The sequence below is a fragment of the Thamnophis sirtalis genome, unplaced genomic scaffold (genome assembly GCF_051295495.1).
Source record: "Thamnophis sirtalis isolate CommonGarterSnake01/CBP01778 unplaced genomic scaffold, rThaSir2_p1.2 scaffold_6, whole genome shotgun sequence".
NCBI lineage: Eukaryota > Metazoa > Chordata > Lepidosauria > Squamata > Natricidae > Thamnophis > Thamnophis sirtalis.
Genome location: NW_028261386.1, coordinates 33,102,395 through 33,174,483, shown reverse-complemented (window position 1 = coordinate 33,174,483; position 72,089 = coordinate 33,102,395).

Here is a 72,089-nt window from a genome sequence, read left to right as displayed (position 1 = left end):
ATTCTGCAAAAGTTAATTGGTTCAAAAGACCAAGTGATATTTTCCTTGAGTTCATTTAGCTATGCTTCCTGCTGTCAAAGTCAGAAATTAGTAGCTGTCTACAATAGAAACAGCATTTGGAGTTTGTAAGCTGATGAAATATTTAAGAACAATCTTACATTTTGATCAGTTAACCCTCAAATGGGGATAATCCTATATGTTTTTAGACAGCTCATTTTTAAAAGCATGAATGATATTATTGAGTTACTTAAAATCAACCAAATCTTTTTCCTGTCATTTGTACTGAAAAGCCAGTTAAAATGATGGTTGTACAATAAAATCCAATTTGTTCACAGCAAAACACACACACACACATCCTATGAGAAATGTATGGGGTCCATGATATTATTACAGGGCAAGTGTGAGTGAGAAAAATTGAAAGCCATGAAAAGTGAGAACAAAATAAATGAAGCAAAAGTCATTTTCACAAGGACTTCCAAAAAGAAAATATACTGACAAAAGCTATTATGGAAAACTTTAATATTGGCTTACACACATAAGAACCCATATCAATGGAAAGGATGAAAAAAGCAAGGACAGAAATTATGTGGTGATATAGAGGACTAACTGGAATAATAACATTTTCAAAGCCATGAAAAACTTATTATTGAAAATCCCATATTTTAAATTGCCATAATATTTTCTCCTCTTTAACTGCAGTTTCAAATCAATCTTTTAGAAAATGCACCATATGAAATGCTTTGTACTGTGGTCATAATAATATATATTATGTGTCAAGAGGTTGCCACAATTTTTAAGCAAGTGAAATTAAATGTTAGAATATATTCAGTTTAATTATTGACCTTGCTGAACATGCAAATTAAAAACAGTGATCCCATTAAAGGAGCCAGTAAAATCCAAATTTACTGCATTCCTCCCTGAAGATTTAGGCAAAGACTTGGGGTGGTTTATATATTCTTAATTCAGAAAAGGTTCAAAACCATTCCCTTTCTCTAGGCAAAGGACTGGTAAATGGTTCTAGACATTATCTGCTACTGTCAAACATTATCTGCTAGTCCAGTGTTTCTCAACCTTGCTGGCTTTAAGATATATGAACTTCAACTCCCAGAATCCCCCAGCCAGCTTTGCTTAAAGCAATCAAGGTAGAGAAACACTGTGCTATTCTAACAGATAAACACTCTGACATATACCTAAGTTCAGTGGTGGGGTTCAAAATTTTTTAGAATCTTTTCTGTAGGTATGGCTTGTTTTGTGGCAGTGGCTTGCTGGCCATGTGACCAGATGGGAGTGGCTTGCCAACCATGTGGCTAAGTGGGAGTGGCTTGGCAGTCATGTGACTGGGTGGGCGTGGCCAACTTGTAAAATGTGGTGAAACTCACTTAACAATGCTTTTGCTTAGCAACAAAAATGTTGCCTCAGGAACTCTGGCATTGAAGTGTGCAAGTCTTAAAGCTGCCAAGTTACAAGACCTTTGCACCCCTAACCCTTTAGAAAAACAACCCAGGGATGTTCAAACTTGACAGCTTTTGACAGGTTTAAATAGGACTCTGAGAAGCGGGCGGGGCAATTGGTGAGCCAGCCAATCAGTGAGCAGCGGGCAGGGCAAGCATGGTGCGGATGGGCGGTGGGGGGAGGGAGCTGGAACCAGTTCTAAACAGCATGGTAGATTTGTGGAACCTCTTCTATAGAAGAGGTTAGGACTGGCAGGAACCCACCCTTGCCTAAGTTCTATTTATAGCTGATAAATGTAGTCTGGGAATACTGGGGAGTGAAACAAATAAGGTTTCCACATAGATAAATAATTATTGATGAAAGGGTGGTGAGGAAATTAAAATAGTTAAACATAGAATGAAAGGATGCCAAACTTGATTTGGAGAGTGGATGTAAGGGTCTTTGAGGGTGTCATTTTAAGAACTCTAGCAGTTTATTATCAATTCCCATTGAAAACACCATGGCTGCTTATACTTATCCCCCCCATTACACTGAAGTTTTAGTGTTCTTTTTGGTATCATTATGAAAACTGTAATATCAGATGACACACTGTCTGAGCTAACATAATGCATAGTGCATTAAACCCTTAAAGATGTTTTGTTGACAACAATGGTTGCGATCATGCATCATGCTATGATTTACTATGGTTTAAAAAAAAAAAACCCAGGTGGCACATATATATAATTGAACAAACAGAGAGCATGTCTGATATGATGGTTAGGTGCTGGTCAGTGGTGGGTTTCTACTGGTTCAGACTGATTCATCTGAACCGGTGGTAGTTTGGCAGCCTGTGTCATGGTATCAGCAGCGACCCAGGCCCACCCCCTCCCCCCGAACTGGTTCTCCAGTGCCATCTTGTTTTTTGTTTCTGCGCATGCACAGAACAATTTTTATTACACTGTGCATGTGTGCACCCACAAGCAAACTGGCAGTAGTGCCTGCCAGAACCCACTTCTGGTGCTGGTGTAGAAACCAGAAGATAGTGAATTCTAATCTTGCCTTAGACATGAAAGCCAGCTGGGTAACTCTCTTTCAGCCCAACAGAGTTGCTGTTATGGGGAAAATAAGAGGAGGAAGGAGTATTATACATGTTCACTTCCTTCAGTTGCTTGTAATATATCTGAGTCAACATGACTGCATTGGAAATAATATTAAGAGTATTAGTATAAATCCCATTAATTTTATTTTCTATAATAAAAAAATATCATTTGTATAGTCCCGCTCTGGATATTTTCCAAATTGTCATGACCCTTCTTTTGAAATACAAATATGATAAATCAGTGTTTTTCTTTCAAATATTTTCAAAGTGATGGATAAATCCAATAAATAATAAAAAATACTTCTGGGTTATAATCCCCCTTTTGCTGATAAAGGACTGCAATATCTGTTGGAGTTATACAACAAGGTACTAAGTCAGATGATGATTATTATTCTTTTACAGCTTCTAAAACATATATTAAATTTAAGGGCCAGTGAGAAATACAATGACTTTCAAACATTACTCAGATTTTTTAATAAATCTACAAATTTTCTGGGTTGGCAAGCAAGCTGGTAATTTATGGCTTGATTTTACTAAAATTTGGTAGGTTGGAGATAGAATGCAAGTAATCTCAGTGAACTGAATCCAGAATCAGACAAAATATATGAATTATTTTTTTTAAAAAAAACTTCAATATTAGCTGCTTACAAATAATGACTGGTAGGATAGTCTATATGTTAGACTGATAGTCTAACATAAACATTTTGGGTGGCTATCAACGCTAGTCTATTAATCTCAGAGAGTCTTTTTAAAGATTTAATGCAAGCATTTCCCAATTATCAGCCTGTAACCTCTATTCCAAAATCCTCACTTTCTTTAGTTTGAGGTCAAAATAAGACATTAAACACTATTTGCCTGGACCCAAAAAGTTTAACATTCTTCCCAATGCATTGTCCCTCTAGCTATTAATTTCTTGTCTGAAAGGTTTTTGTTGGGATTGAAAGCTTCTGTCATTAACTGTGAGGCCATTGCTTTGACCTCTATTTTGTCTTGGTTAACCTTATATTCTGCTCAAGGCAACCTCTTATTTTCCAAGCTTCTAAAAGATCAGAATTCTAGAAAGGCTTGGGAAGTGTCAAGGCTATTTTTCAGCATTTAAGGACTCTGTTCCATAAAACATCATCTCTAAGATTTTATTCAGAGTTTAGTTCTCCTTTATTTCTGCATTCAGATGTTTATTTATACCTGGTCAAGTATTCTCTTTGCATGTACAATTTGTGACACAGGAGGAGTATTAAGCAATCCCACATGAGCTAGAACTTACCATATCAAAGCTCCAGTTCATGTAGAATTATCTATACTGGTAGAATTATCTATACCAATGGATCATAGCTTTCTGGAGCTTCCTTTTAATCCTATTTGAACCTGAAATATTTCAGATGCAGCTATATGTTTTCCCACTAAATCTCAAGCTATCAATCTACTGAGAAATGTCCCTCAAATACATTTGTCTTCTTTAGGAATGAATTTCATGGAAAATAGATGGTTTTTTTTAAGATTGTTTCACTTTCTCTCCATTTTTCATAGTTGAAATTATTGTTGTGGTGAGGTTTATCCAAGCTGTTTACACTTAACATATTTACCTACAGGTCCATTTCATTAAGTTCGAAGAGGCTTGCTGCTTAGTAACTGTGACTTGAACTGAAATATTAGTTGACCCTTTGTGTTCCCCTTTATAGCAATAGCAATAGCTATTGTATACTGCTTTACAGTGTTTTACAGCCCTCTCTAAGCAGTTTACAGAGTCAGCATATTGCCCCCAACAATCTGGGTCCTCATTTTACCCACCTCAGAAGGATAGAATCATATCTGCAATGAAATGAAAATTAACCAGAAAGTGCTGGGGAAATATGGAAAATGAAGAAAAAAAACCTATGCTAGTTCAATATGACTTTAATACCAAGATATAGCATATTTTAACAACTTTTCATCAGCTTTCACTGGTTTCTTGCATTGTGACCCTTGGCTATAAAAAGATGGAAAAATAGGATTTTCAGGAGAAAAAATATTTTCCTACTGATGCTAGATCTTTTCAGTTAGGCTCTCATTTTAAGATTTAATATCTGATTGTTAACAGCTCAGCTGCTGAAGACACCCTGCCACAATAATAAGCAAAATTTCTTGAAAATTTTGAAATGAAAAAGGCTGACACTACAACCAAGATCTCTGAAATAATGACACAAAAATCATCAACATCAGAATAAATTAGTGATTTAAAGAGACCATATTGCCTGACCATTTAAAAATGTAATTCTTTTACCTTTGATTTTAGTGGGGCCCTGTAAACAAGAACAAATGCAGGAAGGGTCCTCAGTTAATGTGCAATAGAACAAATGATCAAGATGTTTATATTTGGGAGTAAAACTGCACATTTATCTTTCTGTAATATCTTTATGACCTGATGAAAACCAAATAAAGAATTTTTCACCATTATTTTGGAAATAACCTAATTAACATTTTGAATGGAAACATAATTAACCATTCACAAACTCTTGAACATTTACATGATATGGACAAGGAAAAATCAACTATGATGTATTTTATACTATTAGTTGCCTTGGATTCTCCCTGAATAGAAGTTTGAACTACTTACTGAAATAATTGCAAAAGGCAGCTTTATTTTGAACAGCTTACATCCCGCCATAATATCTTTTACACCAACAGCCACACTTGCCTGTCCCAGGTCCTTGGGAAGGACTTTGTAAGTGGATAAAAATGTCAAATCCATCAAACATTTGCCAAACCATAATGATAATAATACAGCTGGTGTATTGGACAAAACTCAATCAGAACTAAAAGCCCTGAATATGAAGACCATAAAAATAAGGAGTTACGTTGATAGACACTACTTACCAAGAAAAATAGTTGGCTGTTGCAAAGACACCAGACAATCAAAGAAGAAAAAAAGGCATTGAAAGAATATCGGAAGGACAATGAAGATGACCAAAAGCTAATATATCAGGAAGATTTACTGAATACTGGAGAGACAAAACTGTCCTACAGGGAAGACCAAATAGCAATAGCAATAGCAGTAGACTTATATACCGCTTCATAGGGCTTTCAGCCCTCTCTAAGCGGTTTACAGAGAGTCAGCATATTGCCCCCAGCAATCTGGGTCCTCATTTTACCCACCTCGGAAGGATGGAAGGCTGAGTCAACCCTGAGCCGGTGATATTTGAACCGCTGAACTGCTGAACTGCTGATCTAGCAGTAGCCTGCAGTGCTGCATTTAACCACTGCGCCACCTCTTAAATAGAAAAGGGACATGACAAGCCAATTTATTATATGGCCAAAAATAATAGCAGGCAAAGCAAATAATGAGATCTGACAGTGGCTAAGAGCAAGAAAAATTAAGAAAGAGAAAGAAGGGATAATTCTGACTGCACAAGATAAAAACTTAAGAATAAATTCATACAAAGCCACAATTGAGAAGACAACAACAGAGAGCAAATGCCCTCTCTGCAAAGAAACTGAAGAAACAGTGGACCACCTAATTAGCTGCTATAAGTAGATCACACAGATTGGCCACAAACAATATGACAAAGTAGCAATAATGATGCATTCTTTAAAAGAAGACTGAATAGTTTTATTTTAAGATGAATAATCAAAATACAGTCCAGAATTCCAAGATACAGATCAGGCTTATCAGCCAGTGCAAAGGTGAGGATTTCATGAGCAGAATCCAAATGAACATCGGACAACAGCCATGGATTAGATGATTGATTCCAATGGATCATAGATCATGGCTTTCTCTTCAATCAGGCTGAAGCTAGTTGCATTTACTCCCTTATTTGGCAAGAAGCCTGAAAGCATATCTTTCCTCTGGTCTTCACTGTACTCACTGGGTGTGGGATTGTGGAAGATAGACCTCATCATCATTTAACTGTGTCAGCTGTTCAAGTTGTGTCATAGCTTTATCAGCCTCAGGTGATTCTTGGCTTTGTGTATCATGAGGCTGACATTGCACAGCTGGAACATTTTCCTCAATATCTGAGAGATTTGAGTCTTGACCCATGACTAGTTCCTCTATTTTCTACTCCTATAAGGAAAGAAGCTTAAACTTGCAGCAGAATTCTCTCCAAGCAAGAAGGTATGGATTGCACAGACCTTTCAGATTATGTGATGATTCCCTGGGTCTTCCTATCTCCTGTTTATGGAATAGTTTATGACTGGAAGTTTGAAAGAGTGAGCATTTCACAGATGCTATCCTAAAAAGGGCAATTGTGAACACCACTATCCAGCTGATGTGGCAGGTATGACCTGTCAGAAATACTCATTTACAAGAAGAGAGATCTGTGAAGTTGTTCAAAGTCTGTCTGTCCAGCTCCTGACAATGCTCCTATTTACTCCTATTTACCTTTGTCTTTGCCTTTCCTTCTGGCAGGCAAACACATTCCCTAATACAGGCCCAGACTGTAGTCACCTATATTTTTATCTTCTAAGAAAGACAAGAAGGATTCATTGTAAATTTTAAAAATGACTTTACTGTAGAGCGTGTTAGTTTCAGGGAGGTAGGAAAGCATCTTTTTAAAAATTAATTAAAACTTAGAGAAGAGAAGGGACTTGGGAATGCAAAAGAGAAGGCACATTAGTGATCAAGTTGCTTGTCCTTGTCATGGATATAACCACTACCAAATTAGATTCAACTGACATTTCTATAAAGTTCCCATTTCATCTTACATTCCATCATATCAGTAAGCCCTTGCAATACATATCAAATTCAATTTTGGATTATTGCAAAGTACTTTTTCCTTTGAAAACAGTCCAGAAATTTCAATTTAATTCAAATGAGAGAGATTAAATGGAATTTGCTGATACAACCATACTATGCCAGTATTTAGCCATCTGCACGGGATCCCAGTCTGTTTCTGGGCTCAATTCAAAGTTTGTTTTAATTTTTAAACCCTTGAACAGCTTGAATCTATGGATGGGTGACTCTGTTTCACTTTTTAATAGCATTAACATTTTTCTCAAGCTGAATTTCATTTCAAACAATTTCTCTGATTCCTTTATTAAGGCTAAAAATTTACATCCATTTTAATGGCAATATTGTGGTCTTAAAATCTGTGCAAATGTATGCATGTACTATTTCCCATTATACCCTACACATATTTTGCAAACATATTGTTGAAAGTTTTTTTTCTTTTTATGTCTTTATGTTAAAGCCTTTCTTTAATCTATGCAGTTTCAAATATGAATGTTTGTGAGTATTTGTTCGTTCGTTCATTCATTCATTCATTCATTCATTCATTCATTCATTCATTCATTGGAAAACTGCATTAGAAAGGTGCCTGAGCTACACAAAAAAAGTATCAGTGTCAAATTAGTTCAGAAACTAAATCAGAGTAGCCAACAGTAAAATCCCTATCAAATTTATTTCACTAGCTTCCTCTACTTGGGGTCAATCTGTCTGAAAGAGTATCTCCTGCACACAGAATGGGACAACTTGCCCTGGCTGACTTGCCCCAGTTAACTCATCCCAGCTAACTCATTACGGGACAATTCACTGCAAGACAATTCAATGCAGGATAACTCAAGAGAGAGGCAAGTAGAATGTCAGCTTATCCAGCCTTAAGGACTTCTAACTTGAGAAGGTTCAAACCTAAAGCAAGACAAGGCCTGTACAATTCACCTATTCCTCTCTTGAGTTGTCCTGTAGTGAGTTGACCACAAGTTAGCCAGGGAGAGTCAGCTATGATAAGATGGATGTGGCAAGTCAGTCATAGTGAATTGTCCTAGACACCCTGGACACCACTGGAGGCCTTCTCTAGATGCACATATCAATGAAAATGGGTCACAGCTATGGGAGCTATGATTGCCATCGAAGAAATTTCTTCCAAGGAAGACTTTCCCAACACTTATAAAGTTTTTTTTTCAACCTCGGAAAGAAAGTCACCTTGTTTTCTCTGGCATTTAGGTACATTTTTGTGCTTGCTAAGCTATGCTTTATTATACTACTTGTTGGTATAATGTCATTCTTTTTATCTTGCACTATTTTTTTACTTTTATTACTTTAATGATAGCTTTAAAAAAATATTTTGGCACTATAGTCAAATTCTTTAGGAAAAGTTGCTCGAGATCCAATGTTTCTTTTTCCAATGACTTAATAATGGATAAACTACTATTGGGTTATTTTTTGCTTCCTGGTATCTTCTGAAATTCTGCTTCAGATGACTGGAGAACATTCTGGTACAATAGGGTGCTTGCATTGGTGGTTGTGAAGAAAGAGGGAAATCATTAAGGAATGCCTTCTCCTTTCTGCTAGTGTCCTGAGATAAATTAAAAATCTCCCTGTTGTTTACAGTAGCTTCTCTTAATACATAAGAAGGAACAGTAAAAAAAACAAAATGCAAATAAACACATCCCCAACAATAAATCAGCAGCTACCTAATAGAAAAACAATCTAAACAAATCCAGAGTATCATGCTGTAATATAATCAGTATCAATAGTAAACCACTGCAAATAAATTTACCGCATTACCTTTCACCAGACTTTAGCTAACATAAGAATTAATCTATCAAACACAATATTCCCATAAACAAAACTCTGCTGTGATAGAAAAAAAAATACAACCAGGAGACATAAATATTGAATATTGAATGATAACAATTCATTAGAATCATTTCATTAATATACATCTAAAAGAATCAACCATGATGCAACATTGTTTGTACTCTGAGTACCTCTGAGTACATTGGAAAATACACAGTAGCTATAGGCTTTCACCAGATGGAACAAACACTAGATAACCAGTCCCTTCCACTGCCAAACCAAATAGCCTCCCAGGACTCTTTAATCATCCACATTAAACTTCCTGTAACAGTGGACAATTCTTTTGGGTATGGCAGTACACATTAAGAAACCATTAATATTCTTTAAAACCTGCAATAGACCAGCATTTAAATTGTGCCAAAGTCTAAAATCTCTGGTGGATTTTAGGCTTCTTTTTACATATCTTAATAGAGTTGGAGATTTTGTAGAGCAGCTTTCTCCAAACCTGGGCTTCTTCTGTATTTTAGAATTGCATGGCTTATATTTTCAACCAGGTTGATTATAAAACATTGTTTTTGGGAGTTCTGGGAACTGAAGTTCCAATACATCTGGAAGTCAAAAAAAATGGGGAAACTGCTGAAGACATCTAAGCTAACCTGATATAGCAAATCCATATCTAGCATATGGTTTAGATTTAGGTTTATTGGACTTATATGCCACCCTTTTCCCAAAGGAGTCAGGGTACAACATAAAAACACATATTACAAAAGTTAAAAGAAAGATTAAATAGAATATCCAAAAAACCCAATAGACAATCCTCCTTTCAGTTGGTGAAGAATACTAATGCTCTGAGTATGGTTTTTGAACCAATTTTATATTTGACTGTTTAATAACCAAGCAATCCAGCCCACATTTGCTAATCAAATGTCAAATGCTTTGTTGAAACCATAATATATTGCATCTATCAACTTTGGTAAATATTTCCAAATGCTTACAGTTTGACATCTTTGTTTCTGCCTGTTCCAAAGCAACTATTTGTAATTTTGTGGATTCTCCTTTCTGAATATAACTCTCCTCCAATTATCTGGTACTTCCACATTGTTCAGGATTTCTCAGAGTTAATCAGAGGTGGTATTCAGCAGGTTCTGACCAGTTCTGGAGAACCAGTAGTGGAAATTTTGAGTAGTTTGGAAAACTGGTAAATACCACCTCTACCCACCTTCATCTATTCTCTGCCTCCCAAATCCCAGCTGATCAGGAGGGAATGGGGATTTTGCAGTAACCTTCCCCTGGAGTGTGGAGGGAATGGAGATTTTACAGTATCCTTCCCCTGCTATGCCTACCAAGCCACCCCCACCAAGCCATGCCCACAGAACTTGTAGTAAAAAAAATACCACCACTGGAGTTAATACATATATTGCCAACAATTTAGACTGGAATATCTAAATGACCTGATAGTTTGCTTGACTTAGTAGTTCATACTAAACTTGACTGCTAAGAAAGTCAGAATAGATACAAGTAGATTACAAATATATACGAAGTTATTTATGGATCTTATCGTAATTCTGCAACTGTGTATTACCTCCCATATCTGAGGTCAGATGCAGCTAAATTATATTTGCTGAGTTATATGACTGAAAAGACCAATTGCTCTAATGCCCTGCTTTTGGGGTTTGGGGAAACATCTAAGTAGAACTAGTGTTAGGCTAACATGTATTTATATATTGATCCACCTTTGCAGTTCTTATGCAGCGTTCATTTCATCCCTTTTCCTTTTGTCAGTGATGTTTGAAATTCCATTATTTTCCCTTGGGTTTACAAGCTAAATAGTATATCTCTAGTACCATCCTTAGTCCTTAGTTGATCAATCAGAACTCTTCAGATATTTTATTTCCTTCTCTATATTCTTCATCATCATTAGGACGAATTCTCAGGTCAAGAGTTAGGGGAGTGATTAATATACAAACTCTACAGCCTGGTTTAAATATGATAAGACCCATGTATTTATTTCTATATAACTATTAATGTATAAAATCATTTATCATGGATTAGCATTATATGGAATTTAACTAGCAGTGGCTAATGATGCCATCAGAATTAAAATGTGAGGATGCATCAGCCTGTTAAATGCAGAAAAATTGCAGAGATGACTGGATAAGTGGTGGCAACTCTAGATGGTGTGTTGCCTCTGTACATTAGCAAAAGGAGCAGAAGCTGTTTCAAGCAGATTTGACAGTATGTTGTCTTGAGCCCAGCAGTAGCTGAGGTGGGACATATTAGCCATTTTATGGCTGCCACATTCCAGAGGAAGATACATTTGGAAGACTGTTGCACTGTGCCTGTGAGTGTCTCTGCAAAAGGTCAACTAGCAATCAGTTCAGGCCCTGGATAGACTCTGAGGACTGTGACTTTACTTGCTAGCTGTGATTTATGGGGCAGAAGAGATTGGAAAGAGGGAGAAGGAAAAGAAGTGGGGGTAGATGAAATGTGGAACTACATGAGTTTAGAAGTGGTAAGTGGTTGGACTGTGATGTAGAAAGAAGACTGACACTTTTGTCTGAATGGGAACAGACAATAGGATTGCAATAAAAGGCCAGGAGCATGTCCCCATTAGATTTTGATGAAAGCAGAGGAGGACTTTGGGGAGTTTGGGGATCAAGTAATTATGGGGATATCTCGGATCACCCATGTAACAACTTTATTCTGACAGTTACACTGATTACCTGTTGAACTCTGTATGCCATTCAAAGAACTGGTTGTCACATGTAAAGGCCTTCATGGAACAGGATCTAGATATCCACAGGTCAATCTTTTCCCAATAGTTTCTGCCCATCCAATAAATTCAACAAGAACAGATTTCCTCCAGATCACTTTCCCTCAGTATTGTTATCAAAAGGTAACATGGAGGTAAACCTTCTTAATTGCTTTATTCCTTCTTAGAATACCATTTTCCCAAAATTTCAAATTGGCCCAATATTGATAAGACTTAGATAAGCAATTAATTCTTGATTATTTTAACGCCTTTGGGTGAAGATAAATGGAGATTGATTCCTGTGGCTTGTATGGGTGTTTGATGATCTCTTATTGCTATTGATCTTCAGTGTAGGAATGAGTTATTTTTTTGTTAATATTGATGCTTTGTTTTCTTTCCTTGCTGTTTAAATAATATTTACATATATCAAGATTGTACTCAGGGTCAGTAACGATTGGGATGGCATAGAAGTCTAGCAAAATAAGCAAATAAATGATCCAAACTCTTATACATTCTTACTCCAGGAGAAGCAATGCATTATTTTTCTTAACATATCTTGGTCAATCATAAACAAGTTTAGGAATTTTATACATTAAAATGAGCATTTGTGAATACCACCTCATTATCTAACCCCAAATTCTATGAAGGAAATACTTAAATGAAATTCTAGAGAGTGGGATCAAAATGTTATTTCTACTATATTAGCCATGGCTGTATTTACATCATAAAGAGAGAAAATCTTAAGCAAAATATATGATAGGAAAGGCAGCTGGTGCCTATTTTCATGTGCTTTGATAATCAGACCTTTTATTTTTGCAGAAAGATTGAGGATGATGCATGTGCAAGCCACTTATAAGAAACAACCACCTTTTAGTGCTCATGTCAGCACAGTAATTGATAGACCATCTCAAGAGAAATAAATCCATCTATAATACACAAATTAAATGGTTGGACATACCTTTGCTTTTCCTTCTAATTTTGTGTGTGTGTGTGGTGTGTGTGTGCGTGTGAATGACTACCTTAGTTTCTTTCCTTCTTTCATGGTGGCTGAACCTACTGAGATGCTATATAATGATATAAAAAGCATGTTTTACATATAGATGATCACAAGTCCAATCCCTCACATCTCCAGATAAAAATAATTGCCTACAGAAAATAGTGAGCATCCTCATCCTTAAAAATAATTCTTGCCACTCCAGTCAGAAAATACTAACTTAGATAGTCTAGAAGTATTTGATAGTTTATTATTTCCTAAAAATTAGACTGTTGACTTTCCAATAAGAGAAGCTTGCCTGTAGGGAATCCTGGTCAAGAGATCATTTCAAAATCAAGATGTGCATCACAGTCAACAGTTGAGCCAAGGTGGCGCAGTGGTTAAATGCAGCACTGCAGGCTGCTTCAGCTGACTGCAGTTCTGCAGTTCGGCTGTTCAAATCTCACCGGCTCAGGGTTGACTCAGCCTTCCATCCTTCCGAGGTGGGTAAAATGAGGACCCGGATTGTTGTTGGGGGCAATATGCTGACTCTGTAAACCGCTTAGAGAGGGCTGAAAGCCCTATGAAGCGGTATATAAGTCTAACTGCTATTGCTATTGCTATGTTGACATAATCATGGGAACTTATTGGGTGGGATAAATGATGTAGCTGTAGAAACATAAATAAGCTACCCAGATGGACATAATTTCCTAGTGGCACAATGGTAAAAATGCAATATTGCAGGCAAAATCTGGTCCTGACTAGGCTCAAGGTTTGACTTTTATCATTTCATTATTTCACCAAGCCCTATTTTTCATGCATCATATTAGCATAACTCTACCATACACTTTTTTGACACCGTCTGTAATATTTTCCAATCTGTCCTAGCTTCCATATCTTTGTTCCTTATATCCACATTTCATTCATTCCATTGGAAAATTAATAGAATTAAATAGTTTATCTTTTAATACTTTTTCTGTAGGTTTTGTACTTTTTTTTCCCTTTAGTCATTCTATTTCCCCTTTATTTTTTTCATTTCTTTTCTTTCACACATTTTCCCCCCAGGATCTACTTCTAACTCTAATAAATAGTAGTCTGTCATTCATTCAGAATCTCTCAACATTACTGTATTCTTTATTATTTTTAAATCACACATCCAAACATTTGTAACTTTTTATTTGAATGCTGATAAAACAATAAATATTGCCATATTTTTCTTGGATCACTAAAGGACCCAATCACTTTTTCACATCTCTTCCCATCCATCTATTCTACCATAATTGAATAATCTTTGTTCAGGAATCATATCTATTCTGGATCTAGAAAACATCCTTGCTTCTTTCATTAGCATCATTCACTGAAGTATAATGTGTAACTATCACCAACCTATGGAATGCTATTTTACATGCATCAAAACAACTTGGATGATGCCAAGTTGTACAAGTTATTTTGATGCATGTAAAATAGCATTCCATTTCATACTTTCTGAGACATATTTTAGTTTTTTCATTCATAATTAAATCTAATTTTTCATTTCCCTACATATATTCAACTTAACTCCAAAAGATTATTCTGATCTATTAAATCCTTCTGTCTCACATTTTCATGCCCACAGATTGCATTTTAATTTCCTTTATTAATTTTTGCTATGGACCAATTTCTCTATTTACATTCCAAATAGCAATATTCTATATGCCTTAGACATAATCAGATGGACTTGCAGATATTCTATCCATCACCATTGTCAATTGAAGCTTTCATGTAACATTACTAACAAGAGAGAGAAAGTGCAATTTGGGTTACCATTCTAATTTTTTCCTGGCTGCATTTAGCATTTTGTGATAATAGTAACAATGGTATAAGTTGGTTTGGGTGTATTTGGGACAATGTGTTCCAACTGTGCCCAGATCCTGGGTTTGTGTCATACATGGTCACATCTTTAAAGACTGGTTACTTTAGAAATATCCTAGCAAGGTGACATATGGTTGCTCATATCCCACCTACTAGGAAATACATGAAGTGTATCAAAAACTCAGAATATAGGCATAATATCAAGCTTTTATGGTTTGAAATCAATAATCAATATATAAAGCTTAAAGTATATTATATTCAAGGGCTCTAACAGAGCAACTGTGATCATATTAGGGTTTTCTCCATACCACAGATTATATCCTTAATATTACAAAGTTGAAAATTCTTACTTGGTAGCAAGTCAACTAAATTCTATGGAATAATTCAACTGAACTCAGCTGAGTTGACATACATAGTATTTCAATGTAAATCAATATCTGTCCATTGTGTCCTTCCTAGGTTTCTGTATCAGTTCATCAGGAGAAATATCTACGTAGAGCAAATGTTTAATATCTACCTGAAACTATAGTATGAGGTTATGCATCATTTCAGGGCTATATCAATATATTGATAATACTCAAGTTTATATCTCAATACCAACTGCATAAGTACATTTTTATGTACTAAGACAGTATCTGGAAGACTTTCAGGTCAGGTCAGGAAGGAACAGGCCTTAGTTCAATTCTCACAAGCATGTAGTTATATAGCCCTCTAAATCAGAAACTTTTTTTTGTTCATTTTGATTGGGGTGCCACTTCCCCATTCAAGACTGCTTTGCAACTTATGGGTCCTTCTAGACTCACATCTACTGTACTGCTCAAAAAGCAAATGGCAGCTGTGCCAGGAAAGATTTTGCACAGGTTCATCTTATATACCACTTGCACCCTTTCTTCAAGTGGGATGTCTTTCAGAGAGTTACACCCTTGTGACTTGGTGGCTGATAATTGCAATGCAATCTACATAGGGCTGCCCTGAAAAACCATTTAGAACCTATAGCTGGAGCAAAATGCATGGAATTGAGCAGTAACAGGGACTTTATATTATGCCTGTGTGTACTATTACTTGAGCTGCATTAGTTACAAAAGAACTTTTTGGTGCAATTCAGGGTGTTGGTCATCACATTTAAAACTGTTCACTGTATATAGCCTGGTTATCTCAGGGACTGCCTAGCTCTAATTGCTTTTACCTACCTGGTACCTTCTATCTTCTATGTCTCTTCTGATATATGCTGATATCTTTCTGGGCTGGGAAATGTGCCTACTATGTCATGCCCCTTCCTCTATAACAGTTTTTCCCCAGAGATACAAGTGGCATCTTCTGTTCTGGGGTTCTGGAAAGCCCCTATAACCTGGGATTTATGTTTTATTGGATTCCTGTGGCAGTTTCTATTGCTATAATTGTTTTAGTCCAGGCTATCCTTGTTGTTTTGTTTTGAACTGTTTTTACAGTTTTGGGAATTCAGCTCAGAGTCTGCTTGAACGGCCATAACAAATTTAAATAAATAGCAATTATTAATAGTAATAATACGTGAACAGGCTTATATATAATGGAAGTCTGGTTTGGTGACCAGTGGGTCTTTTAAATGTATTGTTTCCTTGTTGTTCCCTCAAATGAACAGGATGTTTCTCCTACAGACATTTTCCTGTTTCTAGAATGTTTATTCTTTCCTTTCTTCCTCATTTATTCTACATGCATTTCCATTGACAGCTGTTATATTGTTACCAACACACGAGTAACTCCAAGTGCCAAAGTTGCTATCAGGCCAGTATTCTTGTTAAAAGGTAAACACGGAGATTCTTCATCCAGAAAACGCCGCAGCTGCTCTCAGTGCTGATATATGATATTGAACTGCCAACCATGAGAATTGTGTATAATGTCTGTTCAAGATGAGAAGCTGCAATATCAGAATAAAATTTATCTGCCCATGTATCCTATTGAAGTCTAGTTGTTGCTGTAGTTTTGCTGAAATTATTGTACTTAAAACAAGAGACCATACTATCAAGTTGAAGAGTTTACTGTACATTAAAAAAAACTGTAAGTATTGGGTAATTCAGAAGCATGCTGTAATTAACTGAGATAAAATAGATAGTGTAAAAAAGTTCCAAGGCAAACATAAATTACTCTGAATCATTTTTTAAAATTATTTTCTGATGTCTCCCCATTCACTATAATGGGAAAATAGCAAATGGCAGTGTTTGGAGGAGGGCCTTTAGAGGTTTCTAACGGGTTTCTTGAGGTATTAAAAGAAGACTACTCTTCTTTTCTGTAAATTTGGGAATGAAGGATAATCATTAAAGAAGTATCCTTAGGTAATTATGCAGATATTGGTGAGTTGTTATTAAAACGCAGAGCGTTACTTTGTTATATTTTGTTTCCTGCTCAAAGCAAGTAATATCCATCAGGTTCATCTGAACTCCAGATCCCAACATGGACTGCAGTACTCTGGAGTATATTTTCATTTATCTTGAGTAAAATGGATAGGCTCGAACCCATTCAGTTCTTATTCTAATTTTCCAGTTTCAATCTAGTTTAGTCTAATTCTACAAACTTCAGTCTAGTTCTGCAAACATTCCTAGCATGTTCTACAAATAGTTGCAGCACTTTAACTGACAAGTTTAGTGTCAGATTATATAAATGCAGCTACTGAGCTTCAAATAATTGAGCACCTCATTACTCAGTATCATGACATTGGATGAAATGAAGAGCTAGTTTTGGGGAAAGAAGACTGAGCTATTTTCCAGTATCATTTTAAAGTATGGGGAAAAAATACTAAAATCTGTATTGAACTTTTTACATTTCCTCCTGTCCAAGAAGTAGGACCATGAATTGTTAACTGTTCAAGTAACTTGAAGGAGTTTTTTTTTTAAGTAATGGTAAAGTAAACCTTTACCAGTTCATGCACAGAATGGTTATGTCTCTGAAGATCACAATAACCATGATGCACTACAGCTGTGAGACAATATGTATAGGATTGGAGTGCAGTAAAGAAACATTGGTAGTATAAACAAAATACGTTCTTTTTCCAGAAATCTATTTCTGATATGAAACTCTACCACAGAACCTATTTTCTGCAAAACTCTGAATTGTTTTTCTTACTTTTCCAATATTTAGCATCATGAAAAGGTGAAGCAGTCTATCTATTTAAAATGCCAAGAAGCAAAACAAACATTTAAAAAAAACCTCCAAAACATATGAGACTGATTTGAATGTCACAGAATAACTTTTCATATTTTTGTGAAGGGATATATATTTTTCATTGGTCATTAGTTCCAAACATGTGGTTTAATTTTCTTGGCACATCCCATCAGAACGTAACTATGCTTAGTCACCAAACTTCATGAACCTCATGCTTGACATTTCATTCATACAGGAAGTCAATAGCATTGTAAGCCAAGTAGCTAAAGGGCAAAGAAATGTTACGTCTCCATAAGAACTGTCTTGAACCTGCGTAATGTATTTGCATACCAAAATGGCTGAATGCAGCAACTCAGTACTATATTTTTCTGAGACTATTATTTATTTATTTATTTATTTATTTATTTAGAATATCTGTACATGGTCATCCAACTCACTCATGCTAACTCCAGAAGACTTACAGAAAGAAAAAATGCTTTGAATTACATTTTCAATTAGAATTACAATGAGAGAAAAAGTTGCAAGTTTGCTGCATTGTAACAATTGTCATGTACCAATAAAATAAATGCATGCTTCTGGTTTTAGGGAGAAACTTTATTTGGGACAAATTTAACAATGCTATACCAAAATCTGTCCTTCACTTTCCTTAAGAGTGTCACACACTAACAAACAAAACAAAAGTGCCTTTCATTCAACATATTTTCCAGATTATTTTGAAGGAGTTTTTGCACTTACTGTTTTGTTTGCAAAAACAGCTTCTAATTGCTGGTTTAAGTTTCTTCCTCACTCTGCCAGGTCCCTAGTTGCTAGGGAAAAAATTATATTATCTCATTACTTTGAGCGTCCCTGGCTTCCCCTCCTTCCAGTTCCAAAATTCTGTGACAGAATTTCACTCACGATACCTGCCCTATGGATGTGAAGTGTAGGAACCCTGGAATGATGCAGATTCAATTGTGCAATGAAAAACATGACCTTCATACAAATCTTCTAGTCATTTCATAATTAAGGCAAGTGAAAGAGCAACATGAGTCTTTAGCTGTATTTTTCTTCTTGAAATATTTTACTGAAAGTAGTTCATTTGATACAGTGATGAGTTCCGGATTCCGTTCCAACTGGTATGGTTTGAACGGCCCCAGTGTTACCCACATACACACATGTGGCGCGTGCATGCATTCTAGCACCAAATGAGGCTTCTGCAAGCCTCCGCAATGCTCCAGCTGTTCTGTGGTGCGTCGCACAGGTGCCATACGTGCCATGCTCTTGCGCAGAAGCACCAAAAGCATAAAGCACCGGTAAGGAGCACGGGCAGGTGGGTGTGTCCTCTGGAGCACCATACCAGAACGGTACCCAGTGCTCCGGCAGGATCTGGTACGCCCATACTGGGGCATACTGCCTGCAACCCACCACTGATTTGGCATTAAATTGAAGGACAATTCTCAATGTTTTTTGCACAACATTCTGTAGGTCTTTTAACCAGCTGCGCCCCATTGTTACCAAGATGAATGAATTTATGATCTAAGCCAGCACAAGAGAAATCTTAAACTTAGGACATTTGTCATGTCTCCTGTACTATAATGAAAGGCTGCACGGAGCAACAGGTTCTGTGAAAACGCTGCCTCTCTAGTTCGTGGTATGAATAGATACAAGTCTATTTCACATCATTTGATTTATGTATTATTTCCATCTCACTTCTCTATTCATTTAGAATTACAAAAAAAGCTAAACACTTTTTTCCTCATAGCAGACACCGCACCTTAAACTAGCCAATTTTAATTTAGTTTTATTTCATAATGCACACTTTAAAAGAATTTATAGTCCAAATTGCAAATAATTATGTGATGCAGCTTTAACTAATAACCCTATTCAAAATGCTTGTAAATCATTTTTGAATACAGTGTTGGAAAAATGCATACAATTGGGCTATTAATCTGAATTAAGTAAGGAATACTAGATCACCAAAAATATTTCTGAAATATAAGAATATAGAACACAGAATCATACAGCTGGAAGGGATCTAAGAGTCCAATTCTCTACTCAAGTCAGGATACTTTATATCATATTGCTCAAATGGTTGTCCAGTGATGGAGCAACCACAATTTAGGAGGCAAGCTATTTCATTGATTAATTATCCTTACTTTCAGAAATTTTCTCATTACCTCTACGTTGAATCTCTCTTTAACAAGCTTCCAATCATTACTTCTTGTCCTGTCCTCTTGTGAAGTATTAATCCCCTCTTCTCTGTGACATCCCCTCAACTAGTGAAAAACAATTGTCATGTCTCTCATAATCTTTCTCTTTGTCTTAGCTATCTCCCTCAACTGTTCATCATATGATTTAACCTCCAGAACCTTTTCCATCTTTGTTGCTCTTCTTGGCACGCATTCTAGGGTCTCACTGTCTTTTTTGTTTTGTGGTGACCAGAACTGTACACAGAATTCCAAGTGTTGCCTCACTAGTGCAGTATAAAGCAGCATTTTAACTTCTCATGAGCTTGATGTCATCTGTCTGTTAATGCAGCCCAGGAATGCATAGGCTTTTTTGGCAGCTGCAGCACGTTGCTGGATCATACTTATATGATAATCCAGTAGGACATCTAGATCTTTTATAATTACTACTATTGAGCCAAGAGCCACCTATTAATTTCTTAATTGAAACTGTATGTGAATGAGAAACAGAGACTGAAATAAATCTATGTAAAGATTATGACTTTGTTCTGATTGACACTTTGTCCAGATAGTAAGAAACCCCAGAAAATGAAGAACTGTATTTAAATGTGGTATATTTGTCCATGTTTTTCTAATATATTCCCAATTGTAAGCCATAATTTCTGATTCTGTAACAATCTGATTTTATGCAGTGATTTACCAATTTAGTTTTGTGATAACCCTAGAAGAAAAAACAGACCCAAGACAACAGCCATTCATGGACTGTTTATCAGCCCATCAAACTATCTTTGTTCAGCTTTCAAAGTAGTCTAGAAATTGACAATATGGTAGTCTTAAATAGCTACTGAGAATGAACTATAACTGAATTGAGGTGCTTGAATGAAAAATATAGCTGGGGACAAGTTTTTAGTAATATATTACTCCTGAGTTATCTCCCAAATATTATAAAATTTGGGTTCAGCTATTTTCAAAAGGTGCTAGATTATTTCATCCTTTGTAAAGGATTTCTCCTTTCTGTATATCACTCTGTTCCCACTCTAAGTATACAAAATAGCATAACTAGCTTTATTAGTCATTGACTTTATAGTTTGGCAGTATTCTATAGTGGTTATGGAAGAGTGACCTTTTCAATTAAAGTTCAATTAAGCAGATTTGCTATTTATAGTTACCGCCTAAGCTTCCCTCTTGTTCAGTTATAATTATCTTATAATAGATAATTTCTAGTTCTGAATTTCAACCTGGGAAATATTTTTGCACATTAAAGCCATAGCAAATTATGGCTTGTCATTCTGGATAACAGTTTGCCAAATGCAAGACCTATGCAAAGGACTGAGGTTTCCCCCTTTATTAAAATCCTTTTGGCTTCAGTTAACAAATAATGAGAAGAGGCTTGTTCTTGGATTTGCAGCAACCTAATATCTCATTTCTTCCCTCTTCATAACTACCACTATACAACTTTATAGATTTGAAATGTATGCTTATTTAATGTTATTTACAGTATAACATCTGCTACCTATTGAACAATCATTAAAATGTTTCCAAATTACAAATAACAACAATGCTATATAATATTCAAAAATAATAATCATAATCATCAGGGGAAAAAGCCATAAGAAGGCATATCATAGATTAAATCAATTGCCAAGGTTAAAAAACATGAATTGGCATTTGATTTAATTGTAGAAGAAGCACTGTGAATAGGGTACCACTACCACAAAACTTTGCCTCTTATCATTGCATTACAAGCCATCCACAAGCTAGATAATGAACAGAACCTCCTCCTAAAAATGAACCAATTAGATAAGTTCTCTTGGATTGGAGCTTATTTTAATTGGTATTTTAACTGGTCAAAAGATTTCCATCCATCTCATGACATGAATGTGGTGGAATGTAGTCTGAATTCTCAGGAGGGAGAGACTGCACTCCGAGGGCAAAAAGCTTAGATAGTTTGGTCAGGAGAAAGAGAAGTAAGCAGACTCCTCCCTATCACAGAACATGTATATTGTAATGCAAATTTTAGTTTTGTAGAATTTCTATCTTTAGGTAAGGAATAAAGGACTACAATAAAGGAAACTGCTCAGAAGTAATTCTATATCTCTTTCTTGTTTCTTGGGGCTGGACAGTGAGCTTGACAAGGGAAGTTGCTTTGCTGAGTCATATACCTGAACTAAGCACTACATTTCAATGACCTTGGACAGATACACTGTTTGTGGTGACTAAGCACAGAAGCTTCCTGGGTGACTTTGAGCAAATCACTCTGTTTCTCCCAGCTTGACCTGCTAGACAGAGTTGTTGTAAGGAAAATTAGGAAGGTGGATCACTATGTGCATTGTCTTAAACTCCTGACAGAGTTGAATATTGGGCGCTATCTAACAAAATGAAATTCAATGGTAAGGTTCTACATTTACTCAAGAAAAACAAAATGCACAGGTACAGTTTTGGGGGTACCTTGCTCAATAGTAATAACTGTGAGAGGGATCTTGAAGTTCCAGTGGACAAAATTTAAATATGAGACAGCAGTGTAAAGCAGCTGCCAAAAAAGCCAATGCAGTTCTAGGCTGAATAAACAGAGGAATAGAATCAAGGGTAGGCTTCAAAAATTTTAGCATTGGATTCTCTGCCTGGTTGCTGGGTGGGCGTGGCCATGGTGGGCATGGCCTAGTCAGCCTCCTGCACCACAGTGAAATAGGGGGATGTTTTTGTCCTCTCTGGGCTCTGGATGCTTTCCTCAAGCCTCCGGGAGGGTGAAAGTGGCCTCCCCAGGCACATGCACACATGCTCCCAGTTCCAAACCAGTAGTGAAGGTAAAAGAAAACCATTACTGGACTGGAAGGTAAAATATATGAAGAATGGTGCTGGAACTGGGTATGTCTAGTTTAATGAAAAGAAGGACTATGGGAGACATGATAGCATTGCTCCAATATCTCAGGGGTTGCCACAAAGAAGAGGGAGTCAAGCTATTCTCCAAAACACCTGAGAGTAGGACAAGAAACAATGGGTGGAAACTAAGAGAGAAGCAACATAGAACTAAGGAGAAATTTCCTGACAGTTACAACAATTAATCAGTGGAACAATTTCCTCCAGAAGTTGTGAATGCTCCAACACTGGAAGTTTTTATGAAGATGTTGGATAACCATTTGTCTGTAGTGGTGTAGGATTTTCTGTTTAGCAGAGGGTTTAAAGACCTCCAATGTCCCTTCCAACTCTGTTATTCTATTCTATTCTATTCTATTCCTTTCCTTTACCAAAAATGAAGAATATAATTGAATACATCTTACATGCAAAACCCCAGTGTCAAAGAATACCAAAATTGTAGAGCAGTCACAAAACTGTTTCTGAAATTTCATTTCAGTTTTATTCTGGACATGGTGATAAGACTCTGTTGGCTGAAATTTAGGAGAATGTGGAACATAGAAAAAAATGGGACATGAATACATTCAATATGTTGAGTTCCTTTAATTACCTAGTATTTTCCAGTACAATTTTAGGCATGTGTACTTGGAAATAAATCCCTCTGAAATAAAAGTCATTAAATTAGCTTTAAATTAGAACATTGCATATAAGATGGAAGGACTTTTATCTTTCCTTAAAGCAAATCCTTTTTTTATTTCCAGCCAAGCTGAAGATAAACATCAGCAGTATAGAACATTAAATTAAAACAAGAACTCCTGCTAGTTTGATCAGAAGCAGACACCCACTAATACAGCCAGATTGGCCATTGATATGCAGGTGAGGTAAAATATCTGAAGGCAAAGATAAAGCTAATCTATCCAGCCTTTTAGAAAACCAAGAATGACTCAAAGACATCAGCATTCTGCTTAGCGCTCTTCCTTAAGAATCGTTTGCATTTATTCTTCCCAAAATAAAAAGGAAGCCTGGAGAGAGAGAAAATCCTTTAAAAAAAAACACCACCACAAAATATATTAAAAGCCACAGCAATATCCAAGAAGTATTTTATTGAACATGGTATTAATTCCATGAAATGACTCAGAATAAATATTATGTCCCTGATTTACTTTCGTGATTTCTTTCTTTCTTTCTTTTTTCTGTTTTATATTGCATTCTATGAATTTCTTCCCCCAGAAAATAACTGGAACTTGACCACAAGCTAGAATTACCATCAAACTCTTACTCAAATGTCTCCTAAGGATGAAAAGGGGAGGGGAATTAAACAGAAGTGAGTGGCTTCATCCAGCACTAAACTAAACTAAATGGTCCTCGGTCGTATTTCTTGCAAGATTTCTTGGGTTGCTTATCTGATAGCATATCTAGCTTCCTTATTTTTGGACTGCATCATTTGAGTAGGATAATGATTAGCAAACAATCCAACTTTCAAAGGATTAATTTATACAATATTGTTGTTCTTGCCCTCATCATTACTATTTAGATTATACATATTGTTACCCGAGAAGAATTTTAGTAGTCCTAAATCCCAGCAGCTGGAATTTTCAAAATGCAAACTAGGTAGTTTGGAAAAAAGTTTAGACAGTGCCACAGATTTATTCCATACTTATTTTAATACACAAATATCAGATACATCATTAGCATACAAAGTCAGTAGGACTGTATCATCTAAGCAGAGGTATATGACTCTTATCAATCCAAATTCCTAGATATTGAAAATGAGACATGGTTTAATTAATATGCTATATCAGTGATGGCGAACCTTTTTCTTACAGTGTGCCAAAATTGTGTGCACACTATCATGTGCATGCCCTGCCCACCTGTGCATGCACACATGACACACACACACCCCATGCATGCATTTGCAATCCCTCCCCTGTCTCCAAAGGCTTTCCTGAAGCCTGGGGAGGGTGATATCGGCTTCCTCTAGCCCTCCAGAAGGGCAAAAAATCTGCTGGCCAGTGCATGCATGTGCGCCAGAGCTTACGACTGGCATGCCACCAAATATGGCATGCCATAAGTTCGCCATCAGGGTGCTATATAATTACTGGGTCTTGTCACTGACTGGTGCCTGAAGACGAATGATGTCAGTGAGTGAAAAATCATGAGCATTGAATCTCTAATCCCTATTGTTCTCCATCTCTCTGTTGTTTTGTCCACATTTCTTCTTCCACATCATCCCTTACCTACTAGGGCAAGGGTTCCAATCCATCTAAAAATATATTATTCCCTGGAATAAAATTCTAATCCCAAATTTATAATATAAAGTGTGTCAATGATAGAAATTGCTAACCTTGGTTACTTCAGAATAATCCCAAAGCAGAACTTCATTTCTAGTTACATGGTATATATAAAATATTTACATCACATTAGTAGGTCTATCTCTAAAATTCTGGGAAAATGTTTATAAATGGGCTTATTTTGATTACAATATTAATTCTAATAAGGATTTTTTTGGAACCATATTATTATTGTTGTTGTTGCTGCTGCCACCCACAGGTGAGTGATTCCAATACCCTGACTTTTTTTATCATTTTGTCATGGACATCAAGCTCTCACCTAGCAGCAATTCTAACCTCCTTCAGGGGTGTCAAACTGGTGGTCCACGGGCCAGATACATCATGTACAGGACACACTCACCCTGACTCAACAAAGGTAACAAAATGTCACACTACATCATGATATGTCACGTTAGATAATTGAGTTTGACACCTGAGTCCTATCACAATGCAAATAATTCATTCTTTACATAGGGCAGGTGTTGGTTGCAAGCCATTCACCTGTTTTCATTTGGGCTATTTGGAAAGTATAACCAGTTCCTTGCATTTCCATTATTTGACCAAATGTCTTGGCTGAAAACAAAGTAAGCTGCTTAATAAAGAATGCTGATGCTAATTTGCTGTCTTCCAAACAATGGCTATTCTACACAACAAATTTGTCTTTTTGGCATCAGCATTCTTTATTAAGCAGAAGTATTGTGGAGCTGTGCAAATTATGTTACCTGTAATAATCAGATTCAGGTTTGTCTGTTAATCTTCCCATAATGAAGTAGTTGGCAATGAATTGTCTTTTTCTTCAAACATTACATTAAAACTATTTTAAGAGTTATACAAAAGTTTGCATGTATTTCTTCCTTTGTCACACCAGTTTGTAATGGAATGTATGGATGACCTTGCAGAATTAGAGGAAAATGTGCTGCCTAGGAAACAATCAGGGAAGAGTGGCAGGAGGGGGGGGCTTAAAGATCAAAGAAAGAAACTTTAGGAAGGACTTGACCTAATTAAGCAGGTGGTTAAGAGTAGCCATGCAATACTGTATTTTTAGACTTGCAAGATTGATGCTAGTCATCCCCAGTAAGCCAGGCAGGATACATGTTTAAATAAACTAATTACTTCATTGTAAGGCTACATTAACAGAATCTTGCAGGTCTGAAGGTGCAAATTTCCCATGCAAATTGCAGCCTTTTCCTCATAATGCCACTCTCCCATTCATTTGGCATTCATATGATCTAGGTATTGGGAATGGGTGTCAAACCTGATCGGGTCACATGATGTACGGGGACATATCAAAACTTTTTTTTGCCTTTGTGGAGCTCGGGTGGGGCCAGATGTGGGTTGCTACTGGTTCGGACCCCTTCGGCTGAGTAGGTAGCAACTCAGCCTGCCATGCCCCAAACTGGTTCTCTCGGGGGCACTGTAGGTGCTGCCATCTTGTCTTTTTTTAGTACTGTGCATGCACACATAGTGTGCATCAAGCGTGCATGCGTAGCATGTCCCTGAGTGAACCGGGAGTAGCAGCAGCCGGAACCCACCCCTGGGTGGGGCATGACCTTCACATGACATATCTTGCCTGCAGGCCACAAGTTTGACAGGCCTGGCCTAGATCCACATCTGAGCTTCTGAAAGGGGCTCACACACTTTTTAAATTGTTACACCAACTTCTATGACAAAGATGTGAAAATTGTGGGTGGGGGTTTCCAGGCATAACTGATTAGTGTGGTGATATATTCTTGTAGCTCATCCCAAGCTCAGGGAAACAGGCCTGCTAATAAAATATGTAAAGCATACACTAGTGTTTTAATAATAGCTTTGAAATGCTTAATGTTAACTGCTGCAAGAAAGAAAGATCTTGTTTTCATACACACAGTTGTCTCTGAGTTGAAATTAATAAAAGTGAATATTTTACATTATTGTTCCTTAGTTATGTCATAATGCACAACTGAAGATAAAAACATCTTAATTGATTCTTTACCCAATTCCAACACTCCCTCTATGAATTCTCCTATCATTCTTTTGAGAGTGATTACAAAATGTGCTTCAAGGTTTATGGATTGTTCAGTGTGCTCTGGAGAAGTGAGTGTTGTCTAGCATATCTTATTTCAGACAGCAAATTGCATTTATAATGTTTAGTAAGGCACAAAGATTAAGCGTATGTTGACACTCCAGTGCTTTCACTGGGAATCCATTTTACAGGAGTCACTTAGGGCACATTTTGCCATAATACAATGCATTAAGAAGATTGTGTCATAATATCATCTGTGGCCAGACCACCAGAAGGCAAAGCTACCTGAATGAAAGGTATATCAGACTATATTAGGGATTTGCCTCTCTCTTTCCAAGCATGAGAAAACCCAATTCTTAGTGATGCTTAAAAGAAATATGAAAAAAACTAAGAAATAGGAGGTGGGTATCGATAGATTAATCCAGTGTTTTTCAGATTTGGCAACTTTAAGGTGTGGGGACTTCACTTTAAATAATTTTAATGTAAATAAGAATTTACATTTCTTAAAGTTGCCAAGTTTGAAAATCACTGGATTAATCTCTGCTTCCCTGAAGGAAATCAACCCTGACTGTTATTTGAAAGGACAGATACTGAAGCGAAGCTCAAATACTTTGGCTACCAAATGAGAAGTGAGAACTCATTTGAAACAACTCTGATGTTAGGAAAGATTGAAGACAAAAAAGAAAAATGAAGCAAATGTCAGAGGAAGAGATGATTAGGAAGTGTCATCAATGCAATGAACGTGTATATGGGCAAACTCTGGGAGATAGTGGAAGACCAGGGGCCTGGCATGCTATAGTCCATGGGGTCATGATGTGTCTGACATGATTTAGCGACTGAACAACAAATCTCTGTTTTGATTTCTTCTACAGTTTTTTTTTAAATCTCAATTTCCAAATTATGAAGAAATTGGAACTGCTTATGAGTTTTGAGAGAGGGGGGGAGGGAGGGAGACAGAGAGAGAGGAGAGGAGAGGAGAGTAATGAAATGGTCAGCTTTCTGTGCAAGGTTCAGCAGGTAATGCCAGGCCAAAGATAAGCATTACAACGGTAATCATATTTCAACATTGTTGAACATTACAGGATAGACAAAATATTGCAAACCTGCATGTTAACTTCATTTAATTTTAGATCTGAAATGAGAGGTGCCAAAGTTGAAGCAAAGGACCAAATACTCTGGAAATTTGTAATGTGCACAGGACAATCTGAATTCCACATAAGGCTTCATAGATACATTTAAAATGCCAGTCCTCTATGAATCAGATTTGATACTTGGTTACTACATGGCAAATCCACTCAGTTTTTCTGGCAACAAAACATGTTTCTAGATTCTATGAGCTTGGAATTTTCTGGTGAACTCCCATTGGCTGCTAAGTCCCATTCATATGTGGGAGATCAGCCAATTGTACTTTTCTTATATTTCTTATATGGAAGATAGTATATGGGTAGGAAATGTAATACTGTTTTAATATTGTACCTGAGATGTGTTATTTTGTTATTTAGGTAATCAAATGAAAAGAGTACATTGTGTGCATTCATTATAAAGATAGTCATTATGCTAGGTTTCAAGTTGTCAGATGTAAAAACCATATTATTTTTCCTACATTGTTTTTTATAGACATGGACAAGGAAAATAAACTTCAAGTCAATAGTCAAATAATGACATTTGTTGTCAATACAACTTTTATAAACCATATTATTAGTGAAACTGTTGCTGTTTTACTGAGCGATTCACCAAAGGTATTTGTTGCAAAAATGTGTTGCTTCCATTGTTTGCTATGGAAATCATTCTGTAAAACAATCAGTTGTAAAAAAGCAATAGAGATAAGAATTATGGACACATTCAACAGACCACCTCTGTGCTGAATTTGAGGTCAGTGGTAGAACCAAGCTAAGAAGTTCTAACAGTGATAATATTTTTTCTGGTCTACATTTTAAAGGAGCTGAAATAATTCATACATTCTAAACTAATAGGCACCGTATATCAGAAGGCAATTATCAATCCATCTTTACACCTTTCAAGATTATTAATACAGAAATTGGATGGGGTTGTACAGAATCAAAGTACATATTGTTGTACCAAGGGCAAATTTAAATCATAAGCATCTATTATAAAGTCCTTTTTCATAAAAATACAGGCCAGCTTTTTACCAGCAATATAGACCAGAGAAAAGAATTTTTGGCTGCTTTTATTGTAAGGTAATAAAGAAGCAAAAATCCTCACAAAGTTAATGCAAATCTATTAATCAATCCAGACCTTCCTACAGTGTATCATTTCAAAAGATGGACCTATATAGATTAGCAATTTGCTAGTGGGGATCTACGAAGCCATGTATTGATTTTTCAGTGTCAAAGAAGTGACTAATTCATGATAAATAATTCCTTGTTAATTAGAAAAAATGTATTGCCTGAAGTCTACTTGTGTCTTATGATTATTTATTTCCCATACAAACCTCCAGTTCAGTCCTGGTGGTCCTGCTCCCAATTTTATTTTGTCTCTTTTTTTTTCCTTAATAACAATCAAACCCTGCCTAAATATCCATGGCAACCTCAATCAAAATGTCAATACTTTGCAACCATTGCACATTCTAAGAAAAGAAAAGTTATGGAAATCAGATTTCACTTGAACAGACAAATAAATATGTAGCAAAGAATTGGATCTTGGAAAATGCAGAACCATCCTAATGGGAATCTCAGAGCCTGGGGAAGCATGAAATTAATGCAAGAGAATGCCTTGCTAACATTCTTCATATTTTCACATTCAGTTGTACTGCTTGGTTCAACATCTTGTCAATATGTTATTCATTTAATCATTTATTAGGCCTCTGCTAAAGCCTGCAATGCATTCCCATATGAGTCATTGTGATGCAGCGGTTAGAGTGCAGTACTGCAGGCTATTTTCTGCTGCCTGCCAGCTGCCTGAAATTTGGCAGTTCAAATCTCACCAGGTTCAAGGTTCACTCAGCTTTCCATTCTTCTGAGGTGGGTAAAATGAGGACCCAAAATTTTGGGGGGCAATATGCTGATTCAAACCAATTAGAGAGAGCTGATAAACACTGTAAAGTGACATATAAACTCTAATTGCTATTCCTCAGAGATGGTCAATTATAGGCCATTCTAATCTGTCATGGTCATGTAAGGTATTGGAAAGACTGACTGTTTCTCAATTTCAGTCAAACTAACATCGAGACAGGATATAGGACTGACATTAGCTTGGTTGACCTTTTGAATAAGGTTTATCTGGGGAGCAATGGTCGGGATGTGACTTTCTTGATTCTTTTTGCTTTCCAGTTGTATTGTTTCTATTTCCAAAGCTTACTTTATTGTGGCTGGTTGACATCTTCATAGTCAATTCTAATGCTAGCTCTTTTACCTGTTGCCATTAGTTTGGCTTTCTTTATATTTATTTTTAGTCAATTCTTTTTCACTAGACTCCTTAACTTTTATTACTACAGCTTTGCATTTTGGGCTGTCAGACAAGTATCAACCTAGTGCAGGTTATTATTGTTTCTGCTTCCAGTTTTAAAACCAGATTTATTTTCTTCTAAATTTCTCTTAATATATATTCAGTATATAAGTTGACTAAATCATGGGAGAGTATACAGCCTTCTTGCATTGCTTTGCCAACCTGAATTTAGTCTGTTTCATCATATTCTGTCCATATTGTGATTTCCTGCTTCTGTACATAACTTTCTCGTGAGAATGATTGATTGATTGAGTGAGTGAGTGAGTGAGTGAGTGAGTGAGTAAGTGAGTGAGTGAATGTATATTTTATTATGACCACTGAGCAGAATTGCAAATAAAACATATTAAAATTCTTTATTTTTTAAAACAAAATAAAATTAGTGGTGGGATTATCAGTGGATAATCAAAGTTTCCCTAATTTTATAGGGAGTGTAACAAAATTTAGCAACATTTAAGGACTCTGAGTTGTATTGATCTGATTACAATGGTGCATTAAAAAGACCAAGGTTTAAGGGGATTGTACAATACCCTTGTATAAAGCTTGATAAATCCTTGAGCCCCCATAGAAGGTACAGTGTAACAAGACATGAGCTGGTCTTTTAACAGCTCCTTTTCCACAGAGGCACAGCCTCAGTTGCTAGGGGACTTTTGTATATTGACTCTCCAAAACTGCTGTCGGGGATGCATTGAAGCATGCTAAAGTTAGTGCTGTTCAGAATCTGGCATCAGTTATGGATTGCAAATGCCTTGATGGTTTGTAAACAGAGACTTAACTGCACAGAAAAACATTCTTAGGTAGAATGGTCCTGTTGGATTTTCAGGTCTTTGATGTTGTTTAAATGTGCTGAGTGCACATTCATAACCTATCATTAGGATGCCTCCCTGGAAAAGCCAAGATGCTAAAATGTTTGTGAGGTTTTTCCTGAAACATATTCATTTGTATCTGCCCTCAATAAGGAAAGAACTCTAACTTGACAATGTATGAATGTCCACCTGGAGGAGGGGAGGGAATCTTGGAAGAAGTATTGCAGTTTCCCAGGAAGGAAGTAGCACATTCCAGAGGTGGGAGGCATTTGTTCAGTCTTGAATTGGATGGGGGAGGAAAGAAAACATTCAGGGTGTATCTATTAGGTTAGACTGTTATAGCTTTAGTCTAGCAAGATTCTGTATATTAGAAATTAAACAAACTATTGGACTTGATAAGAATTCACTGTGTCATCTTTGGGCTTGGGCTTACACAACATTCTGGGATTTCTATCCTTCTGAGTACATTCTGTAACTTGACATGAAACAATGAATCACATAGTGACTTCTGTTGGGTTTTCTTTGACTTTCTCAATTATCCAGTTATGTATCAGCAATATATTATCTCACATTCCTCAGCCTTTTCTAAAGCCAGCTTGAACATCTATCATCTCTTTTCCCATGTAAGTCTTTGAAGTCTATGAAATCAAGGATATTGTGCAATAGCTTGCTCATTCTGTTGAGTCTCCTTTTTATTACTGGAATGTAGAATGACTTTGTTTCATGCATTGGCCAGTAAATCATTCTCCAGATTTGCTAGTATGGCTTGGTTAGAATTTTTACCGATAGTTCCCCTGTTGCTTGCCATATTTCTGTAGCCTTCTGACTACTAATGACTGGAGCATCTTTGTCTTCTAGTACCAGAGATTCTCATAAGAAATATCTTCTGAGGTACATTGAACATTGACATTTGTACTGTATTTTGTATTACCCTTTCATTTTCATTTGAGCTCCTTCGATTCAGTTACTATCTGAATCAGCTGCATTACTATTAGTCTTCTCATCATTCCTATCATCTATCCCCTCCCACTTATGACTGCATGACTGTAACTTTGTTGCTTGTATTCTTACAATTTATATTGTTGTTGATTGTTTATTTGTACCCTATGAGTACAAATGTTGTACCTTATGATTCTTGATGAATATATCTTGTCTTTTTATGTACATTGAGAGCATATACATCAAAGACAAATTCCTTGTGTGTCCAATCACACTTGGCCAATAAAGAATTCTATCTGTCCATCCTTTAGAAGTTGGAACCTCCTTTTCAAAGATTTTTCTTATTTTTCCATATTTCCATGTTCAAAGTCTTTACATATGTTGTTGTAAGGCTGGTTCTGGAAATAGGGGCTGTTAGATAATTACTATCAGGACTTCATATTATCTCTAATGTAACCATAGTTTTCAATATTTATATGAAACTTCTCTTGCTGTTCATCAGGCAATTTTCTATTAATATGTTGATAATACCCAGCTCTGTTACTCTAACATTTTCAGAAAATGATGGATCTCCCCTGAATATAAACATACATTCAATAATAGACTGAATGAGGAGCAATAATCTGAAGCTCATTCTAGATAAGATAGAGGTATTCACTATTAGGACAGGTGGCAGGTTGCCTTTCCTAATTATAATTCCAGTCTTCCAGAAGAATTGAGTATGTACTCTGAGGACCCAATTTTTTTCTGATCTGCCAAATAAAGGAAATGGTGAACAGTGCCTTTTATCAATTTTAGTTGATATATCAACATATTCCTTTTTTGAAAGAGCCTTGAAATTGTGATGCACATGGTGGAAATGTGTCATCATGCTTCTATATACAGTAAAAATATTTCAATTGTATAAAATTTGGCAACAAAGCTATTTCCACAAGGACACAAAGGGTTCGTATTATACCTGTGCCAAAAGTGTTGCACTGGCTGCCAATTCATTTCTGGTCAAAATACAAAAGGCTAGTCATTACTTTTAAATTTCTACCTGGCTTAAGTCCAGACTATTTGAGACAACATCTCCTTTATATAAACTTCCATGCTGACATTACCTATGGAGGTTCACTCACCCTTGTTCTAAACTCATCTGGGAGTGACTTATGATCAAACCTTCTCTGTGGCCAACCCATGCTCACTGAGTGTGTGTGTGGGGGAGGGGGGTTAACACCTTTATTACCTTTTTAAAGTACCTGTATAGACTTCTAAACATCTAGCTTTAGCTGTTATTTTTAACTATTACATTTATTTTACTTATTTAACTGTCATTCTAACTGTGTGTTTTTAAGGTAAATCCCTGATACAAAATTAAAATATCCATTTCCAGTCATTCCAGACTGCAGAGAACAGGTTACCAATCAATCAGTTCGATTTATTGTGATCAAAAGACCAGTACAGATAATAAGCATACAAAATTTGAGACATAATTAAAATACATGTGTAAAATAACAAATGTACCTACCCCATGTGAATTTTGAAGTACTTTTCCATTTAGATAGTGATCATTTTCCACTTTGCTTATATTTGAAGCCTCCCATTTGGCAGATATTTCTGGAGGCTCATTTCATTTCTTCAATTTCTTTGGTAGGTCAAGTAAGATGTCATGCCAAATGGACTCTCAACTTGGCCAAAAAAAGAAAAGGGCATTGACAGAGGACAATCTACAAAAATGCTAATGTCATTCAATCTCACTCGAGATCTCTTAGACATTTACAAACCTCTAGTGCAAAAGCTATGACCCTTATTGGCTTGTGACACAAATTTCTCAATTAGGTGGTGCCCAATTTCATCAAAGCCATGATTTGATAAGGAATGTGGTGAAACTAAGAAAGTCCTTATCTCACCTTATAATCTTTATAAATGAGATATGTGACAATAGGTGACAATAACACAATAACACATCTCCTCTTAAAAACAATATAAACAACTAGGAGCCTTTAAAAGAAGAAAGATAAAGACCAGCTGGGGACAACTTATTGAAGCAACAAAGAAAAAGAACTCTACTCTTTCCTGGCACCTAATATCCTACCAGGTTTTCAGAGCTTCTACCCCATTAAATTCACACATACATCCTGAAACGTGGGAATTACAGTTCCAGAGAATGTACAAAAAGGGAATGGTACAACTCACTGTGGCCAACTCACCATGGCCAACTCACTGCAGGACAATTCAACATGGCTAACTTGCCATGGGACAACTTGATGCAGGACAAGTCAACAATTCTATTGAATTATTTAAAATAATTTTCAAAATATTGTAATTTTTGTCATCCACATTTCATCTTGTTCCTCCTTTGGCCTTCTTTCCTTAATGATTCCATTCCACTATTTCTTTGATATTAGTCAAACACTGTCCTGTAGTGAATTGTCCCGCAGTGAGTTGTCCCATTCAAGTTGGCCACAGTGAGTTGGCCTTGGCAAGTTGTTGTAGATCTGTAAAAGGATTCTTCCAGTGAGACCTCAATGCAAAAGATGGTGGACTTACCTGTGTGGCTCCCAGCATCTGTTTCTGAAATTAAGTCCCTTATCAGCCCACTCAATAGAGGGAAGGTACTTGGGGCTGACTTTATTCCCCCAGAACTATTGAAGAAAAGCATAGAAATTGTCTCTCTCTGTGTGTGTGTGTGTGTGTGTGTGTGTGTGTGTGTGTGTGTGAGAGAGAGAGAGAGAGAGAGAGAGAGAGAGAGAGAGAGAGAGAAAGAAAGAGAGAGAGAAAGAGAGAAAGAAAGAGAGAAAGAGAGAAAGAAAGAAAGAAAGAAAGAAAGAAAGAAAGAAAGAAAGAAAGAGGTACATGATTTCTGAAGGACTGGGATTAACTGGGTCAGCCTTAGTTACTACAAAATAGGTAGACTTCTAATGCCTGCATAAAACCAAACAAAATGTCACCATGGTAATGATAAGGAGATTATTTTTTTTCTTCAAGAACACATGAATTGACAAATGTAATTAATGCTTATCAAGCAGTAGCTTCCAGATCAACAATTTAGTGAGCCTCTTACTTGTTGCCTGTGAAAGTGTGGTGAATTTTTATTTCTATTTGATATTCATTAAAATCTTCTGAGTAATGTCTCAATAAATAGCCAATTTGACCCTAAATTTAAGTGACTCTGCCTGCCTGCCTATTTCTCAATCATCTGCAGCTCTTCCTCTTTCTCCTAATCCCAGGTTTAAAGACCTAATTTAACTAAAGAATGCTTAAATAAATGCTTGTGTGGCTTTTGCCTTGATTACCATTATCTCATAAATTGAATCATTTCCAGTATTTGTTCTGAATATGACTCTGAAATAAAGTTGCTCTAAGCCTTATAATGCTGTAAAATTTCTATAGGCAATAAAAGGCAGCTGCTGACTACCATCCTATGAAGAGAAATACTTTATGGAAAGCAATTTTTGCATTGAAATTTAATGCACACACCATGAACTACATTTTCTTAAACCCATGCTGATCAGCTTAAGATAGTACCTATTTTATTGTTTTCAAGAAGATGATAAAGCTAGTCTAACCATTTAAATGGCATTTGAAGCACCATGAAGGATTTATTGCGATGCTATCCAGAGAAAAACAAAGGAAGTAATTTACTTTAGCTATTTCATATGGTCTTGGACAAAGTTGATATAAGATTTGTATGTGTTGAATATTATAAGATACTTCGTTATCTCTCTGATGCTTATCCTTCAGATGTTTTATACCACAACTGCCTTTATTATAGTATAGCCTTTATTATCATTGTACAAAATAAATACAATGAAATTGGTTATTCCAAATTTGTCCACTACTGCCATCTTGCCAACTACATTATTTAAGAAATCCATAGATTATTTGCATACCAAAACTAAAAAAAAGCACTATAGGAGATTTTAGCAGTTTTGATCCATCTAATCTGTTGACATAAGATCACAGGCATCTTAGCATTTTTCATGCTGCTGCTGCTGCTGCTAATGAAAAATTTATATAAGCCTAACAGGCTGGAAGGGAAGGGAAGCTTTATTTATGTTAACAGATAAAGATTCCATCAAGTCAAGCTTGATTCCTGTTTTGTTGACTACATGGTGACATTTTTGTACTTTAGTTTTCTGGAAATCAGGGTGAAAATGGTTTTGCATTCATTTCTCTTGTGTTTTTCTCCATTTTCCAACTAGTCTAAGGCTGTAGATTTAAAGCAGTTTTCAAGCCTTGAGAAAAATATATCATATTCAGAAGAGACTCTGGTAGATACCTGTCTGATTCATTAGAATATAAGAAACAAGGGGGAAGATATAACATAATCAGATTTGCATGATTCTGTTCTTATAGCCAATCTCAATAAATTGTAGTCTTTCTATGGCTTTGATTTCCTGGTTTGGTCTACTTAGTGGGGCTTCAACTCTGAAAATTATACGAATCTTTGCAGAGTATGAGTATTTTGGGAGGGGAGAGAATTGATTTGGATAAATATATATAGTGCGTTCATAATGTACATTGTCTTTAAGGAGATTAGTAACTGAGCACACCTATTGGGATCCACTGACATTGAGTACAGGAAGTTATTGTTAAAAGCTTTGTTTGTACATATATCCGTAAATCTATGTAACATTGTCTGAATACCTATATAATTGATTCAGACAATAAAGTAAAGCTGCTCCTGTTTGTAACTAGAGTTTTTTATTTTTTAAAAATGTTGGACCTTGGAGGGAGAAGAGGAAAATATTTCTTAGTTCTTCCTACTGGCTGAAAAGTTGCCCTCAGCCTTGTTTATTTATTTATTTATTTATTTATTTATTTATTTTTAAAAAGCCTTCTTTCTTGCGCTGGGGCTAGTCTCCAATAAAAATGGAGAAATGAAAAGAAATGTAAATGTAATTCTAGTAAAGTAATGGACCAATAGAATAAACAATGAAAAAAATGTTATGGTTGAGATTGAAAGGTGAACAGGTGGGGAAGTAGGGAGCAAGGGGGCAGATGGGATTTGCTGTCAATTAGTAACCAACTCCAGAGAGGTACTCTCAAGGCCAATTGGCAGAGCCTGGTCTTCAGGCTCTTACAGAAGTATACGACAGAGGGGTGGGGCTTGATGTCACAATGATATGACATGCAATCTTGGGTCTCCAGGATTGCTGTCAATATTTCTGTTTCTGGATGGTCCTTTTGGACCTAAACTGTTCTGAAGGAACAGTGATAGAGAAGAGCATGTCCTGCTGATCTCAGGGGCATTGCAAAGCCCCTGATTGATCCAGGAGAAAGCTCTTTTTGCCAGCTGCAAGAGTAGCAACCAAAATGGCTGCCAAAGGTTGGGACAAGTCTCTGAAACAGAAGCAGTACAGGAGTATGTCGAATTGATGAGAAATATTTTTAGTATTAGAGAAGGGAAAACCCAAAAGAATTGGAATTTAAAATAAAATTGAAGACAGAAGAAAACAAGCGGCGAATTAACTCTGGTGTAAGACGATCGTGTTATCTTTTCTACCTTAACTTTGTTTGTTTTCTATGGACTCTTTACAAATGCCTCTTACTTTTAAACTGGACTGGTCTCTTTTTTTCCGTTTTCCCCTATACTTTCTCCATTTTTTTATATTATTGGATTAAAAGCTTCTTCTCTCATAAGGCTGGGACGGAGTGTAATTTTTACACTATTTTTTCCTTTCCTTGCTTGGACAGAGAAGCGGAAACAGATGGAAAAGAGGTAACACTGCCATCTAGTGGCTAGAGGCTCGCCAATATCTGATAAAGTTATAAGCTTTGTTTACTGAAAGGTTCAGTGGAAAATGTTTTGTTGATACAGGTGCTCCTTTGAAGGAAACAGAAAGCTTTGATTTGAAAAACTCCACTGAATTTGTCAACCTAAAAAGTCTCGGATGTTTTGGCAGTATTTATAACCTGGAAAATGGCACAATGTGAAGAAGAAAAGGCACTAACTTTGCAAAGAATTTTCTTAGAAATTCAAAAAGTCTTAATAATTACAGAGAGACTTGAAAAGAGACTTGAAATTATAGATCCAAATACAAAAAGTATGGGGACAGCGATGAAATTTGAGGACAGAGCTGAAAAAATAACAGAGACATATGAAAGTGATAAGAAAATTGTTGACATTGACATCAAACTGAGAGTGGAGGGAAATGACAGATGTGAAATACGGAAAGGAGAAATTGATGAACCGGATCTTCATTTCGGATGTAAGAAAATAGATGAAGAAAGAAGAGAAAATTTGGCAGAAATAATGAGAGCAATCTCAGCAAAAGTACTAATGATAACAAAAGTGAAGCTGATAAAAAGAGCAGATAGAGGGTTTCGAATTCTTATAAGACATGCAATGAACAACATGTTCTTAAGAGAAGTCCACATAAAACTTATCAAGAAAACATTTAGAATACAGACTTTACAAATGGCAAGAGATATTATATAATATATAATATATAATGCGACCCTACCGCGATGACATAATCGCGGAGGGCAAATCCGCGCCTTCCGAAGCACTCAGCACCTAAACCTAACCCTAAACCTAACCCTAACCCTAACCCTAACCCTAACCCTAAACCTAAACCTAAACCTAACCCTAAACGTAACCCCTAAACCTAATCCTAACCCTTACCTTAATTTAAATCGGCTTTCTGCCGTCGCGCTGTTTTAAAGCGCCCTTCTGTCGCTGCGCTGTTGTTGCGGCGGTGATGATGCGCGGTGATGGCGTCACGGCTTTAGCAACACGGTTTTATAACCACTATTTTGACGAGCTCGGTTTTGTCGTGCCACGGTTTTGAACGCTCCAAAGGCTTTGGGGACCTTCAGGAGGCTTCTCTGAAGCCTCTGGAGCAGTCAAAATGACCCTCCCAGCAAATCAGAAGTCCATTCCTGAACTTCCGGTTTCCCCGTAGGGCTGGTTTTTTGCACTCCAGAGACTTTAGGGAAGCTCACGAAGCCTCTAGAGGGCCTCTGGGTGGGCGGAGGAGGCTCTTTTCACCCTTTCCAGGCTCCTATAAAGCCGCTGGAGCCTGGGAAGGGCAAAAAAATTGCTTTAAAAAAGGATTTGGAGATTTGAACTCAGCTGGCCAGCGCGCGCATGCGCACTGGCCAGCTAATAGGGCAGTGCCTTGCGGGCCTGACAAATGGCTTTGCGTGCCACCTGTGGCATATGTGCCATAGGTTCGCCATCACTGGAATAGAATATAAAGATGTAATATAATTGGATGATTTCATGATGATGTAATAAAATGTCATAATATAAATTTACTTTAAATTTAATATGCTTTATGTTGAAAGGATGCAATAATAGCTGGGCTTAATGGATGTTTAATAATTATATCAATTTGTATACAAGTATATTAGATTGATGATACTAATAATGGTGGAAAAGCATGGAATTGGAAACTATTAGAGAATGTTTTCAATGCTAAAATGATTGAATGACTTAGAATAGGAGGAAGCATAACAACAATGCATACAAAGATATTTTGATTGTGAATGTGTGAATTTTGATAAAATTCAAGTGAGGACTATGGAAAAGACACAGAAAGACTTTGTAACCAATTGGCTTACAATTACTGTGTGTAATTGAAGAGGCTTTTATGTTATATGTGTTATGTTTGCGTTTGTCTGAAAATAAAAAAATATATAAAAAAAGAAGTATAGGACAGTGGCAGTACATCTCACCTTGCAGAGTAGGATGTTCTAAAGGGCAGGCAAAGAAGGCTCTTCTAGATCCCAATAGTTGGAGTTCTTTGACCAACAGGATTCATAGTAGGCCCTTCTTTGCTGGCATGAGTGGGGTGGGCTTCTCCTAGAAGGAAGAATCACTTCAATAGGTAGCCTAGACCTATGCCATTAAGAGCTTTAAAGGTCATAAGCATAACCAATTTGAACAGCATCTGGAAGCAGACCAATAACCAGTGCAGTTTGTGAAGCAGAGGTATAATATAGATATTTGTTTGTTTGTTTGCTTGTTTTATTTGACACTCATCTCATTACAAAGTGGCTCTGTGGCAGCTTACAGCATTAAAAGAATTAAAATCATAAAAGATAAATATTTCTAAAACAATAAAAATTGATATTAAAATCAGAAATAGAATTATAGTTAAAAGATGAGAGGGAGGGAACAGGATATATGTGGGGGGGGAGGTGGGATTGCCTCTTAATTTATCAACCACATCCAGTATGATGCACTCCTATTGAGCACCAAGCCATTCAGCAGAGCAAGTCTTCAGGTCTTAAGGCCAGAAGTGTGGGAGCCAATCTCACTTCAGGCAATAAGGTGTTCCAAAGGGCATGAACCATGTCAGAGAAGACCCTTGTCTTGGACCTTGCCAGCCAAAATTACTTGACTAACAGGGCCCAAAGCATGCATTGCAGTAGCCCAAATGAGAGATATCCAGGGCTTGAACAACTAAGCACAGGGAGTCAAGATTCAGGAAGGTTCATGGCAGGTGCACAAAGTGAAGCTATATTAAGCTCTTCTAGTCATGAGAAAGGAAAATTGATCTCTGATGAGAGGCCATAGGCCTGGGGGGATGCTCTTTTGTTCAGGGTCTGTAGGATCTTAGATATTCCTATGGACCCTGACTAAGGCATCTCACAGGTTGACAGTTTTGACCAATATGTTAACATGAAAATTCCATTTTCAAGACTGAGTATGGATAGAAAAGATAGAATATTTAGCCTTGAGTACTCACAAGAAAACTAAACTTAAATATTAACGTGCACACTTAGAAATATGTCTTAATGTGTGATTTCCTTTGTCTGTTGGAAAGTATGTCTTAAAGCATGTTTACCTATGCTTCCTGTTCCTTGTTGTACTGAATATGAGGAACTGAGGTTGTGGGGAATAGGGAACTAGGCATTAACAGTAGATAGGAGAAGGACATTGCAAGATTATGGTTGGCAAAAGAACAACAGTTGCCAGCCACTCTTGCAGCAGGAGTCATATATCCAGGAGAATCCCTAAGTTCTGAACTGGATCTGAATGGGGAAGTTCTACCCTATTTAGAATTAAGGATGACAAAAACTTTCCAGGCTCCATTCATCCACTGGGTGACACTCTGCAGAAGCAATAAGAGAGCAGAAATAGTGCTGTTTTGCTGCTTTTATCATCACAAAATAGGCCTCAATAGTAACTCTAAGTTGTGTCCAATTGGAATCATCTTTTGTTTTTTCTCAAGCAGCACTATAGACATCTCTTAATCCATTTCAGAATTTTCAGTTCCTCCTTGAATTGGGGGGGACAGCTTTATAGGGTCAAGAGAGGTCACATAGGCACAGTCCTCAGTGGCTTTGGGTTCCAGGCCATTGCTAAGGTTTTGGCAAGACCATGCAACAAATCCTTTATAATAGCCCTCAGTTCCTTTTCTAATCAAATTGGGTCCATCAGCCTCTGGAGGTAGACCATTCTAGTGGGTCCAATTTCCCTGAGAAGGGGTGGTAGTGTAAGAGAGTCTCAGAGATATCAGGGCATGATCAACCATGACAAGGAGGAGGATGTTAGATTCCCTGTCAGGTCATGTTGACATTTCTCTGATAAGAATATCAGATCTGGCATATGGCTGCTGTTCCAAACTGGACATGTGATGATCTGAGATAGGACCATGACCATCATGGAGATCATGACTCCTGAGCCACTTCTGAGGCCAAATTCAGAGAAGGCAGATTGAAGTCATTCAGAACCATAAATTTGGGGAACTCCAGTGGCATCTCTGAATTGGCCTCCAACAGTTTAGGCAAGGAAGTTGCTATGCAGCAGGAAGGCCAGTAGATTAGCAACAATCCCAGCTGATCCTGTGAGCCCATTTTCAAAAACAGAGTCTCTCTCATACAGTGACTCTCTTATAGTACCACTATTATAAAAGACACGACAGCAATTCCTTCTTGATGTCACCTCTTGGAATTTATTGAGATATAGAAAGTAAGAGAGGCTGCAGAGCAGAGAAGCAGTTACCTGGAGCATCTAGTGAGTCAGTAATTGACATAACTTTCCTTGTAATAATTTCTCCAAATTGTCGTCTTCTTGAAAAATCTCAAAAATGAATTGTCTTGCATCAAATTGCTTTAAAAAATGCTGCAGGATTTTTCTCCCTGATACTAGAAAACAATTCCCAAACTGGCATCCCCCCCAGTAATTTGGAACTAAAATTCCATTACTCACAGGAAGAACATCTATAATAGTAAGAGGTTATAAGACATGAAGTCCATCACAGCTCGAGGGCACCAATTTGAGAAAATAAGCTTGTGATATCTTTAGAGGAGGAAATCAAGTTGTTCAATGCAGTCCCAAACTGATTGTCTTTGGATCCTAAGTTTTTCATTACTATTAAGGCTGTGTTCTTTGGACTATGTTTAAAAACATATTTCTTTCCATTCACATTAGATACTCCTTCCTAGAAGGAAGAATAATGTTTTTTGAAGGGGGTATACCTGTCTATGTATCCCAGTTTCTGGATGCCTCTGGTTAATTGAAGCTTTTTTTAATGTTGACTCTAATGCAGATAAAGACATTCAAAAAAATTGTATTGATACATTCTGCATTAATGTATGATTTGGAACTTAAATTATCTGCCATTTGCTGCACTTCCAATTTGCCCAACCCATTCTTTGCCTCGGAAACATCAAAGAATCAGAAAAGCAGATTTGGGGAAAAAATATACTGTAAAATATTCATGTAGTATTCATTTTAAATGTATTTCCATAATTGCAGATTATTATAGAAACAGGATCAAATGAACGTGGGGGGAAAATCATACAAAAAATGGCTGAGATGGAAAGTAAGGCCAATTTTCCATCTATAGACACAAGACTAAAAAATTTCACCTCAGATGAGAAAAAAAAACCCAAGCTCTTCAGATGACTTTCTATAGCTGCCAATTTTGCTGAACCATTCAGCCCCAGAGTGTTTTCTGTTATAATATCCTTGTATTTAATTAATATAGCAAAACAGTTATTAATTCAAATTCTTATACCAAATGGGCCACCTGTTTGTTTGTTTTTGGTACAGCACCAGCTCAGTGCTCAGTTTCCCCTCACCTTTCCTGGAAAAGTCATTTGGAAGAGGTTTGGCTTCAGCATAATTTCTCAATACATATATTTCATTTATTACTTTACACTAAAAAGTGCACCTGTGCTTATCTTCGTGATGAGTAACCTAAACACTCCCTAGATGCCCCTTTTGAAATCAATCATGTCCTATTGATCTCTACACATTAACATCCCTTAGACTTTCCATCTGCAGTCGCTAAATGTGGTCACCAGCTTCTTGTACATTCATCTAACGCTTGCAAGAGATAACAAGTGAAACGTCACATTTCTTGCCATAGATGAAAAGGCTCCATTGCTCTTGATTGGGTCAGATCCTCACAGATGGAGAGAAGGCCCTGGAGAAAGAACTGGATTTTTTCCAGGCAAGTAGGTCAACTGACAGATTTGCTAAAATACAAGGATGAGTTTACTGCCCAAAGAGGCAGGTGGAGGTTATTTTGAAAAAGGGCAATCCAGACAGAGACAGGTGTAGGGAGAAAAGCTTGTAGCAGGATCAGTGGGGAAAAGATCAAGTGGCAGTTTTAAGGTCAAGCAACAAAGCTGCCACGCACTGCAGTAAAGCAAGGAATGGAGTTTCTGAGCTCAATACCTGCAGCATTCATCTATTAATATCATAAGTGACATTTGGACCTGATTCAACAAAACCTGTGCAGGATGTGTGCGTATGTGCTGTCTTGTTATGAATCCAATGTTTTATACTTTGACCTTTCAGCTATTTTCTATTATGCTTCTTGTAGTTTTCACAAAAAAAAAAAGAGTCGGGGGAGAGAACGAATATTTGGCTTCTAGTTACGGAGCTGTGTGCTCCGAGAGCCTTGGATAAAAAAAAAGTGTGAGCTGCATAACCAAAATCCAGAGGTGCAATATAAGGTTTGCAGAGAGGCAACCTTAACTCTAGTTTCCTGTTGTGATTTCCCCAAGCTAAATTGTTTCATAGAACTATCAAGCAAAATATGTTGTGCTGACCTCAGAGATGAAGGAAGAAACCAGTCAGAAGCAATAGGGCCTGCATGAACAAAGTGTGAATATTATATGCATGAAGAGAGTTGTTCTTTCAGTTAGATTCCAATAGAAAACAAACTGGACCCATGAAATCCCTAGACATATAATGGAATGAGCAGACATGGCTCCATCTGTAATATCCCTCTGAGTAAACTGCCAATCTCCATTTTTCTAGTTCAGATACCAATCTATTCTGTATATTTAACTCAGCTCTAAAATATAGGCTTGCTCCCTGTCCACTGAGTGGTAGGTATATGATATAGGCAATTTCCAGCATACATTATTTTAATATATTTTTTCTTTTTTGTTATTAAATGCAATAGCAACATTGCATAAATAGCGATAGAATTCAAGTTTCCTTTCCAAATATACCACTCACCACAGAACCCACAAGATTAAGGAAATGTATTTTTAATAGACTCCAGAAAGCACATTATGCAAAAAGGATCAGGATAGGGCAGTAAGAGGTCATACCAAGAAACAAGAAAAGCAAGAGAAAAACCCCGAAAAAACTTCTTGCATCTCAGAAAGTTTATTCTTCTATTTAAATAGCTCCAGTCTAACTCTTCAAAGTCAAGCTCACTTATAGTTGATGAGACTGACACCATTACCACCAACACTTCTATGAGGTTAAAGAAAAAATGAGGAGGGTGGAATAAAGGGAAAATAGATAAATTTAGATCTAGCTATGCCATTTTCACTTACTTTCCAAGATTAAGTGTCAGAAATGGATGAGGATGTGACATCATAAACATTTTTTAATTTGAATGTTGAACATCTGCCAAATTGAGCAATATATTATTTGCGTTCCAGTGGCACAAATTTTCTGATCATGGTCTGAAAATGATATGCTACAACTTATTTAGCTGTTACTGCACAATTGTGAAAACTGCTTCTCTCTGGGTTACAGATAATACCAAACAATATGCAGGTTATAATACAGGTTGTCCTCAACATATGACCACAATTGAGCCCCAAATTTATATGCTAAGTGAGAAAATTGTTAAGTGAGTTTTGCCCCATTTTACAACTTTTCTTGCCACATTTGTTAAGTGAATCACTGCCACCATTAAATTAGTAGTTTAGTTTACTTTATTGTTATTGCATCTCGTACAATGAAATTAAATGCCATCCTTAGTGTACATTATACATAAAAATATTTTTTTAAAAAACACACATCCTTCACATTCTATACAATTGAATTGAAAATGCCTGATATTGCATTAATATTGCATTATACAGTAGAAATCAATATAGTTACTGCTCTGGGGTAGAAGCTGTTTTTCAGCCTATTTGTCCTTGTTTTTATTGTGCTATAGCATCTGCCAGATGGTAATAGTTCAAAAAAGGGTTCCCAGGATGAGATGGATCTTTAAGAATGTTTTGAACTTTCTTCAGGCAGCGGGAGCTATAAAGCTCTTCCAAAGAAGGGAGAGGACAACCAATGATCCTCTGGGAAAATATGTTAAGCTTCTGGAGCACTGTCCTATCTGCCACTATGCAACTGGCAAACCATACACAGGTGCAGTAAGTTAAAATACTCTCTGTGATGCAGCAGTAGGAGGTCACAAGCAATTTTCCATTCAGTTGTTGTTTCCTGAATCTCAGGTAGTATAATCTCTGCTGGGCCTTTTTGACCAATGCTGCAGTGTGACCGCCCCAAGTCAGGGGCTCTTTTATGATAACACCCAGAAACCTAAAACTAGCCACTTGCTACACTTGGTCTCCATTGATAATCAAGGGCTAGTTCTCTGATCTATTCCTTTAATAGTCCACTATAAGCTCCTTGATCTTATTGGTCTTATTACCTCATCTCAATAGGCAGACTCACCCCCCCCCAGATGAATCCCACCACTGTTGAATTATCTGCAAATTTAATAATAGTATTTGTCAGCCTCTGCTTTGCTTACTTGCTATCGGCTGCCATAGAAACAGGGAGGGTGGGGGCATGGTATTTGGCATGGGAATAAATGGTACAGAAGGTGATATGGAAAAGGGAGTATTCTTTCTCTGTAAATATGTTTTATTTTCATTTTCATTTCATACAGTCACATATATACTGTGCATAACCGGGGCCATATAACATTGAGCAATAAACACAGCCATCCTTGTCAACAATACTCCCCAAAATACAAACCCGATATACCACTTCAACCCTCCATACATCCTTTCTTTCACCCCCCTCCAACTTTCCTTTCTCCCCTACAACATTCCCCTCTACCCTACTTCCCCTCCCCCTCTATCACTCCTCTCTCTCAATACACTCCCTCCCTTCCATCTCACCCTCCCTCCGATCCTCTCTCCCACTCTCTCTACCCTTCTTTCTTCTTTCCTTCTGCTCCTCCCTTCGGTGTATTTCTACTATCTATCAATATATTCAGCTTCCTATTTTTACACTAGAATTAAAAAAGCAACAGTATACAAGTGCAATCATGTTACTTTAAAATCTAGCACATACTATATTTTTCCCCTCCCCCCTCCCCCCTAGGACCCCACCTCGAAAAGGGAGTATTCTTCTCACCATTTTCGGCGCATGCTGGTGGCCGGTGTTTAGACCTGATCAAGGCCAATCGTCCTGCATACCAACATGATGATGGCTTTTGGAGATGCAATCCACATGACACCTAAGGGAGTTGCAGATTGGACACTGGGATGGAGTTATTGCAGGGAGGGGGCTGTGTTATCATTTGATATGTACTTGTTCATGCCTTTCTGGCTCAGATCTTGCTTTACTTTCATTGCTATCTTTTCATAACCAATAAAAGTATTTTAATTCCATGAACAATGGAGTTGGGAGTTTTCTTTCTTGGTTATTGATGGAGGCACGCCTGACAGTATTACTGGCATGAATGGGAATGCAGTCATCTACATGAAGAGTATAGCATAAGGGACTTTACATGCAACCCTGTGGTATACCAGTGTTAAGAATAAGGCTGAGGAGATATGATTATCTAATCTGACCCTCTGAGAATGGCCAGACAGGAAATTCATAATCCAAAGGCAGATTGAAGAAGAAAGCCCAAGATCCATAAGTTTAGACATTTCAGAGGATTTTAAAGATTAATATACAGTTGACACCTGTGTTTTTCCTTTTAGGATTGATGGACAGTTGGAAAGAAGACATGGAACCTTGTTTTTATATATCATTTTATTTTATTATTTATTTTTATGTATTTAGTTTGTCACTCATGCACAAGACAACAAGAATAAGAATAAAAATGAATAAGAACACAGGAAATGGGTACAAATAAATGGGGACATTAGGATAGGGACGTTACACTGGTGCACTTATGCATGCCCCTAGTGACCTCTTAGGAATGGGTTGAGGTCAACTATAGATAGTTTAAGGTTAAAGGTATGAGGATGTAACAACAGAGTCAGGTAGTGCATTCCAGGCATTGACAACTCTGTTGCTGAAGTTGTATTTTCTGCAATTGAGTTAGGTGCGGTTTACCCTGAGTTTGTATCTATTGTGTGCTCGTGTATTATTGTGGTTGAAGCTGAAGTAGTATCATACTTGCAGTGGGATTATTGTTTGCACAAAAATGGAAAGATACAGCACTATCCACAATGGAGAAGTGGTTTGGTGAAGATGATGAAGCTTACTGAGGTGGCTAAATTGACTTCTTTAATTAGAGAAAAGATTCTGCCTAAGTTTAATGCAGACTGGAAACCCCTTATGAATTTTTGTACAATAGAAAAAATGAACTTATGATTTATGGTTTTGATCATTAGACAAGATACATAATAGAAGCAAGGAAATTATACTATAACCATAGAATAAGAGGTAAAGAAGATGGGAACTTCCTTCTTTATATCTTTTTTTCTATTACTTTCATTTTTTTACCTTTCTCTTTGATTTCTTTCTCTTTCCTTTTCTTACTTATATTATTTGTATTAGTTTTTATCTTCCTTTAAAAAACTTTAATAAAATTATATATAAAATTTGTCATCATTATGTGTAGTATATAATTTTGATTAATACATGAGCTGGAACAGAAAACATGTTCTGATCCAGCTCTGCTTTGCTCTTCCTTCTTTTATGGTTCTTTATATTTAAAATGGATTTGGACAGAAAATCTTTCCAATAAAGGATGCCTTAAAATAGAAGACTGACATATCTGTCCTCTATAAATAGGACACAGAAGAAGCACCTCTAATGAAGAAGTAAGCACTGCTTATTTTAATTGAGATTAATGAGTGTAGGACTATAGACTTAATGATCATACTTGACCATTACTTTGTTCATTAAGAAATGTTCATTTTTAAAAGAGTTGTATGCTGGATTGCTACCTAACTATATAGCCCATTTTACTAACAATATCTAAACAGCACAGCCAGCAGCTGTTTTTTTTAAAAAAAAAATTGGGATTTTTTGAAGCTGTCTTATAAATATATAAAAATGATTAGAAAAAGACACAACTGTCATTTAAGATAGCTTAAATGCTAAAGGGTAGCACTCAAACACAAATGCTTCGTCTCTACCCAAGCTCTTAAAACCTGAATACAAAACTTGCATCAAAAAATATGTTTTTTAAAGAAAATAATTATTTCTATGGTATTAATCTGTGGTCCTCAACCTCCGTGGACCAGTAGTGGTAGTGGTGATAGCAGATAGCTTCGCATGGAGCTTTACATGTTCACCTGCTGCTTGCAGTTCCCAATAGGCTGTGGACCAGTACAGGTCTATGAACTGGGGGTTGGGGACAACTGGTATGAATGTCATCAGATGGGAATTTGAGTTTTCTAACTTTAAAAAAAGGAGCAGCAGATTAGGAAAACTGTTTCTTTTCTTTTTCTCAGGGTGCAGGTTACAGAATAATAGATTTAATTTACAAGAAAACAAATCAAAGCTAGATATTTCGGTGGGGGGGATTCCAATAGCAAGAGCACTGTTATTCAGACAGATGATGGGCTATCTTTCAGTGCATATATACAAGAAGGCATGTTTTAAATTGGATTCTTGTACTGAGGAGGGAGTTAGAATTGGTGCCTTTAGTAGTGGCTCCTTCTCATTCTATCACTGCATGATTCAATAATGAAAATGGGGATGAGAGATAAAATGGTGAGGTACAACAACTACAACAAGTGGGCTTGTCATCCAGAAAAAGGACCATGAGTGGTCCTGGCCTGTTATTTGTAGCTCCTGATCCACAAATCAAGTGCTCGGGACATCTAAAAAAAATCCTATTTATATGTGTATGTGTGTGCACGTGCGCGCACGCGCGAGTGTGTGTGTGTGTGTGTAATATGAATTTGTCCAACTTTTCATAAATTAATTTTCCCTTCTTCATTTTCCCCAATTTAAAAATACAATACAGTAGATGTTGGTATTTTTCAAGTTCTGGAAATATTTGAGCCCAGAGTACCATCTAACTATTGAAGGATGAAACAACAGTTTTCTGCATCCTTTTATGATGCTTCCATGTGATTCTTTTCTTAACATTTCTATTTCACTGGAAATTTATTTAAACCAAGATAATTATAGACTTCTGCTGTTAAAATAAGTTTGTTTAAATCATCATTGACTGCAGCTGGATGGTAACAGCACAGTCATAGCTGGTTCCTGCCTAAATACAGAATACAGAATTAAATCTCTTTTACTCTTTAGCAACTGATAGTGGCACGATACAAGATAATACACCAATAGCAGGGGTTGAGTTACCTGCAGCTTTTACACCAGTGAAATGTTCATCTTGTTACAGTTTTATAAAATCAGCATTAAACTGCCTGCATTAAGAACTTCTGTCTTTAAAAAAAGACAGTGCTTGTCAGTGTTGGGTACTGTCCAGGTCCATTGAGATGTATGGGAGCTGTATAATTAGTAGCAGTGGGATGTGAATTGCACCCTATTGTCTAGCATAATCACTGCCTGCTATTAGCAGATGCAGGGCAAATGGGGCACACGTGGTGATTTTTGTAAAGATAATAATATCATTGTTGCAAAGCTAATTAAACTGGATAATGAATAATTTATACCATTGCAAAGATAATGAATCTTATAGTTTTTAATCATTTTCAATGCACAGTATAATTCAACTAAATAGCAAAATTGCTTTTCTTTTCTCACAACCCACTATTGCATTGCTAGTACAATTGAGCAATTGCATTGTCTTCTGTTCTTCTGTAGGACACAGCTGTTCCAATGGCAGAGAGATTCTTGAATGTGTAGGTCACCCTTTGATGGAAAAGTTTAAAAAATGCACGTGCTTTCTACATGTAATAGAGTACCCATCATAGGGAGGTAAATAGGAAAGCTTACTGGGTCTCCATTCAAAAGCAGTCTCTTCCCGCAGGCATTGGGATAAGGTAAGGCTGAAGGCCAATAGCTGTTTTTCTCTGCACAGATGTCTGTTGGTCTAAGGCACCTGGAGTTGTTCCTTTCTTCAAATATTGATTTTTATTGGGATTATTTTTTCTGTTGCTATGATAACTCTGCTGTTACCCAGAGTTATGGCTCATAAGATGGGTAGCCATGTAAGTCTCTTAAATAAATAAACAAACCACTGTACTGTAGCAATTGCATCTGCTACTTATTATAGTGACATGGAACTTTGTAGAAGAACTGAATAGGGGAGATAATGGGAAAACAGCTACCAGGAAGTGACTCAGCACCACAGTACAAACGCAGAACTCGGGAAATAGATAGGCTGCATTCACCCATTTCTCCTTTGCTGAATTACCCCACTTCATGTGTTTGCATAATACCCTGAACCAAAAAGGCTCAATCCACACAACATTTTAAGTACAAATGTTCTAACTGAATTTAGTTTTCAGTGCAAATGCATCTGCCATGTTTAACTATCAGAGGCAAGCTAGTCTAAAATAACAGACTAAAAACGTTGGAAAGGACATTATAGGTCATCTAGTCCAATCCCCCACTCAAGCAGGAGACCCTATACCATTTCTGACAAATGGCAGTCCAATCTCTTCTTGAAAGTCTCAAGTGATGAAGCTCCCACAACTTTCACGGGCAAGCTCTTTTATTGGTTGATTTTTCTCACTGTCAGAAAGTTCCTCCTTATTTCTAGGTTGAATCTCTCCTTGGTCAGTTTCCATCCATTATTCCTTGTCTGGCCTTCAGGTGCTTTGGAAAATAGCTTGACCCTCTCCTCTCTGTTGCAGCCCCTAAAATATTGGAACACTGCTATCATGTCTCCCCTGGTCCTTCTCTTCACTAGACTTGCCATGCCCACTTCATGTAACTGTTGTTCATATGTTTTAGTTTCCAGTCCCTTAATCATCCTGGTTGCTCTCCTTTGCACTTTTTCTAGAGTCTCAACATGTTTTTCATAGTGTGTGACCAAAACTGGATGCTATGCTCTAGGTGTGGTCTTACTAAGGCTTTATAGAGTGGTATTAGTACCTCACTTGATCTTGATTGTATACCTCTGTTAATGCAATTTAGGATTATATTGGCTTTTTTGGCTGCCGCTGCACACTGCTGGCTCATATTTAGCTGGTTGTCAACTAAGACTCCAAGATCCCTCTCACAGTCACTGATATTAAGCCTGGTTTCACCCAGTTTATATCTGTACTTTTGGTTTTTCTTACTTAAGTGTAGAACTTTACTGAATTTCATTTGTTAGATAGGGCCCAATTTTCAAGTCTGAAATATCCTTCTGGATCTTAAGCCTATCTTCTAGGGTGTTGGCTATTCCTGCAGTTTAGTGTAATCTACAAAGTTCCCTTTCTATTCCCTCATCTAAGTCATTTTTGAAGATATTGAAGAGTACTGGGCCTAAGACAGAACCTTGTGGTACCCCACTACTTACTTCTCTCCATGTAGACTTAGACCCTTTAAGGACTATTCACTGAGTATGATTTGTCAGCCAGTAGCAAATCCATCTGGTGGTGAAGCTCTCTATCCCACATTTTTCTAGCTTACAAAGAAGTAGGTTGTGGCCTACTTTGTCGAATGCCTTACTGAAGTCTAAGTATATTATGTCCACAGCATTTTGCTGGTTTACTAATTTAGTCACAATGTTGAAGAATGAAATAAGAATAAAAACAATTTGTTTTTAACAAACTCATGCTGGCTGCTAGTTATTACTTTACCCATTTCTAGGTGTTGGCAGATCTGTTTTTTTATTATCTTTTACAGTATCTTCCCGGGTATTTATGTTAGGCTGATTGGTCTGTAGTTTCCTGGGTCTGTTCCCCACCCCCTCCTTTTTGAAGATGAGAACCACATCAGCTCTTTTCCAGTCCTTTGGTAGTTTTCGGTGTTCCAGGATTTTTGAAAGATGCGGTACACTGGTTCTGAGATGACATTAGCAGCTCCTTTAGAATTCTGGGATGGAATCCATCAGGTCCTGGTGATATATATTCATCAAGATCAGACAGGTGTTCTCTCACTGTTTTTGTTTGTTTGTTTGTTTTAACTTTTATTTCCAGTCTGTTTTTTACAGTTATGTTTCTGGTAGGTTGGGTTATAGTTTCTTTTTGTGTGAAGACCAAAGCAAAGTTGCAAGTCTTTGTTCATTCTGAGCCTTTGCTTTCCTGACGTGTCTTTGCAGATTCTGGCTATCTGCTGATATCCTGCTTTAATTATGTGTTCCGTAGAAGTGTTGCTTAATTGGGAAACAGTTGCAAATCCTTGAAACGTACATTTATGCACTTAATGGACAGACTCTATGTGCATACATCAATCCAGTGGCTGACTCTGTATGCATACATAAATCTACCCCTGAATGTGAAGGTAAATAAATACCACACCTACCCCAATTTAATTGCCTATATTTGAATTAAAGTATTCACTTTCTTTGAACCATATTCATTTTAATATCCAGTCTATTCCAACTGATCTAACTGTGCTAAACTAATCAGCTATTAAGAGAACTGGTTTAGGATGAGGCTGAACCAGTTTCATAATGGACAAATGAAAGAGTCACATAACTGTGCAAGAAAACAGTAACAAAAAATATTCGCTGGTGTGGTATAAAGTCATTTAAGCCATTCTTTTACATGCTTGCGTAAGTCAGTGTGTTAAATATCACAATCTCATTAAGTTTTCTGGGTCTTACTCTCAGGTACAGTAACTGGTATAGGATGTAATTTAGGATCTGAATTAAATTGATAATGGGATTAATTTAAAGACAAGCACTGTAGCTTTTTAAAAAACCATATAAATGTTGAACTTTTAATTAATTCTAATAAGGGAATTATATACATTACTTTTCACAACATTATCAGCAATTTGAACACTCATCTTGTGTCTGCAATTCTTGTCTGCAAAGCATAGTTTTTATCATAATTACTCTTTTCACATATTACTCTCTTGTCTTGCATACTAATAATGATCATGTATGAAATCAGTTGATTTCATTTTTTTTTTAATACAAAAAGATACAGACTTATTTTTGGAAACATGTGAAAGGAAAACACTAATTCATCTCTCCAACCTTATTCCAAGATCTTAATTTTTAGATACAATACTTCAATCCAAAAAAAGTGAAAACAGTTACAAGCAGCAGTATTTCTTCACCGCTACATTGCCATCAAAATATTTTGCAAGCTATCATATAAGCAATCCAGATTAAATATTTTTAACATTGCCTAAGGCAAAGTGGAGTCAAACTAATAAATCAAGGGATGGTAAAAATGCAACTATTTGTAATAATTTATTACATTATCTCATAAATATAGTTCACTTATCATGGCATCTTAGCATGATAGATAGCCCTTTAAAATCTATGTAAGTGTGAGTGGGTGTCACTGAAGTGCACAGAATCATTAAAGGACAGTGTATTTAATATGAAAGTTAACTCCAAGCAAATGTTTTGGACTCCTGCAACTTAATTGTCCAAAACTGGGAAAGAAGGCTGAAAAAGAAATGGAAGGCTGTGTATATCATATCATTTCATTAGAAAGGATCAGATGTACATCTTTAATAATTATTATGATTATGATTTTGCAATGCAACCTGCAATAAAGTATTGGATATTTCTAATCAAAATCTAGCAAATTCACCTTGTCTCCTCCTTGGATATTCCACTCTTTTCATAGACATATACTGGGGGACAAGGAGCATCACATAACAACATTTCTTTTGTGATGTCACATTCCAAACCAAGTAATTTTATATATTCAAGATGCAAGTACAAAAGGCCATAGTTATATCATAACACTGTGTTTCATTATCTTTTTATCACTGCAATTCTTACCAGATATTTGTGACTATATTTTACTTCCTCTTGGAAGATTTATATGTGTAAAATGATGATGATGATAATTCTGCCAAAGCATTCTTATTTGAAAATTATTTTTGCATGTCAATTAAGTGAGTTGGAGATATAGAGATAGATAGATAGATAGATAGATAGATAGATAGATAGATAGATAGATAGATAGATAGATAGATGATAGGTGAGAGAGAAATAGCGATAGCGATAGCGATAGCGATAGCGATAGCGATAGCGATAGCGAGAGAGAGAGAGAGAGAGAGAGAGAGAGAGAGACTTTCAAATGCTCCAAAATTCTCTTGATGATAGTTGTTACCTTGCCACCACTGTCTCCATCATAGAATCACAGCTATAGCCAAACATGAAACCAGGCAAGAATATCTCCAAGAAGGCAACCTACTCTGGATCCACCAAGGTCTCATTTATCACTTGACTCATCTAAGATTCAATTATGGATGAAACTAAACTTTTTATACACCAAACTGACATTTAATAGAAATAGCACTTACATTTATATTCTCTAAGCAGTTTATAGAGTCAGCATATTGCCCTCAACAATAGGTCCTCATTTTTACTGGATGGATGGATGGTTGAGTAAACCTTGAGCCAATCAGGATCAAACTCCTGGCCGTGGCCAGAGTTAGCTTATGAGCGCAGGCTCATAATCATAATCATAATCATAATCTTAATTTTTATATATTGGTAAATTTTATTCAAGTTTTATATTTTATGTGTATGGGGAGTGCATGGTATGACTGTAACTGACTGAATGTCCCACTTTTATTATTATATTGCTGTTTCTGTTTTTAACTTGTATTGTGGGGGAGTGATTGGCTGTATGTATGGGTTTGTCTGGCGGGCCGGGAGTTTAACCGGGACCTCCTGCACTGAGTGCTTTGGCAGAAGTGCTAGGGGGGCCCAGGCCTGGTTCCGGCCCTCGGTTGTGTGTGTCGAAGGGCCTGCCAATGAATCCGGCAGCTGGGGGAGAGGGTGAAGGGACCACAGATGCGGGAGTGGGCCGGAACATAGGGGTCATAATGGGGAGGGGCAGATATGGCGGGAACTTCAGGGCAAGCCATTACTGGGGAAGGAGGGTTCCCTATATTAGAGGGATCCGCCCTTCCGGCCCTGTGAGTTCCACTCCAAGGCCAGATGGCGTGAGTAGTCAGGACCCTGGTCTCAGGTTGCTGTTGCTAAATGCCAGATCTGTGGTTCATAAAGCTCCCCTCATCCAGGACCTAATTATAGACGAGGGGGCAGATCTGGCATGTATTACTGAAACCTGGCTGGGCCCGGAGGGAGGAGTCCCCCTCACAGAAATGTGCCCAGAGGGTTTTCAGGTGCATCATCAACCGCGATCCCAGGGAAGGGGCGAAGGAGTGGCCATTGTTATCCGACAGTCTTTAGTTCCTCGTAGGATCCCTGCTCCAGAGCTTGTCGGGTGTGAGTCCTTGCTGGTGAAGATGGACCTTGCGGGTCAAGTGGGCTTGTTGTTGACATACCTGCCTCCCAACAGCATGACAACAGCCCTTCCCTTGCTCCTCGAGTCAGTAGCTGAGCTGGAAGTTGAGTTCCCCAGACTTATGATACTGGGGGACTTCAACTTGCCTTCGCTCGGTGAACAGTCTGATGGAGCACAGGAGTTCATGGCTTCCATGACAGCCATGGGCTTGACCCAAGTAATCCAGGGTCCGACTCACTCAGCGGGTCACACACTCGACCTCGTATTTCTCTCGGAGCAGTGGAGTTGTGATCTTGGTTTGAGGGGTAGTGAGATCTTGCCCCTGTCATGGTCAGACCACTTCCTACTGAGGCTTGACTTTCGGAGACCAATCCCCCGCTGTAGGGAGGAGGAACCGATTAGGTGGTTCCACCCCAGGCGTCTTATGGATCCTCAGGGTTTCCAGACGGCACTTGGCGTTATGCCTGATACTCTCGCCCACAGCCCGGTGGCAGACCTTAGTTGCTACTTGGAACTCGGTAGCGTCTGAGGCTCTCCACCAGATTGCGCCTTTACGGCCGATCCGTGGCAGTGGATCCAGGAGAGCCCCTTGGTTCACCGAGGACCTCCGGGAGATGAAGCGCCAAAAGAGACGCCTCGAGCGCTGCTGGAGGGCCAGTAAATCTGAGTCAGACCGAGCACTTTTGAAAACCTGCATCGGGGCATATCTATCGGCAATACGGACAGCTAAGAACAATCACATTGCCGCTCTGATAGCGTCCGCTGAGTCACGCCCTGCTGCCTTGTTTAGGGTGACCCGCTCCCTCCTAAATACGAGGGTTGCGGATAACCCCTTACAAGGTAGAGCAGAGGAATATGTCCAGTTTCTCGCGGACAAAGTTGCTCGGCTTTGGATGGACCTGGACTCCAATTGCGCAGAGCCAGCCGCTGGTACCAGGGGAAGGTCTTGAACAACATCTCTGGACTGACTTTCAACCTGTTGCTCCTGATGAAGTGGACGAGGCCATCGGAGCGGTGAGTACTGCCACTTTTGTACTGGACCCCTGTCCCTCCTGGCTGGTCGCGAACAGCAAGGAGCTGGATCCAGGCGATGGTGAGTGCTTCTCTTTGGGAGGGCTTCTTCCCACTGGCACTGAAGATAGCGGTGGTGAGACCCCTCCTGAAGAAGCCATCGTTGGACCCAGCTAGTTTGAACAACTACCGGCCAGTCTCCAACCTCCCTTTCATTGGGAAGGTAGTTGAGAAAGTGGTAGCCTCTCAACTCCGATGGTCCTTGGAGGAAGCCGATTATCTGGACGCCTTTCAGTCGGGATTCAGGCCTGGCTACAGCACGGAAACCGCTTTGGTCGCACTGACCGATGATCTCTGGAGAGCCAGGGATGGAGGTTATTCCTCCATCCTAGTGCTCCTTGACCTCTCAGCGGCCTTCGATACCATCGACCATGGTATCCTTCTGCGACAGTTACGAGAGGTGGGAGTGGGCGGCACCGTTTTTCGGTGGTTCTCCTCCTACCTCTCGGACAGGTCACAGTCGGTGTTAGTTGGGGGAGAGAGGTCGACCCCTAGGCCCCTGAAATATGGGGTCCCTCAGGGTTCGGTCCTAGCCCCCTTCTGTTCAATATCTACATGAAGCCACTGGGTGAGATCATTCGACGGCACGGGATAAAATACCATCAATATGCGGACGATACTCAGTTGTATCTGTCCACCCCATGCCAACTCAGTGAAGCGGTTGACATGATGTGCCAGTGCCTGGAGGCTGTCAGGGTCTGGATGGGACTTAACAAGCTTGTACCCAATCCAGACAAGACCGAGTGGCTGTTGTGTTTCCCTCCCAAGAATTTGGCCAGTATTCCATCACTCATGCTGGGGGTGAAAATTTAAGCCCCTCAGACAGGGTGCGCAACTTGGGAGTCCTCCTGGACCCACAGCTGACCTTAGAACATCACCTGTCGGCTGTGACCAGGGGGGCATTTGCCCAGGTTCACCTGGTGCACCAGTTGCACCCCTACCTGAACCGGGAGGCACTCGCGACAGTCACTCATGCCCTCGTGACCTCAAGACTGGACTACTGAAATGCACTCTACATGGGGCAGCCTTTGAAGAGTATTCGGAGACTACAACTCATCCAGAATGCAGCCACGCGAGCGATTGTGGGTGCACCTCGGTACACCCACGTTACACCTATCCTCCGCGAGCTGCACTGGTTACCAATCGGTCTCCGGATATGCTTCAAAGTGCTAGTCGTAACTTATAAAGCCCTTCATGGTATTGGACCTGGGTACTTGAGAGACCGCCTGCTGCCAATTACCTCCCACAGACCCGTTAGATCGCACAGGGTCAGCCTCCTCCGGATTCCATCTACCAGCCAATGCCATCTGGCTACCACCCGGGGGAGGGCCTTCTCTGTTGCAGCTCCGGCCCTTTGGAATGAACTCCCCACGGAGATTCAGACCCTCACCCCTCTCCAGGCCTTCTGGAAAGCCTTCAAAACCTGGCTGTGCCAGCAGGCCTGGGGTTGATGAGTTCCCCTCCCCTCTTGACTTGTATGGCTGTATGACTCTTGTGTATTTTAATTACGTGTATTGTGTTTGTATCCCCTTTCCCCTTTTGAGTTGTTCGCCGCCCTGAGTCCCTCCCGGAGCAGGGCGGCATACAAATAAATTAAATCTTAATCTTAATCTTAGCCTATAATACTGCATTCTAACCCCCTGGACCATCACAACTCTTATAATAATAGTCAGAGGCCAAGTCACTGAGAATCCAGTGATTTGGGATTGGGATTTAATACTGAAATCTGACAAGTAGGGTTGATCTCAACCATAAAATTTACAGACCCATGAATGGCTCACCCTCAGATTTTCATCTGTCAATCCCACTAGGTAGATCAGATCAGGAAATCAATGCTGCATGAAGGCTAAAACTACATTTACTACTTTTTACTACTTTTATTGAGATAAAAGGATTGTTATTGTCATATTTGTCTGCATTCTTTCACATCTGATACTTTCCAACCCTGTAAAATGTGCACCTCAGAATAAAAGTGGTTGGAAACATCTTTGGGAAGATCAAAGTTCAAAGATCTAGTAAACTGAGAGTCCGTGTAATCAAGTATCTTGGCTTTTGAAGTAACTCCTTTCTAAAGAAATGTAAAACTATTTATGCTGTTCATTGACCAGCCACTGAAACATTGCAAAAACAGTAATGGGCTATTGAAGGTTGAACATGTGTGACCTCTTCTGCTCAGCTGAGTTGTGCTGGCAACTTAAATATAAGTCTTAACCTTTCTCAGCAAGAGAAGTCAATAATTCTGTGCTCTAGTGAGTACTTTCCCCTCTAAGTGAGAGTAATATGGATTTTGCCTCCCAATCTCTCTAGCTATGTATTTTATAACTATAGATATGGGTGCTATGGAAACATACAGCACCGCTGACATTTTACATTCCATTTTATTTTCCTTCAAAGCCCTAGGCAAATCCATTGAATTTTTCTTCCTGTGTACTTTCAAAATGAATCTGCAAGTTTTAGTAATAATGATTAGAAACCCATGAAAATAATTGAGTAGGTTTTTATTTGTAATGTTTAATAATATTATTGCTTTAATTTTCTAGGACCTTTTCTCAGTCACGCATGTACTGTTGCATTGCAGTTCATCCATGCCTGGAATTTATCTACACCCAATAGCAATAGCAATAGCAGTAGACTTATATACCGCTTCATAGGCCTTTCAGGCCTCTCTAAGCGGTTTACAGAGAGTCAGCATATTGCCCCCAACAATCTGGGTCCTCATTTTACCCACCTCGGAAGGATGGAAGGCTGAGTCAACCCTGAGCCGGTGAGATTTGAACCGCTGACCTGCTGATCTAGCAGTAGCCTGCAGTGCTGCATTTAACCACTGCGCCACCTTGGCACCCATACATAGAGACACTTCAGAAAGAAAGTAGAAAGTATTTTTTTTAAAAGAAAATAACTTGCTGCTTTTGGCTTAAAAAGACATGTTGATTTCTGTTTGAGAAAGGTAATAATGTGCAAAAGTAGACAATTGGGGCAATAGAAACAAAAATAACTATTCCTATATTAGAAATTGTGCTTAGATCTTATTGTCCTAATTGGCTATTTTTGCTCATCTCTTTTAACGTTTTTATTATGTTTAAAAATTTTACAAAATAGAATGCCAATTATTTTCTCAAACTCAATTTTCATAACATTTTCATTGGATAAGATATCAAAGCAAGATAAAAAACACAAAAAATGAAATGTAAAATCATTTATTATTTTAGTTATTGCCACCTATCCCTCTTCTTGGGGGAATAAACAGTGTCCAACTATGAGAAATAGAGGATGCAAAATAAATAGCCATGTTCCTTGGTAACATAATTTTTTGCAACAACAAAACAAGTCTGAAAACACATGGTTAGACTTAAGTATAATTTCACATGGGAAATGGTGATCATCCTAGACCAAGCCAAGTCCAAAAACACTAAAGAATTCCTGGATGCTTTGCAATCAGCCATCAATAGGCACATAGACATAAACAACATCTACCCACCATACAAAGAAACAATCAATAAGGCAAAAAGGGAACAAAAGGATCAAAAGGCCTCTCCACCAGCAATCAACTCCCATATCAACACAGATTAACTCCAAGATTAAATCAGACTAACAATTAGAAGTAAATAATGCCCTAATTAAAGAACTGCCAAACAAACTAATAGTAAATAGCCAAACCACCAAGACAACTCTCACCAACAGGTAAGCCACTAAAATATAAATTGAGAGAAAACCCAACTACTGATGATGTTACCTAGTTTGATGTTACCCAGGTTGGTAAATGAAACTTCTGCAAGAAAACAACCAATCTAAGAGAGCACCAAGGAGCCCTCATTTCAACCCTGAGCTACAAATATTCTCCTTCATTGGAATCAATGTATAATTTTTCCCTTAATGAGACGCTGGTGAAAACTGTTGATTTCAAGCTTCTATTCCTTTGACCTGCTGCAGTGGAAATTTATTTTCAAGCAAATCAGTCAAACTTCCTTGAATTGTTCCATATAACAATTGAATGCATGGTTTGTTTTGTTTCTTTCTGTTCTGTTGAAAATGCATATTCTATGGGGCATTTGTGGCTATTAATCTGCTACTTTATATCACTGGATTTGGTAATATTTTTTTTAAAAAGAAATAAATTGGACACTGCAATGTAGTCAAGGAAGATTAAATAAAATGGCATTGTGATCCAAGCCCCACATTTTTGTACATGTATTGACAATGAATGCATATGTAAAGGGAACGGCTGCAATCACTATGCCAGATCATTCTCTTGCCTGTTTTTACCATCACTGCAGATGCTAATGACAACATTAATATGATTTTGGTTCTGTGGTTATTATTATCATTCCAATCTTTATTTGTGATAATTTAATTTTAAAAAGAGGGATTACAGTGCTCATTTTATTATTGTGCACAAAAATTATTATTTAGCTCCATTCCAAAGTTTTTCTCTATTATGTGAAGATCAATATTTTTCATTCCCTGTATCTGCTAAGAGATCATTTTTTCATTTCAAAATATCCTTTTCTGTATGCATTTTATTTACCCTGAATTTTTCCCATGGATTTGAGCAGCATGTTGCTGAACTGAAGCCAGTTGGTTCTGCTCTGGATTATGGTCCCTTTTTAGTGGGGGAGAGACCTGGATTAGCCTTTCAGAAGAGCAACAAGGCTTAACTGAAACTCCTGAAGTGCTTGAGAAGATCTGTCATAAAAATTAATAAGGTACCAAGCACAGAGTAAGTCGTGATAGGCCTCAGCGATGAATACTTTGCTGTGGAGTTTTAAAGAATTTGGAAGTTTTTAATTAGCAAATCTGCCTTGATAACACAGTAATTATCTGGTGTCAATTTATCACCATCAAGGGCCTAATCCTATACTACATCTTACAGGAGCAATAAGTATTCAGCTGCCAAAGCTCAATTGCCTTTTTCCCTTCTCATTTTAGGTCACCTCAGAAAGCAGAGAATTGTTGGCTCATCCCTTGAGCCTTCAGAAAGCAATACAGATGCTGAAGGTTATGGAATGGCAGGAGACAGCTTTATATGCCATTTAAGCTTCTGTTTATGAAATGGGAAGATGATCTTTGATTCTTCATTTCAAGCAGACAAATGTTTGGGGCTAGTGGACGTGCCCATATTTATAGCTTTGAAACTGTGCAATCTGATAAACTGCAAATTGTTACGAAAATATCCAGATTTTGCACAATGCTGTATATGACTGCTTCATAGGTGCATTGTCACTTTTAGCCCCCTTAGCACCTTTTGTTGCCAGGACTATTATCTAATTTCCCCAGCAGTAAGTGCTATTTGCATTGTTGTATTAATTACACAATTAGAAAACCAGTAAGTGTCTAACAATTATGGCAGATGAAAGTTTTTATTATGTCTGTCACAGTGTGATGTTGTTGGTGTTTTTAACTGGAGGCATAAGCATTTTACGCAGGAAACAAGGTAGTTGAAAGTTTTGTGCTGTTTACTATTTACAATGATGTCATTTATATAAGATATTTACAACAGGTATATACAACATAATTATGGTTTTTTTTCCCCCCAGTATCAGGTTTCCTTCCAATTCCCTCTTCCAAAGACTATCCTCCTTTAGTTCTCCTGCTTACTCCCCTTTTTCTCCATCCCCCTCCAGCATTTCTGGGCTTGACAGGAGAGAGTGTGAAAAGAAAGGAGTGGGCTAGCATTTACCATAGTGTGTTTATTGTGGCTTGATCTCATCCTGAAACCATTCAGCTAAACACAGGCCAGTCAAAGTATTTAGTATTTACTGGTTCTCTAAACTACTCAAAATTTCTGCTACTGGTTCTTCAGAATTGAATACCACCTCTGACAGGCATATATACACATATCAATAGTAGGTTGTGGTCTACTTTATCAATTATACTTTACTTATACTACTTTATGCACAATTCCTCTTTTCTTAGTATCATAATGCATATCTGATTCTTGACAACTTTTCTTATTCCCACTCATGCTGTGGCAACTTAATCAGGTGGACTGTCCTGGTGCTCAACAAAATTAGGTACTGGAGCCAAATGTCCAAGGAAGTGTCTATTTCCCCTAAAGTCCTGCCCATTTCTGCTGCCAACAGTACCCTGGGAAATGTAGCTTACCAAAGAATCAGGATTGAAAAGAATACATTTTTTTCCTTGAGATGCAATATATTCCTTCTTCCTTTAAGCTCTCCATCAATATTATCCCAAAAGAACTAATTATTTTAGGAAGAACAAGTAAAAATACTTCCACGGATGTCATTGTATGCAGAAGTTCCCATATGGGAATAGGCTTTATTTTTCCCCAGGCCAAAAAAAAAAAGGAAGTTTCTTAGAAATAAGGGTAGCACTGATTACCCTTAACATTGGTGCTGGAAAAGGGTGATAAAAATAAATGCAGAAGTGCGTTTAACAAAATTCATTCATCTTTAGAATAAACTGTCCACACTGCTTTTAGAACAAGGCTCTCAAGATGCTATGCAAAGCCTACTGTGGCCATCAAGTCAGTGGAATTTGTACCCTTATGTTTTAAACTAAGAACATGCTAAGCCTATCCTTACACCACCACAAAGCATGTTATAGTGATCCCCTGTATGAGATTACCAATGCATGACCTATAGTCATAGAATAACCTCTTCCAGAAAAAAGGCAGAACTGTTACAACTAAAGCAGCTAGTTGGTGCTTCTTGCTAGAATGGTTTCCCAAAAATATATAGCTGTACTTTTTGAGGGAGTGTTGCACATACTGAAAAAGCAAACTCCCAAATTCTCATATGCAGGATAAGAATTTAAGAAGAGCCCAGAAGAATATATTTAACTAGACCTGAGGCCAATAGTACCTTTGGAAATTTCCCTTGCGTGGTTTAGAGGCTGATTGTCCCCTTCTGAAATCCTTTCAATATTCAGCTTCTTAAGTTCTCTCAATGACCTGTCTTAGTTGTTCACCAAACTATAAAGATATAGGTGGGATCAGGAGAAAATTAAAATGAAAGTAATTTCATTTTAATTTTAATTAATTCAATGCAGCTGAAATGGTGGCACTTGAAATTCCCTCCCAAAGAAATTTCTGCGCCCTCTGATAATACAACGTTGTTCTGAGACAATGTTATTCAACTTTGGCAACTTTAAGATATGTAGACAAACTCCCAGAATTCTCCACAGAACCATATTGACTGGGAATTCTGGGAGTTGAAGTCCACACATCTTAAAGTTGCCAAGGTTATGAAGCATTGCTATAAATGTAAGGGTTCTGATGGTGCAAATTTCTATTTCTATTATGTAATCTTTCTATGTACAGCTGTAGGCATACACAATTCCATTCGTGTTGTCTCTTGACTATGTGACAGTGGCAAATGGGATAGCTGTGTGTATTCCCAGCGCTTTCTACTTGTTCAGTCAAGAGTAGCAATAGCAATAGCACTTAGACTTATATACCACTTCATAGTGCTTTTACAGCCCTCTCTAAGCAATTTAGAGAGACAGCATATTGCTGCCAACAATCTGGGTCCTCATTTTACCCATGTCAGAAGGATGGAAGGCTGAGTCAACCTTGAACCAGTGAGATTTGAACTGCTGAACTACAGCTACTACTCAGTTGAAGTAGCCTGCAGTACTGCACTCTAACCACTGCGCTACCTCAGCTCTAATAAGAGTAATTATTATGAATGAAGGAAAATATACGTGTCCCAGGATAATGTTGCAGGATCCAATTTGGGTCAGTCACCGGGACCAGGGGTTTAGATTTCTGAGCTTTTGGACTCATGACACACATTCTGGAGAGAGAGAAGTTCCCTGAGGATGGGCTCCAGCACAAATCTGAAAGCTCAGAAGACTAACTCTCTGGTCCTGGTGACTGCCCCAGATTGCTCCTGCAAGAGTAATTCTGCAGACAAGTAGAGTACCCAGGAAAGAATGATGCAAAATAATTATTACTCTTCTAGCCATGTTTATGATATTCCTAAATGTATGATACAGAAGATTGGACTGTATAGACCCTTTTGTCCTGATTCAGCAAGTTGTAAGTATTTAATAGAGCAGAGCTCAAATCAAGATATAAAAGTGTCTTTTAAAAGTTGAAGTTCATTGAAGAGTGAAAATCACTGAGCTAGAGAGCAATTCCACAGCTTACTTAGCACATTAGTTAATCCAAGGACTGGAGATGTGAGTCATTAACCAAATTCATTAAATGGTGTGAAGAATCAAGTACATTTCAAACCAGAGATTAAGATTTGCCTCTTCCACTGGAACAGACAATAAGGTAAACAAATATTTACTTCCATGTGTATGTATAAGTAAATGCCACTTCCAGGTTTCACATTCACTCTAAATGACTAGATATCTTATGTTCACATCAAATGTAGGTAAAAAAAAACAAATAATGTATACAAATGGATTTTTGGATCTCATTCTGTGCTTAAAATTCCCAGGAAACTTGATTTAAGTGCACGTGTGTTTTCCTTGCACAGATAACAACTCCAGGCAACTGAAGCTGATGGTAGTCCATTAAAATGCATGTCAATATGTTCTTTAGCCTTAGGGCTAAGTTCTCACTAACTAGTAAAAATGTCTCTGAGCTTTATTTCTTCAGAGGAAGCTTATGTGAATGAACAGTTTCCACATACATTTTCTCTATGTTTCACTCTCACATTTCCTTTACATTGAAAAATTAATATGCAAGAAAAGGATAGAACAGAATCTCAGAACACTGGTTTCTTGCCATAATGGAAAGGTTCAATATATTTATTGTATTGTTGTTGTTAGTTGCAAAGTCATGTCTGACCCATCGCAACCTCATGGACAACGTTCCTCCAGGCCTTCATGTCCTCTACCATCCTCTTGAGTCCATTTAAGCTCACGCCTACTGCATCAGTGACTCCATCCAGCCACCTCATTCTCTGTCGTCACCTTCTTTTGCCCTCAGTCTTTCCCACCATTAGGCCTTCCTTTTCATTAGGTGGCCAAAGTATTTGGGTTCCATTCATTAGTTGTTTAAATTGAACTTATTTCTAAAGAATCTTCCAAACAATCTTTTAAAAGGTTAAACGAAAAATTCTGTGTCCCCATATTTTTTTTATTTATTAAATTTATATGCCATCCTTTTCATTCTTGGCTGATATTCAAGTTAATATTTTTTTCTCTTGGGATATATTCTCATATATTTAAAAATTGTGTAGACAGTGTCCATTTTATAAAAAGAAAATGCTGGACCTCTCATTTGAAACAAACAAGAGACATCACATAGTGGGCCCTGTAAAGGAAGATGTGTCTCTTATGCAAGAAAAACATAGTTGTTTTAGCTGTAAATCATGGATGTCAAACACATGTTGTCATGGCAGCATCACATCCCTTCACTAAATTGGGCGTGGGTGTGGCCAGCGCATGACACATTCAGACTTCTGGCTGGGAGTTTGACAGCTCTGCTCTAGATAAAGAGACATTTGTTTCGCCACAAATAAGGAGCCATCTGCTTTCACTCTGAAATAGGGAAACCTTTACTTGTAATAAGCGAATGCAGTTCATTCCATTCTATTGATAATCACTGAATTATCTAATATTCAGAATCCTTTAGAAAAAGGAGAAACAAAAAAGTGGGCAAAGATGCCCATCCAAAACAACTGGATATCTTTGGGGGAAGAAACCTATTTTTTTGGCTCTCGACTGATTGTCTCGTATGCTTCATTTCTGGCTTGGAATAAGCCAAGATACGGTGTTTCAATTTTTTGGATACTTCTTTTAAAAAATACATTACTTTAAAAAAAGATGGCAAAACAGTTAACTCTTGTAACAATAAAAGTTATTCTACAAGACAGTTATATTTATTGAGGTTTAAATGTAATGAATTGATCTACTTTATTTGTTAAAAGAAGGCAATAATTGGTAACAAATCTTTTGTTGCATTTTAATCCAAATTTGAAAGCTATTCTGAATTATCTCTTTTAGGAAGACTACCAGATCCACTTGCACAAATAACAAATTCTACAGTTCATTTCAATTTTTGCAGCTTAGATGCGGCATCCTATTCTATAGAGTAGGGCTGTCAAACTTGCGGCCCGCGGGCCACATGCATCTCGTGCTGGGCATGCCCACGCCCAGTTTAGTGAAGGGGGAAGTCCCAATACATCATGTGATGCCACCATAATGATGCAAGTTTGACACCCTTGCCATAGAGTAAAGTAAAGAGTAAATTCATACTGGAATGAAGCTGCATTATTAGTTTTGGGGTGTGGCAGAATTCAAAAATTATTCAAGAATACTTTGGCTTTATAGCAATAGCAATATCAGTTAGACTTATATACCACTTCATAGGGCTTTCAGCCCTCTCTAAGCAGTTTACAGAGTCAGCATTTTGCCCCAAGCAACAATCCGGGTCCTCATTTTACCCACCTCGGAAGGATGGAAGGCTGAGTCAACCCTGAGCCAGTGAGATTTGAACAGCCGAACAGCAGAATTGCAGTCAGCTGAAGTAGCCTTCAGTGCTGCATTTAACCACTGCACCACCTCAGCTCTTTCATAAGGGTACAACACATCTCTGAGATTCATTAAAACAGCTCAATGTTTTTCAAGTTTCTATATAAACCTCAAAGTTATTGCTTTAAAAAAATCCACTCATTAAAATTAATGGAACTCCCAGCTCACATGGATTGCTTTAACATACAGTCGAGTAGGGCTTGTGTGAGATGCAATGAATTTCTGAATTATTTTGAAACATGCAAGGCCCTCACTAACTTTGATTCGTAGGTAGAACCAACATGAATTTTTATAGTGTCCATTTTTCAGTAGCCAGTCTGACAGCATCAACTACATCAGTTAAAATATTTTGCTACTACCTTTCCTTCCAACAAATTTTCATTCCTAATCTATATCAAGTCCCATGCTTTCACCAATCAGATTTTTTTAAACCAAATGTTGGGAAACCATATATCAAGAATGCTAGGTCATTTCATTAATTAGAAATAATGTCAGGTATATTTTGTGGTCTTTCATTCATTTTATTTGTTCATAGTCTTTCAGAATTTCACCAACCTATTTAAAGCAACCTGCCCAATTATTGAAATGGTCAACTTAGATAATGAGACCAGTGATGAACAATCTAAAAGGCACTATTCTGCTTGGAAGCATAATTCTGCAAGGAGATTTCAAACACATACCATGGCACGGCTAACACCAACTTTAATATTTATTCCCTATACAGGTCCTGTACACATTCTTAGAAAAACAAAAGGTCAGGTGTTATAGCTCAGAGTATATTTGGAGGCTTAGGGCATGGAGTGGAGCACTTTGGTCTTGTGACACATGAATATTTAGTGACAGCTGATAAATAAAGTATAAGTAAGTTGGAGAAATTATCCTGATAGAGCATCCATACCAGTTTTCCTCCAGATAGATGGATATATTATATTTGCGTAGGTTAAGGATTACCAGATTTTGCACATGAAATCCTAATATTTGCAAAAATCTACAAAATTATTAATGTTACAATATAATACAATTTTCCAAAAGTGTCTGTAGGCTGCATTGATGTTTGGTGATTTGAGAAATACCATTATAATTCATTGTATGAAGGGAAAAATGAATGCCAAAAGTACAGAAGAATTGTTTCTTTAATGTGACTGTGAGGTTCTTTGGCAGAATTTTGATAGAAAGGATATTAGAAGGAACTGTGAGAAAATATAGAGAAGGCCAGTGCATAATTATGTTGGATAAGATGTACTCAAACCAGATTTTTCCCATTCAGAAAGGTCATGAATAAAAATATGAATGAAAGTGTATTGTATGTTTGTTGGTTTAATGAAAATGAATGATAAATTGAATAGGTCTGAATGTGGAAAATCTTGGGTGAATATGGATTTAAAGTTTGATTGTTGAATGTGATAGATGTGATATATAATTTATGTTTAATGTGTATGTATTTATTTATTTGGTTTCTTTTTAATGAAATTTTTATATCACTTTAATCTTGACCAACCTAGTCAATTTATAATCCTGATGGACTATAAATTGATAGAAGCAAAATATAAGTGAAAATAAATAGAATGCTTATTAAGTGGTTTAACACTGAGCAGCAAGTAGGACAAGAAATGTCTAATATATCCTTAGCTGTTTATTATGTTTTTGGATCAGTGTATCCATATATATATATATATATATATATATATATATATATATATATATATATATATATATATATATATATATATATATATAATATATATATATATATATATATATATATATATATATATATATATATATATATACACACATACACACACACACACACACACATACACACATATATATATATTCATATATATATATTTTCTGAGGTTTTCGCGGATGTTAGTATGTAGATTTTTGGTTATTGGAGTTTTCTCCCACGTAAAATTGGAAGTGTCTTGGCGACGGTTCGACGAAGTCTCATTCGTCATCTTCAGGCTTCGTACTTCCAGGAGCAATGTGAGATCTCGGCTGTTTCTTCCTTTTAACTGCCAGTGGGGGTTTGAGCTGATTGGGTGGGAGCTTGGCTGTGTTCTGATTGGTTGGGGGTTTGTGTTTCATGTATGGATAGGAGGGGTTTAAAGTGGCTAATGGTGCAGTTGCAGTCTGGCTTCTGGTCTTTGGTCGTGCCTCATCATCAGTGTGGGTTTTTGTCTGCTTTCTTCGTGGATGTTTGGTGGTGACATCCTGTGTGGCTCTTGTGAGTGTGTGCCTGGTGTCATTCCTCATGTTAGGGACTTGTTTATCAATAAGGGTGGGCAGGCAGGAGGTATATAAACATATACATTAAGAATCCTAATGATGTGTTTGTGTATGTCCGTGTATCATTAGGAAAGGTGAATGTATACATATAGGTAGTAGTTGATACAGTGTTGCTTGATTAGATCTCCAACTTTTGATAAGACCTGCCTCTTCTGCCAGCCTTATATTTTTCCTTCTGTATTTTCTTGTCTGGAATAGGAAGTCAACGGTGGTTTACCTTTCTTTTCTTTCTGTGCTCTGATTCACACTAACATCTCTATTACTATTGTGAAGCTGGTGGAAATAAAATGAGAATATTCCAGCTTTCAGTTTGTCATAAATATACATTATCTGCTTTAAGATTCATAAATACACTTGAGCAGCAAAAATCTATCTAATAAATATTTCTAAATTGCTTTGTTATCAGTAAAAACTAGGTGTTATGTTATCTGTCACTTCCACACTTGGGAGCTGACTGTTAGCTGTAAGGGTGCAAGACTGATCATTGTCTTAACTGTTACAGGAAAAGAGCACAATCAGAGCTGGGCCTTTGCTGCCATGGCAACTGTCTAATAATTTGCTGGTTACCATTTATGTGATAAACAAGCTCAGAAATCACTGTTGACTCGCATCACATAGAGGTGGGGGAGAGGAAAATAAACCCCCATATGCTTTCTGCTGAACTTTTCTAAACTAAACTCCCTTTGCAAAGCTTATAAGTTTCTGATTTCCCATTAAGAAAAGTCCAATCTTCTTCCAAAAGTAATACAATTGAACTATTATTTCCCTCTTCCAGTTTCTACAATAATCATAATTCATTTTAATATGCATAAACTGGAGGGAGAAATATCATCTCCAAGTCTGTTGCCATGCATGATTAATTAAGAATGCATTTATAACATTTACAGACTCCAAACTTTCCAATATGATCAGCGCAGGGGTGGGTTTCTCGCCCGGTTCGGTTGGAACGGGGCCGGCGGCGTCCTTGTGCACACGCGTGGTGCACGCATGCATACTAGCGTCTGTGTAGTGCTCCAGCTGCTCCTGGAGGATCGCGCAGGCGCTGTATGCATCCTGCGCATGCGTGGAAGCGCAGAACTCATCAAAACTGGGTAAGGAGCACGGGCGGGCGGCTGGGCCCTTCGCCGTTCCTGGAAGTTACTTACTTCCGGGTTCGCCGACCAACCGGTTTGTGGGGACTGCCGCGAACCGGTTGAAACCCACCCCTGGATCAGCCTGAAAAATGCTGTAACTGTTTCCATACAATACTGATGGATAACATGCACCACAACAACATGATCTCTTGAAGAGATGCAAATAGTTTTATGCATCATAAAAATGTCTTATTTTTAGAAATACACATCACACACTTTTCATGTTTTACATCTTTTTTGTCACATGTGACTGATCAATAGTTAACTGGGATGGGGAGAAGCCCCATATAATAATCTGGCATAGATTATTTATTGATTCCAGTCATTCTCTCATTTGGGAGTTCCCCCAAATCTTGATAAACAGATAATTAAAATGGTAAAATTGCTCAGCAGAGCTAAGTATGAAGTAATATACATTAGCAGGAGGGGGAAGAATTATTAAGTTAATAACTAAGTCAAATTGTTGTCATGAGCAAGGGCCTCTGGTGAGTATCCATTCATGTAAGTAAGTCCCCTCATTACTATAAACCAAGTGCATTAGGTGTGTTTCCTAGAGGTACATTTTGTTTGTTCGCTCAAACCAAGTTTGGTTGGTTTGGAAGGGGCTTGACCTTGATATAGTTCAGAGGCTGAGCTTGACTGAGTTCTAAGAGTGATTAATGTTCTGATAGATTGAATCCTTGACTCTGCTCAAAGAAAAGCTATGAGAGAGCCTTTTGGAACTGCCTAGATAGATTTTAAAATTTTGTTTTGAAATAATTCAGGATGATATGCTGAAGAAATATCCTATAATTCCATCCTTAAATAAAAAAGGAGCAAACTTCATTTTAAGAAAATGATGTGCTTATGGAATTAAACCACCAGAAGCAGAGTATCACCACTTCAATAGTACATTTAATTGCCTGCTGATGTAAATACTGTAAGAGACTAAGGTATCAGGAGACAGCTACCAGTATTTGTTCAACAGAGGGCCCACTCTCCGCTTATTTCTTGGAAAATTCTGATCAAAGAACATAACTTTTGTTTTGTTTTTTTAATTTAAAAATCAGGGACGTTTTTGAGCAGTATTGATCTAAACAATACAGCAATCTATGCAGGCCAATCAACATAATAGAAGGTAAGATTTGATTATCACTGTAGAGGTGAGCAGACAATTATGTATCTGCAG